We start from the raw sequence: 72089 nt of genomic DNA on the forward strand, positions 1-72089 counted from the left end.
CCTTTACTGCCGTTTAAAGTTGGTGCGGGACATGTATTAGATAATCACTATTGACACCATTGATATATATGAATGACTATGTTTAATTTCATTTGGGATTTGCTATCTTATTGCTGTTTAATGTTTTTTGTTATAACGACACCACGTACGCACATTTGGTTCACATGAGATTGCAGAATTGTTTAGAATCAACAACTTGCGTGTTTAAAGTAAACATTATAAACATATATCATAAATGAATTGTTTAATAAATGTATTCAGTAGTGGCAACTTTACAATGCTTTAACGTTTTATTTTAGAATTTGTAAGAGGAGAAGGAGACAGCGAACGGTGACCTTAGCTGACGGTATAGATGAATAAAGCTGAACTATCTGTAATGAACTAAAGTGTGTTCCTAGGGATCGAAACCGGTATTTTTAAAGTGTAAGGGTTATCTGCACGCGCGCAGCGGTCGCTTTAACTCGACGTTATATGTGTCAATTGCGCTTTTCAGAACTAGTCCATCAGAATTGTTGACCAAAACGTTTTCCATGCGACGTAATTCTCTTTTAACAGAGTATCTTGAAAAGACTGGTATTTTGAAATATTAAAAATTATCTTATAACTGCTTTGACGTCATTGTATATGTAAATCAAGGCATGTCAGTTTCCCCTTCTAATCCCCGAAAGTGCGGTCGTTTAAGATGACTAGATTGCAGTTGTGACATAATAAAATCATCAGATGGAATATATTTTTTTCATTGTCCATTGTATCAAACATTTTTCCGAAACGTAATTTAAATCGTCAATAAATAGCCATTATAGCAGGAAAATTGTGTTATATCCGTTTTTAAGACTATGTAATTTTTTTATAGATTGGAGAGTATTTCGGGGAAATATAAATAAACCCAACAAATGGGTATTTATTCGTTTTGAATAGTAAATTTATACCAAAAAATGTTTGCAATTGCCCTTGACCAAACTGATACAGCTTTTAAATTTCGATATGAAAATGATAGCAACATCTCCTCTTAGTTGTTTCTTTACTATAACTACAACGATCCTGGCGTAGAAATTTATAACTGGCAAGGCTGTTTTGTATATTGATATCACTAATAGAATATAGTCACGGTTATTGGCATACTAGACACACGAAATCTACAGTGAAACATGTCTCGACAAGTGTATATATTGCCAATTACAATATAGGTCGCGGTTATTATAATAACCGTTATATTTTGTGATTGGCAAGACACAGTTGTATTTTCTATCGTTATGCCTGAAAGTCTGGGAAAATTGACCATTCAATCATTCCCCATAACCCGTATTTATATGACGTCTTTCCGTCGCAACGTACACGCTTTATTCAGTCTAATATAATCCCAAATCCCCTAAGTAGCATTGTAGTACAGTACGATACCCGTATACGAATCTCCTGCTATATCCCCGGAGTTTGGTTGATTTGGAATTGATAGTTACTTCTGTCAGATGTCAATCACAGCAAACAATGCGATGTTATTATGAGCTGTATTTTTCACGTAAAAATGACATTGAGCACTAAGTATATGTTAAAGCTTTTCCCGACGGATTACGTGTTTCATCAGTAAATTTCGATATGATTCATAAATCACCGGCTTTAACACTAAGGCACTGCTTAGATATATAAATTTGTCACACGTCAAATATATAGTTGCAAGAAAAGATTTATTTTGTATTACGTATCTACAATACAAAATAATGATTATTTGCAATGGGAAAATATTCAGATATGTAATGTATTTACAAATTATTGGCACAGCTACTAGGGAATGACGATTACCTTATGAATTCGAACAAATGTGCGTGTTTCTTTTCAAGTAAATCATCCCATAACAGTTGCTAATTGTATTGCATGGTGCGTTGTAGGGTGCAAAGTAACATGATATTGATTCAACCCCCAAGTTTCAAGTACTTGCAATTATGAACAACGGGGCCTTATTGAATAAAACACAGCAAATTGTACACGTATTTTCAAGTATCAGGTGTCAAATTGGAATAATCAATAATAATGTACGACGAAGTTCAATGTTCTCAGTTGTTACAAGGAAATACGACTCCCACTTATCCACGAAGAGTATATATAGTTGAACAGTGTAATTGGTAGAATTAGGGAAAAAGGCAAACCCGATAACTTTGAATCGATTGTTAGAAAATATTTAATTGTGGCAGTGTGAGGCGCCTGTGAACGCTTGGCTGACTTCTTAAGCTTGCAAACACGTAGTCGCTAACAGGTATAATATCGAAACCGTTTAGGTTATCCAATCATGCCAGGAATACATCGCATCGCGTCTTTTCAGCCTGGCATATTGACTCCCACGCTATACTTATTAGTCATTAATATTCATTTTAGGGGAGAACACGTACCCCGCGTGTTATCAAAGGCGAAATATTCTTTGGTTCATCTTATCTACTAACTTAGTCATATGCATTTTAACATGGTATTATGGAAAATCAGTAGCTGTGTAATATTAACAGAACGTGGTATTACCTAGGCAACGCAGCGATTGTACAGTTTCAACCATCTCCAATTAACGTAATGTTAACTGGTCTCAATAGACCCTTTATAAGTGATGTCATTGGATCACCGACACGAAACGTTGTAGGTTATTGCGACATCCAACGTTTCGACTAGTAACACAACACAATACAATACATTACAACTCAAATGTGACAGTTTGACATTTCACATAAACAGGAATATGTTGGTGCCAATACTTTCTTTTTGAAAAAACAATGAACAATCCACGGTAATATATTTATTTATCCGTTGAACTGAATCAAAATTATTATTGAAACAAATTGAGATATAAAATAATGTTCCAAAGACAGCTCTACGTGCGCGGTGAAATATCGAATGACTTCGAAATTAAAATAAGCAAAAGAAAAATGCATCTAGATGTATATGGTATTGTTGAGTAGTATTTAGATAACACTAAGACATAAGAACGTGATCTTGTCTATTTTGTTAATTGCGTACGCATTCAATGCAAAATCTCGTCGACAGCTTCCCGTCACTTTCGTGCTGTCCCTGAAAATAAAGAAAAATACAGCTATTAAAATGGCTTGCAGGCGGATACAGGAAATTCCGATGAGTCCGCTACGGAGTAAACCGGACGGATATACGACAGCCAACGAGTCTCTCTTTCAAGAATGTCTACATAGACAGTTAACTAGAGCATATGAAAAAGGCGGCTTTCTGCAATATACACAATATGAATGTACTGTTATTCACGAATGCTTTGGGTTATATGTGATTACGACTTATGAACATACCTTCGGTGACGGTTGCCATAGTATCTTTGATAAGGCATCCACCCAACCAATGATTTGTACCACAGAAATTATACCCCTGTATATCGTAGCAGAGGCTGCTACAATGTTCAAAACCGTCACAGAACTTGTCAATAGAAATGCACTTGTGCGGTTCCGCCGGACAGATTAGACTTGATTTAGATAGCCGACTGTGCGTTGGACAATCTGTAAAGAAAGTAAATTTTACTCGTGTTTTAGTCGCGAATATGTGTTATATTCTCATCTACATAATATTACTACAACATATATGAATTTATCATTACATTATTTTATTAGTGTCTCTAGGTGGACTGTTATATACACGTTTAGCGCATAATGAAATGCTCCAATATCCTAAATATACTCAGTTCACTCCACTGTGGACATCTATCTTTGCCGAATCAAGTACATTGAATAAATATTTATATTCAATTTCGACCATTCTTGGAAAAAGTACATATATTTTCAGTACGCTATTAGTAAAGCAGCTATTCTTTTCATAAATGCCAAACAGAGATTGATAGCCAATTTAAATCTCAATTTCATTCATGACTATGTTTTATCAAAGACTTCAACCACATGAATCAAATACGTCGATTTAGCAGATTACCGCGGTTAGTACTGCAGCTGTTGTTTCTGGCTGCGTCATATACACTTTGCATGGTGGCAAACTTTAACAAAGTCATAGATCACCTACGATACATACATCAAGTAGATGATAATGATAAGATAAGCAATCTTATAAGTAATTTACAACTTCGTGTAACTAAACACTTCGAGTTGTATTACATTATTCAACCATAGAATAAGGAATGCAACTCAGATTTATCTTTTCTTAGGCGTATTGCTTACTTGTGTACGCAGATTCTACTATAAATTATAACCGATCTGTGAAATACTGAAAGGACAAATTAGCTTTAAGGAATGACATCACTTCGACATGTATATGTATATGTATATGTAAGCACATTGTCTGTACATTCTTATTCATACACACTCGTAAACCACGGTTTAAAATTTATTGCAAAGTAAAGATGTGAAACAGTAATTTATATTGGCAATAAATTTAATTACAGCTATAATAAAAACGAAAGTTCATATACTCCGAGGAATACATTCATCTGCCTTGCTTAATCGATAGACACAGATGCGTCAATTTGATGTATAACTGTATCTGTTAGCACACTGATTAGTTAATTTGTTCAGTATGGAACTGATAGGATAATTAGTACAATTTATCGCAAAGGTGAATATAACTGTAATTTATGTCACTTGCACGCATTTTGAAACAACCTTCATTTGTGCAATTAATGATGACTTAAAAAGTCAACAAAGAATATTTTTTGTCTAGAACCATTGGCAGAAATAAACATGTTTCCTGCGTGGAGCTGACAATATATTCGTCTAAGTGTTCTGTTTCTTGTTACCTATTTAAGTAGCGGTACTTTGATATCAGTCGCGAACTCCATTTATTCTTTGGTGTTGGCGTGCCTCCACATAAAAGAGTAAGAAATCTGAAAACGTCTAACTTTTTTTTTCAATAATGTGGCTTCCGCCAAACAAATCTATAATGAGCTTATCGTATAAAGCAATAACATGTGTGTGTTCTGCAATATATTAGTGTTATAATGACTACACCATTAATGGAACGAACTAACAGAGTTATATTCGTCCTGTTACATAGACTGGTCCATGAATATTATACGTAATTACAGAGTAACGTAACAGTTGACTGACAGTTGTGATGGCGATGATGAGTAAGTTTTACAGATAGTTTCTAATTAAATGTGTTATAATGAATTAAGCCTGTATATGAGCGTCTTGACAATCGCATTCATGTGAAAACGACTCATCAAAATACAAGGTTATAGATATATAGACATATAGAGATATACACACGTTCACCTTCGTTATTTAATCCAAAATATATTAGTGCTTTCAAGCATACAGGTATGCCAATGTTTAGACCACCTGATAACATACTTACAATCATGTAACCCCATAAACCAAAGGACTGTGAATATTTCTGAATCGTGCTTTCCAAATCCAAAATACGGTATACCTGTGAAAAGTAATTGTATAGCGATATAAGTGCCTACACCCTGACACTAAATTATCATTAACTGGTTAATGCTTGAGCAGGTGACTATTCTGATGATCACAATGAAGGGATTTTGCTCTTGAGGTGTTCTTCTAATGCAAATGGCCAGTCAGCCGCACTAGTCGATTTCCTATTAATGAATAACATTATGTGTATTCGTGCATGGTAAACAGAAAGAACAATATCAGAATACCATTGCTTTTTACGTGCATCCACAAAAAAATTGATTTGACAATGATGTGTTAATAAAACATTATTTACTTAAATGAAACACTTCTCACAACCGAAATAGCAATACGCCAATCGTAACAAATTTACTAATTTTCAGTAGCGGACATACCGTTATCGATGATCCAGACGACTTGTTCCCGTAGTTGACATGCTTCTGGACTTTCGTCATCTGGGGATGTACATGCCCCGTCACAGTTGCAGTCTACAACACCATTGCAAGTATCATCAATGCCACTAAAACACTGACTGGATGGTGTACCAGGAAAACATTGCAGTCCGTCACCCGTCTTGCAACCTGGAAAAAATGGGAATATTTTTAAAGTTCAAGAGTGCGTAGAAAACATGCTGTCTTATCATAGGACATTAGAACAATTTTTCCCTAATTAAGAAGAATTGTCAAATTTCACTTCTGTCAACGGCAACGGTAGAAAAAATACCCGTATCTTACATGTTTTCACGTGAAAATAATTACAAGGAATGCGTGTCATGAAGTTACCGTTGGTGTGTACATTTTAATCTGCGTGTCACTACGGTGGCTGGTTGCACCAAAATAATTAATCAAGTAGAAATGCCACACGAATCAATTCAATATTCATAGCTGTAAGATGATAGAAATAAGACGGCCTGCGCTATATGTCGGTCGATACACAGCGGTTTATTCTTAATAAGCTCACAGCAGCGATGACAACACAGTATTCCAGATGTCGACGTCTGTTATATCGTTTTTTTCAAGTAAAACTCAAATTAACCAATCTCGGAAAAGTTCTCAATTCCTTTTCAATTTACTGGCGGTCTGAAAATGGTTTGTATTCCCACGCAACAACGTCGATGAATTATGCAAAGGGATAAGATATATTTTTTCTAGCAGCACCCACGATTGATTAAAAGCAGCTTCACAAAATACGTTATACATGTTGTATGTTAAATCCCAGAACAGAAATTGTACAGTGTAATATAGTGTTTTTGAAAAGCTTAAATGTAACGATGATGCTTGGAGGTTTCTATATTTATTTGAGATCAGACTAACCTATATACTAAATTTTGACATAGCAAATTCAATTCAATAACAAAAAAATCATGTAATTGTTCCGATGGTGTTGTGTTTGTGGCGTAGACAAATATCAATACGCACGAACTAAAAAAGAATACCACATCAAGCTTGTATTAACGTTAATATTCGTTTACGACCACCTCGGTGTGTCGTCTGCGTGTTTAAGTGTAGATACGCGCGTTTATGTTGTGGGGCCACGGCGTTCACTGCACTTCCAATCGGCGCACTACTCGTGTTTTGTGTGTAAGCCAAACATAACAGGTGAAAGCACTGCAAATTTAAAGTGGGTGAGTCGACACCTGCACATGCGTCAGATGGCCATAGCGTGCCATTGCTTACAGACAAGCGTCTACCCATGAGCATTTCCGTATTTAGCGTGTGTTGTTATCGTCGCTTGTGATTCAATTTCCGCGCGTGCGTAGGTGACGACCCTCCCGCTTTAAACATCTAACAAGTGCTGAAGTTACAATATAATAACAATAATGTCGATCCTATGCGATCGTATTGTGTTTTCATCATTTTTTTCAGTTTGGCGGTTGTTGAGTTACGTGACATTACATGCGTATATAAGATTATACTACGTCTTTTAATTGGTTGACATCATCTTTGATTTGGGTAAAACTAACACTGTTCCGATTATGAGCTGGATTACTACGTTCTACAAACTATCAGCTCTTCCACTATGTACCAGGTAGCACTAACAACTTATCCACACTACGACAGGTAGCACTCATAACTCATCCACTCTGTACTTGGTAGCACTAACAACTCATTCACTCTGTACTAGGTAGCTCTAACAACTCATCCACTCTGTGCCAGGTAGTACTAACAACTTATCCACTCTGTGCTAGGTAGCACTAACAACTTATCCACTCTGTATCAGGTGAAACTAACAACTCATCCACTCTGTACTAGGTAGCACTAACAAGTTATCCACTCTGTACTAGGTAGCACTAACAACTTATCCACTCTGTATCAGGTGAAACTAACAACTCATCCACTCTGTACTAGGTAGCACTAACAAGTTATCCACTCTGTACTAGGTAGCACTAACAACTCATCCACTCTGTGCCAGGTAGCACTAACAAGTTATCCACTCTGTACTAGGTAGCACTAACAACTTATCCACTCTGTATCAGGTGAAACTAACAACTCATCCACTCTGTACTAGGTAGCACTAACAAGTTATCCACTCTGTACTAGGTAGCACTAACAACTCATCCACTATGTGCCAGGTAGCACTAACAAGTTATCCACTCTGTACTAGGTAGCACTAAAAACTCATCCACGCTGTACTAGGTAGCACTAACAAGTTATCCACTCTGTACTAGGTAGCACTAACAACTTATCCACTCTGTGTCAGGTAGCACTAACAACTCATCCACTCAGTACTATGTAGAACTAAAAACTCATCCACTCTGTGCCAGGTAGCACTAACAGCTTATCCACTCTGTGTCAGGTAGCACTAACAACTCATCCACTCAGTACTATGTAGAACTCAAAACTCATCCACTCTGTACTAGGTAGCACTAACAACTTATCCACTCTGTGTCAGGTAGCACTAACAACTCATCCACTCAGTACTATGTAGAACTAAAAACTCATCCACTCTGTGTCGGGTAGCAATAACAACTTATCCACTCTGTGTCAGGTAGCACTAACAACTCATCCACTCTGTGATAGGTAGCACTAAAAACTCATCCACTCTGTGCCAGGTAGCACTAACAACTTATCCACTCTGTGTCAGGTAGCACTAACAACTCATCCACTCAGTACTATGTAGACCTAAAATCCATCCACTCTGTACTAGGTAGCACTAACAACTTATCCACTCTGTGTCAGGTAGCACTAACAACTCATCCTCTCAGTACTATGTAGAACTAAAAACTCATCCACTCTGTGCCAGGTAGCACTAACAACTCATCCACTCAGTACTATGTAGAACTAAAAACTCATCCACTCTGTGCCAGGTAGCACTAACAACTTATCCACTCTGTGTCAGGTAGCACTAACAACTCATCCACTCAGTACTATGTAGAACTAAAAACTCATCCACTCTGTGTCAGGTAGCCCTAACAACTTATCCACTCTGTGTCAGGTAGCACTAACAACTCATCCACTCTGTGATAGGTAGCACTAAAAACTCATCCACTCTGTGCCAGGTAGCACTAACAACTTATCCACTCTGTGTCAGGTAGCACTAACAACTCATCCACTCAGTACTATGTAGACCTAAAATCCATCCACTCTGTGCCAGGTAGCACTAACAACTTATCCATTCTGTGCCAGGTAGCACTAACAACTCATCCACTCAGTACTATGTAGAACTAAAAACTCATCCACTCTGTACTAGGTAGCACTAACAACTTATCCACTCTGTGTCAGGTAGCACTAACAACTCATCCACTCAGTACTATGTAGAACTAAAAACTCATCCACTCTGTGCCAGGTAGCACTAACAACTTATCCACTCTGTGTCAGGTAGCACTAATAACTCATCCACACTGTTCCAGATAGAACTAACAACTCATCCACTCTGTGCCAGATAGAACTAACAACTCATCCACTCTGTGCCAGATACAACTAACAAATCATCCACACTGTTCCAGATGTAACTAACAACTCATCCACTCTGTGCTAGGTAGCACTAAAAACTCATCCACTTTGTGCCAGGTAGCACTAACAAGTTATCCACTCTGTGCTAGGTAGCTCTAATAACTCATCCACACTGTTCCAGACAGAACTAACAACTCATCCACTCTGTGCCAGATAGAACTAACAACTCATCCACACTGTTCCAGATGTAACTAACAACTCATCCACTCTGTGCCAGGTAGAACTAACAACTCATCCACACTGTTCCAGATGTAACTAACAACTCATCCACTCTGTGCCAGGTAGCACTAACAAGTTATCCACTCTGTGCCAGGTAGTACTAACAACTTATCCACTCTGTGCTAGGTAGCACTAACAACTCATCCACTCTGTGCCAGGTAACCCTAACAATTCATCCACTCTGTGCCAGGTAGAACTAACAACTCATCCACACTGTTCCAGATAGAACTAACAATTCATCCACTCTGTACTAGGTAGCACTAGCAACTTATCCACTCTGTACCAGGTAGCACTAACAACTTATCCACTCTGTACTAGGTAGCACTAACAACTTATCCACTCTGTGCTAGGTAGCACTAACAACTTATCCACTCTGTGCTAGGTAGAACTAACAAGTTATACACTCTGTACTAGGTAGCACTAACAACTCATCCATTCTGTGCCAGTTGAAACTAACCACTCATCCACTCTCTCCCAGGTAGCACTAACAAATCATCCACTCTGTACCAGATAGAAATAACAAGTTATCCACTCTGTGCCAGGTAGAACTAACAAGTTATCCACTCTGTGCCAGGTAGAACTAACAACTAATCCACTCTGTGCTAGGTAGAACTAACAAGTTATCCACTCTGTGCCAGGTAGAACTAACAACTCATCCACTCTGTGCTAGGTAGAACTAACAAGTTATCCACTCTGTACCAGGTAGAACTAACAACTCATCCACTCTGTGCCAGTTGAAACTAACAACTCATCCACTCTCTCCCAGGTAGCACTAACCACTTATCCACTCTGTGCCAGGTTGAACTAACAAGTTATCCACTCTGTACCAGGTAGAACTAACAACTCATCCACTCTGTGCCAGGTAGCATTAACAATTCATCCACTCTGTGCCAGGTAGCACTTACAAGTTATCCACACTCTGTTAGGTAGCACTAACAACTCATCCACTCTGTGCCAGGTAGCACTAACAAGTTATCCACACTGTGCCAGATAGAACTAACAAGTTATTCACTCTGTGCCAGATAGAACTAACAAGTTATCCACTCTGTGCCAGGTAGCACTTACAAGTTATCCACTCTATACAAGGTAGCACTAACAACTCATACATTCTGTGCCAGTTGAACCTAACCACTCATCCACTCTGTCCCAGATAGAACTAACAAATCATCCACTCTGTACCAGATAGAACTAACAAGTTATCCACACTGTGCTAGGTAGAACTAACAAGTTATCCACTCTGTGCCAGGTAGCACTTACAAGTTATCCACTCTGTACTAGGTAGCACTAACAACTCATTCACTCTGTGCCAGGTAGATTTAACAAGTTATCCACTCTGTGCTAGGTAGCACTAACAAGTTATCCACTCTGTATCAGGTGAAACTAACAAGTTATCCACTCTGTATCAGGTGAAACTAACAAGATTTCCACTCTGTACCAGGTATAACTAACAACTCATCCACACTGTGCCAGGTAGTACTAGCAATACATTTTCTTAAACATCACTGCAATATTAAGAACGTTGGACATCTTGATGAGAATAAATAAAACCTATGAATAAAGAGTGATGTTGAAGATAATTGTGTAGACAAATGTAACCTTATTGGATGTACAGAAGAGGTGATGATAAATAACCTCATAATGGCAATTCGAAAACTAATCTATTCTATTGTGCACAGACTAATCGAAAATAAACAGTTAATCACGCTACGAATGAAGAAACTGCGAAATAATGTCAATGATGCACAATAAATTGAAGTTAAATGAGAGTTGATAACGTTGATTGAGCTGTGATGTCATCAGTATTACTTAAGTTTACATAAGTTGCTTGATATATCGAAATTGTAGGAGTGTGGTTAACATCTTTGACGCCACGTCAAGAATCTTTTACAAAATAGATCAATACCATTGATTATATTCTAGCAGTTTTTCACTTTAACCCATTGCCATAATTTTTCCAGCCCGAAGTTTGTTCCAAAATGTTTCAAATTTATGTATTTTAAAAGTATATAAAATAGAAATATTGAAAAATACAATTACCACATTTGACTAAAATACACATAACGAATCACATTGTTGCTTACAATTCAGCTATTAATGTATGTGGTATGGTAAACTGTATTGATACAGCTTCACGGACATATTTGAATATTCTTGGCTACACACTGTTAACATATTTTGAAATATTCTTACCGTATAGATAGAAAATGCAAAGGGGTTTGTCGTGGTCGTGACTTCGAATCTTGTTTGTGTGTGTTTTTGTAATTTGCCTGTGCTCATATGGACTGTCAAAAGCCGGCAACTTTTGTTATAATTTGGCACATACTAAGCCTCATATTAGAATGTCCCGAGGCGCATGTCGGACTATATCTATCGGACTATATACATGAATTCTTGAAATAACAGACTAACATTCTGTTCTTTACGCCCCACAATTCTGTATTCTGCATCAAAATAACACAATAACACATCATTTGACACATTCACGTTACTTTAAAACATGGTAACCGTGTATCAATGTTTCAAATGGCACACAGTAGGAATTACTGACTGACTGGCACAAGTGCTCTTTATTGTCCTAAGCGGTAGATTTACTTCATATCCATAAACCCGAATATTCTACTTTTATGGCACTCCGTTCTATCCCATAAACCTACCCACTCTGACATTAGCACAACCAAAACTTATCCTACAACAAAATACAATGTCTGATAAACCTATTAAGTTGGATAAAACTGTGCAACTGCTCAAAACTACACAAAAACACACTAACAAACAGCTTTTTTAGCAAATAAAAAGTGAAACATCAATAAAGAATAAAAGAGTATATTAAATTTGGCCCAATTCCAAGTTAAGTATGAGAACTAATCTAAAAAGGACTCCTAGCTATAATTATTAAAGATGTACAAAGATTATAAGACATATTATTACAACATCAAACAGTGCTTTATGAACTGATATACGCTATAATGGCCCTGGTAAGTCGACTGCAGATGCAATATGCCATTTTCTAGAACATAATACAAAGAAGATACGAAGAGCCGAGGACTTTTTACTATTACAGTAAATCTAATTGAATCTAGCATAAGACTAGCCAAAGAAGGTAGCAGATTTATTCTGCTTGCCCTTTACATAGCAAAGAAATAAATACTTCCTAGTATTATGTGTTTTCCCCAAATATACATAAGGAATCTAACAGAACAATTCAAGCACCCAGCAGGCATATCTGACCCAATCCATGATTCAAGGTAAAGAATGGAACGAGCTTCTACTTTTTGCTCCTGATTCTTAGGTCTGAATGCATGGAAGGTCAACAAGGTGACCTTTAACCTGCCTTCAAATATTGATCCATGGCCAATAGAAACCAATAGATCTCACTGCAAAAATAATACTGTTTTCCCGTGATCATACAGAAATATATGTTTCCTAGTAATGCTCATATAGGGGTTCTTCAAGGGAATCCAATAATACAGACAGTCACTAAAACGAAGGTTGTGTGACAACTTGTACATCACATATCACACCACTTGTACACCGTCATCTGATAAATCCCTGATAAGAATAAACGTTAAAACAAACGACCTTACAATTTATACCATATATAATGATACCAGAATAATTCTTTTACAATTACTAATTATGTTATATTAAGTAATATATGTAACTAACGATTACAGTGTTTCTTGCAAATTTCGTGCTGGAATGCTTTACAATACTATATGTGCGTAGTCTCAACTGCGCCTCAATATTTCACCGTTTGTAGGGATCCAATCGCACACATGCCTAAGCTTAATCCCTCGTCACAACAAATTATCCAATTGTAAACTGAAAAGTATTGCAAATTTCAGTAAGTAGATAATAATTTACCGTCGTTTAGAAGATAAAACATGTGGATGAGTGCATTATAAAGATATTTCTGTTTTGTTTTATTACTTTATTTCATCAGCATATAAATGACAGGTGGTTTTTGATGTAGTTTTTTCTAATATATTAGTTTTTATTGACTTGTTATAGTATCTACTACGGAAACGAATATACTATTGAGTGTTTTGAGCGCTGTATCCTGTTAATAAACGTTTCAATCATCTACTTGCTATAAGTGAATGTAAGGTAGCCATATCGAACTACTTGTGTTTTCATCATTTCTTTATATTAACTCAATATTGAAATCGAATAAGAACACACAGTTCTGTCCACACGGTCAGATTAATTAGATCAGGTCTATCTGATATGGTTTATCAGACCTGTCATCAGACAATTTGCTGCGACAAACTGGCGCCGGTAAATTTTGATGATTTGCAAACCTTCCAATGACAATAAAAGCGAATCTCACAAACCTAGACATATTACTTATCGTAATGTAAAATTAAGTACGCATGTTACAAATATGGTTGGTGTGCGATATTATGCTAATTATAAAGTGTATTGTTTCCAAATATGGGCAGACATACTATTTGAGTCACACTGCAAGAAGCAGTATATGATAAAATTGAGAAGTTTTTCGAAACGTATTTTATTTTAATGTATCAAAGTTTCAGCCAAACATGCGCGTGACTCATATTTTATAATGTTGTGTAGCCAACAGTACGATCAGTTCACCTTTCCTGTGCAGCTGCAGAAAACAATGTAGACGTACTATGTTAGGGTGTGCACTGCATATTGTACATCATGTACATACATGTACTTACACTGGAGAGGGCAACATCTGTTTTTCAATGTCAATTGCCCTGAGGCTATATTGTTGGTATATAAATAAATAGCGATTTCAAATCACATTCAGGTAAGGAGAGCTATTCGAAAATTAAAAATGCAAGAAAAAATATACATGTAGTTTTTTCGGAAAGTCAGGTTGATAAATTATTGCCTGAAAACAGACATAACGATCACGAGTTTTGCTACCCATATACATTGACTGTATTATGTATTGATATGTAAACGTTACCACTGAGTTGGCACTGCATCATTCAGCCGCCGCTGATTAGATTAATTTGACCAGGAAACTGAATAACACTGGACAATTGGAATTGATTTGGTATTGTTCATGGTAGTCAGCGTGTTTCTGTTTATTTGTCCCTATATTCTGATTCCAGTGTATATGAAATTTGTATTCTGAGTATGTTTGTCAAGTTCAGTAACATATCCCTGCAGAGCCTTTTTTTCTAATTGAATTTTCATACATATATTAATCTCGGGTTTATTCATTGATTTGATTCTGGTGAACTCTTTAGAAATATTCGAAGCTCTGCCGAAGCTCAAAGAAAGACCTCGCTGTAGGTTGTAATAATAACATTGAATTTCATGCATGTATGCCACTATGAAGTACATGGTTTCTTGTTTCATTTGGGCTGATCCTCGCTCAATGCTATTCATCATCAAGTTATAAGTTCTATAGTTTTGCAGGCATTAATGACGATCTTTGAGTAAATTAATAAGAAGGTGCGTTGTATATATATATTAATAAACTTTACAATTACAACATTCGATCCAGAGAATAGTATTGTGTTTTATTGTGTTATGCTTTAGCAAAACAAACTGTAGCACACTTCTCTCGCTACAAGTTAAACGACATCCTGTGTTTCCTGTGTTCGTCACTTGGCACGAAACTTAAAAACAACAACAAATTAATCAAGGTAGAATGCAGATACAAAGAGGTCATGTTTGCTTTGTCCTTACGTGTTAGAACGCATGTGGCCAATTGTGTCTTGGTATTTCTTCTTGTACACCGGAAGTAACATACTAACAAAATATGTCCATTAAATGTAGGCACATGAGGAATACAAAAAGTGTCACCATGTTCTTGTATAATTATTCAGGTCCTCGGGATGCATCACTGATATTCAGCAGTGTGAAATGAAAACCATTTATATGTTCACGTACAAATAACGAACTACGCAGGTGTACGATTTGAAAACAATATGTAATTACATTTTTTCCCGAGAAGAAACAAACAGAGAAACGTTCTGCAGCAGCACGCGTATATTTTGTTTCAGGGAAGCGTAACAGTTCTACTTCTTGGATGCATACATCTGCGTTAACGCGACCCACATTGTTTCTAATGGAAACCAAATTGGAAATTTAAATGCTTAATTCATCGATAGTTTGATATAATGGTTATTGATTACTCGTTATTGTCTCACTGTCTGTGATACACAGTGATGTAAACAGAACAAACACATTATGATATTTATCTTTTAGAATAAACCTTATCAACTGTATCACCTAGTATGTCGAGCACGCTAATGTGTACATTTCCATTAGAACTAGACAATATACGATTACTGTATTTAAGACATGTCAATGTTGCAAACTGCACAAACGAAGACTTCGTAGTGGATGAAGATATCTATGCTGCAAACTACAAAGATGTCACAGTGAACAAATGGTGACGCCAACGTTGGTTTAAAATTTTTGCCAACTTTTACAACAGTGGAAACACTAAGCAAAACTGCATCGAATCGTTCTCAATACATTCTTGGTAAAGTTAGATAGATCTAACGCGAGTTATGGGTTCAGAATAAAAATTACATCAGTTAATTCAACTATTTGATTTTAAAGTTATCACCTGAATTTCATTTTTAGGAATCTGATTGCTTATTCACGGTTTGTTCATAGCCTATTTCATTGTGCATTTTTCTTATTTATAGCATACAATTGGTGAGAACAATTCAGTAAGACACAGGCACGTATACAACTATGATGGTGTCTGTACTTACGAGGTAGGTATACAACTATGATGGTGTCTATACTTACGAGGTAGGTATACAACTATGAAGGTGTCTATACTTACGAGGTAGGTATACAACTATGATGGTGTCTATACTTACGAGGTAGGTATACAACTATGAAGGTGTCCATACTTACGAGGTAGGTATACAACTATGATGGTGTCTGTACTTATGAGGTATATACAACTATGATGTTGTCTGTACTTACGAGGTAGGTATACAACTATGATGGTGTCTGTACTTACGAGGTAGGTATACAACTATAATGGTGTCTGTACTTACGAGGTAGGTATACAACTATGATGGTGTCTGTACTTACGAGGTAGGTATACAACTATGATGTTGTCTGTACTTATGAGGTATATACAACTATAATGGTGTCTGTACTTACGAGGTAGGTATACAACTATGATGGTGTCTATACGTGCGAGGTAGGTATACAACTATGATGGTGTCTATACTTACGAGGTAGGTATACGACAATGATGGTGTCTATACTTACGAGGTAGGTATACAACTATGATGGTGTCTATACTTACGAGGTAGGTATATAACTATGATGGTGTCTGTACGTACGAGGTAGGTATACAACTATGATGGTGTCTATACTTACGAGGTAGGTATACAACTATGATGGTGTCTATACTTACGAGGTAGGTATACAACTATAATGGTGTCTGTACTTACGAGGTAGGTATACAACTATGATGGTGTCTGCACGTACGAGGTAGGTATACAACTATGAAGGTGTCTGCACTTACGAGGTAGGTATACAACTATGATGGTGTCTATACTTACGAGGTAGGTATACAACTATGATGGTGCCTATACTTACGAGGTAGATATACAACTATAATGGTGTCTGTACTTACGAGGTAGGTATACAACTATGATGGTGTCTGCACGTACGAGGTAGGTATACAACTATGAAGGTGTCTGCACTTACGAGGTAGGTATATAACTATGATGGTGTCTATACTTACGAGGTAGGTATACAACTATGATGGTGTCTATACTTACGAGGTAGGTATACAACTATGATGGTGTCTGCACTTACGAGGTATGTATACAACTATGAAGGTGTCTATACTTACGAGGTAGGTATACAACTATGATGGTGTCTATACTTACGAGGTGGGTATACAACTATGATGGTGTCTGTACTTACGAGGTAGGTATACAACTATAATGGTGTCTGTACTTACGAGGTAGGTATACAACTATGATTGTGTCTGCACTTACGAGGTAGGTATACAACTATGATGGTGTCTGTACTTACGAGGTAGGTATACAACTATGATGGTGTCTGCACGTACGAGGTAGGTATACAACTATGAAGGTGTCTGCACTTACGAGGTAGGTATACAACTATGATGGTGTCTATACTTACGAGGTAGGTATACAACTATGATGGTGTCTATACTTACGAGGTAGGTATACAACTATAATGGTGTCTGCACGTACGAGGTAGGTATACAACTATGAAGGTGTCTGCACTTACGAGGTAGGTATACAACTATGATGGTGTCTATACTTACGAGGTAGGTATACAACTCTGATGGTGTCTGCACTTACGAGGTAGGTATACAACTATGATGGTGTCTATACTTACGAGGTGGGTATACAACTATGATGGTGTCTGTACTTACGAGGTAGGTATACAACTATAATGGTGTCTGTACTTACGAGGTAGGTATACAACTATGAAGGTGTCTATACTTACGAGGTAGGTATACAACTATGATGGTGTCTATACTTACGAGGTAGGTGTACAGCTATGATGGTGTCTATACTTACGAGGTAGGTATACAACAATGATGGTGTCTATACTTACGAGGTAGGTATACAACTATGATGGTGTCTATACTTACGAGGTAGGTATATAACTATGATGGTGTCTGTACGTACGAGGTAGGTATACAACTATAATGGTGTCAGTACAAACGAGGTAGGTATACAACTATGATGGTGTCTGTACTTACGAGGTAGGTATACAACTATGATGGTTTCTATACTTACGAGGTAGGTATACAACTATGATGGTGTCTGTACTTACGAGGTAGGTATACAACTATGATGGTGTCTATACTTACGAGGTAGGTATACAACTATGATGGTGTCTGTACTTACGGGGTACTCCAAAAAAATCCCATGCCTCTTCTTCTGTTGTTACATGATTGACTTTCTCTTTCAAGATCTCGTTCTGCAAAATGATCATTCAAAAATACAATCTAAACATACACAGGACATAAATATAACGTAGGTTGTGTGGTTTAATGTGTGTGACGTTAAATTGGATTCCAACTTTGTAGTATATGCATAATACATCACACTGATCTATATTCACTTGGGAGATTGTGAAATGTGTTACCCTGGCAACAATTCTTGAAATATTAGAGCAATGGGCATATCTAACCACCAAATCAAACATAAAGCGTTCGTTCTTATTTATTTTTCTGCGTCCTACATTCTTGGTCGTTTTCAAAAAAATATTTGCTTTTTAGCGTTCATGATAGAGTCAATATTAGGATGAGAATTAGCATTGGTACTTTCTAGTTAACTGATTGCAAACTCTAAAATGACCAGTGCTTAAGCCAAATTCGCCTTCCATTCACCCTTCAACATTTTTGGAGTAATTCGCTATTTCCTGTAACATGTTTTGCTGTTACATATCCATGAACATATCACCTTCCTGTATGTGTATACAATGTTGTGTTCTTTGGTTGAAAACGGAAAGGTTTTAGGGAGTTATGCACTAATGGCTTGATTGTTCATGTTATTATAATGCAGACACTGATATTGTTTGCTTAATCGAACTTCGAACACGCGCTGCGCGAGGATCACCACTCTTTAACTGAATAGCCGCGATACCAATTTCCGCTCATGTAAAACCAGTTCTATTAAAAAAAAAAACATGTTCATATTGCACATGCTAAACAAGGGAAGGTTTACATAAAAAAAGCTCATGATACTGCTAAACAACACCGCTTTTACTAGCTTACTGTAATTCACTGAGCTACGTACAGTGATGTGTAGGTGTGACTGATACATGAGTAGTAACTACGCCGTAATTTGCAATCATGTGAAAAACTCGCCTATTTCCTGTAGGTGCTTTGTTTGACGTGTTACATATTTTTTCTGAATTCAATTTTGTTAATGTCGATTTCTCGCGTACTGTACACACCTTTTATGACGTCGGAGGTTTTCTGCGGATCACATAAAATGGAGATGCAAGTTTATAGAGCTTTCTGGAACCCACTAATCTGGTACTTTATTCGCTAGACATCGATTAGTGACAATTACTTAAATTACGTCACTTCTTGTTTCCAGTTTAGCATTTATTTGCCCGAAATAACATGCCACGTGTATGAGGTTTACATGCCGTATAATTAGAACACTTGACAAGTTGCAATTCCAAATTACCAAGAAACCGCAGCTTGAAGGTAGTCAATCTGCACAAAATAACAAATTAGAATACACTTTTTATGCGGTTGGCAAAAATTACATGCGTTGTTAGTTTGACGATTACAGTTAGACCGCCTCCTTGTTTTTATAATTCCATATCTTTCACTGAAGCATTGCGCCGCTGCTGCATGGTGCCGACTATTTCTGTTATTACTTCTTGACGCTAGAAGATGTTCTAATTCAGTTTTAATTCACGTTAAACATTTGACCAGTAGTAATCAAGGTAAACTAATTACTATATAGAGTAGCCAATGTTGCAGGCCCGTAGCCAGCACTTTTGAATAGGGGGTTCGAAAACAAAAATAATATATTTGACGTAAAACGTGTGAATTTTATAATATTAAAAAAGTGTCTTTGAGCTCTGTTACAGACATTTTTATATTCTCGGTTTTAAATTCAATTGGTTTACTTTGTGTTACGTTGGTAAGTTATTTCACATAACATCATTGAACTATTTTACCATATGATTTTAGAGAAGGGGTCCTGAGCCATTCCCCACCCACAGACAAACGCACCCACACCCTAGATCCACTACGGCAAAATGTTGTACACAAAAAAGACAAGACTATACGTATCTTAGCATTATTGTCTAAGCATTTTAAGGTTGAATGCTACTCATGAGTTTTTTCGCTCTTCGCAGATGTTAGCGCACATAAAAGTGACACGATTTCATGTCGAAATCTGTCAATTATTCATTTTAGTATTAGGCAATTTTGTATTATGTAATTCTATTTCTGTACAGAGCTTCAGCCCATCGTAGAAAATGTAATGAGTAGAAAAGTGCATATCACGTTTTAAAAACAATACAACATCCATGTAAACATCCAGGTTTTAATACTACTTTGATTTTTCCGAAAGTGCACAGCCTGATGATTGTGAAATTGAGGCATGCCATTCTTGCTGACAAATTGTTTTTATTCTTTGAGTAAATATCTCTAAGAAATTTGCAGTATCTCCAAATTGTTTTTCAAACCAAACAATGCCGAAACCATATTTGAACAGGCGATTTTTATGTGGGTATCCCAAGTAAGTCTACCAGTTTTGTCTAATCGTTTAAGCATGATATAACATGTTTTGGGGTTCCAGCTATTTTTTACTTCAACTAATTTTAACCAATATGAAACGCTTAAAATAACCACAGCATAATGACAGCCTTCCACATTCATCCAACATCGCTACATTGTTAGTACAACTATTCACGCTAAGTAGATATCTGCAAAATGTTGTCTGTACCCTCTCGATTTCCGAATTTTTGTACCGCCATAAAAAATGAAATGCACTAACCAATGGCATACCATATATGTTTCTTACAGTATGTAAATGTTTTGGTTCATTGTAAATCTGTTTTAGAGGGCGGTAAAATATACATATAGTGGCAGTTTAGCAGCGGTCTCAATAGACTTCAATGACTACATCTCATTTTTATGAACCCACTAAAAATATAGTAAATTTTCTAAGACATCAAAACAAAAAAACGTGTAAAAATATCTGTTTGAAAAATATGATTCGTCGCATAGTTTCAGTGCTGAAGCAACACAGTGGGGTAAATTGTTAGCTGCAAGGAGCTCTTCGACCTATACAACTCGTGATGATAAATCTTCGGCATTTTTTTAATGATCTGTTGAATCCGTAGCTATACACTATTGTCCAATAACACAGGCTACACGTACTAATACAATAAGTTGACTTCATTTGGCTGATACACTTGCAACAAAACAGTATATATGCCATCATTTAAAAATACAAAACTAATGAACCAAACTAGGAAAGTACAGTGTCGTGTTGCGTCAGTCTCGTTCGATCCCCACCGTGACACTTTACTAACTGAGCGAACACTCGCACAAGACAAACGGCCCTATTCAGGACCACCACATCATTCAGAGAATGACTATCATTACATTATTGTTTCAATGTTGTTTTAATATTTAACATCAGCTGCTGAATCTGATAGTTACCTCAATGAGTCAAGTGATTTAAACGATGGTAATTATTTTAATTAATACTGTTTGTTTATTATGTTCTAATCTACGATAATAAATCTATTCACTTCCAAAATGTAGGGGGTTCGACCGAACCCCCCGAACCTCCCCAAACTACGGGCCTGTGTTGATAGTTGTATCACATCGGCGGATTACAACTGTTTTTTACAGAAGATTACGTACTATTTTTCATGACTGTTGACCAAAAAGTTATGTTTCGGGCAAAAATATGCTAAGCTAAATTAGCTGTGTATATATTCACAATGATACATCTTACTCGTTTATCAACTTATTTTAAAAGTGTTTGTAAAAATACAGTTTTTTCTTAAATATCCAATATTTTGTATTGATTCTATACTTTGTTCTATAATATATTCAAATCACCCAGGCCTAATTACATATTTGAAACTTCTGTCATTACTGCTGTGCACAACGTGGCTTTGTCAATTCGTTAGTCCGTGCTTGATCACAAGGTTTCTTTAATGACCTTTGCACGTGCCCTCTGGATACATACCCTGTAACCATATTGGAAGCGGAGAACACAGGAGCGAACTTGTTATGTTTAATTGGAATGTCTTGTCAAGCTAGTCGATACTCAACAATTCATATATAACCTGAAGGGCATGTTTGATTTATATTGTAATTATCTGTCATGTTGGCGATAATCACGTGACAAGATTGTCAAATCAAATTTTTATAGTATTGTTAGGTTTCTTGGTGCATATGTCCCTGACAACAGTATATGATGTCACTCACTTGCATCGAAAGCACAGAAATGTTTTACAGTACAACAGAATAGAAAGCGATTCAACTAACGAGAGGAAAATCCATTAGCCTGGTTAGAAACATCAGTAGGGAATTATTTACGAACGACTGTCCATACAATCATTGGCATTACCGTCAGGGGAGTCGGTGAGGCTTTCGCTCAACTTTCGCTCACACTTACCTAATGTTTGCACAAATGTGGTCGACATTGTGGGCACACGTTTAACCGAGGAAAAAAACATTTGCGCAAACATAAAAATTTGATGATGGATTTTCTAAAATTAGTCAGGATGCTGTTAATTATTCAATTTTAATTCACTTTATAAGAGTATTTGATATGTAATCACTTAATATCGCCAACTGGGATTCTTGCAGTATATCAATGTTATGACTTCAATTGAAGCGGAACGCGGCATTTAAAAATAGCTGTTCATAACAATTAGATTTAAGTAGAAGCTTTTATTAATATATGTATTCATATACTGTGATGAGTTGCAAAGATAAGTATTATTCAGTTTTCCAGTTACAATGTGTGCCCAAATATTGTTATACTTATTTTATGTAGAGCAACGCATTTATTTATTAAACAAATACGCATGCAGCAGTTGAAATACATGAAATTGTACTACTGGGTGTATGTATTTCCTTAATTCAATATGCGAGTTTTTTTTCGTTCGAGGCGATTACCGCTAGAAATACAATTAATTTAAAAGTTAAAGTGGTTCGGAAAGACAAAAAGGGTAACACTTACCAAAAACTGTTCAATTTCGTCACTTTTGCTGAGCTTGAATGATTGAATATGTGCATACTGTTGTATAAATATAGCCGTAAAAAAGATGTATTTGGCTGGTAATAACATACTTGCTACACTAGTCTCAGTTACAGAGGTTGATGCTCGGTGCGAATCGCTAATGATCTCTGCGGAGAAAGTTGTCGTCGTTCAATCGTGACTAGCGCAACGTCCCCAGTGTTGGTTATATTTATCAGTGAACAAAACACGTGACCAGGTCGCCGTTAGAGCGCGCCATCTCTACATCGTGCGCACAACTAGATCCCCTGATAGGCTCAACACACACCTGTACTCTGACGTCAAAATCTACGTGAGGGCGATGATACTTTATAAATTATCTGACGAGTGCCGGAAGTTGTTGTTTATCTAGGTTTAGCACTACGCATATGCATATTGCTATGCGTAAATATGTTACCATAATCTAACTTCAGGGAAAACGGCGTTGCGATTGTACGTTTTTCTCACCACATTTACTTTCTTGCAAGTTAATTCCAGATACGAGAACATACTATAAAAATTGACTAACGTCATATCAAAGGCCAGAAGAACAAAACACGTCATCATGGTGACGTCACAATCCTCGATTGTTGTTTCTATCGGATGTTGATATGTGTGATGGACATATCTGAGTACACACTGAATCACACGTACATCATTAACATATCTGATATAAGCACTTTAATACCATAAATAATCATTGATGTGTATTTTTAATTCGTTAGGTTCGCTTATTATACCCACCACGTTATAAAGAATGTGATATTGCATTACTCTCAGATTCCCAAGTTACAACACTGTCGTACTAGATCAAATATGCTATCTATCACTCGTAATGAAATTCCAAATAAAATGATTTAATACCCGTATATCAATGTATTTTCCATGCATATATGGATACGTTTTTCACATGTTTACTAAGAGCGAGGCATATCTATTCGATTCCACGATTCAGAGTAAACCAAGATACTAATATAATAATAACACGTGAATCAATACTGGCATGTACTTATTGATTTCGTACGTGGTGTTGATTTCATTGAAGATAATGTCCCTGCTTCTGAATTCATTTTGTTTTTATAGTCCATGTAATCTATCAATTCGTTCTATCCTTCGTATACATGGTAATTCTTGCATACATTTTATATATCAGAATAAATGTGTGGGATGTATCGTGACCAGGTGGAATATACCAATATAGAGTAATAATTACATAGATTTCAAAGTAAATTATTAAATATCTGATGGATAGGAAAACACGTCAGCTCCATTCTTAAACGAGTGTTAGTTTATGTATGATATTGTATAATAAGTAGTCAATGCCAACAGTGAGACAGACTTCCCGGGTGTGTTTGAATAAGCATCACCATTACTGACAAGGTATCAACATTGCTGTAAGGGAATAGTTATTTATTTCTCGGCTTTTAGAGAACAGTAAATGTCTTGATCATCAGTGCTGAGATAAAAACAATTTATCAACGTAGTGGTTTATTCTTATTTATTTTGGAAGACATCACAATGCAATAGAACACAATAACACATATACCGAATAATACGATTCTCTCACAATTTGTATAACGGTTTCGTTCTCTGTCCGAAGCTTTCCGTGCATTTGTTTGCTGTTGATTCATTTCGTCTTGGTACTCAGGCAGTTATTATTGAAGATATTAATTTCAATTCATCGTTAACGCCTATTCCCGTTTGGTGTTCAAGCTGTGTATATTGAAAGATGACTGTTCGAATGATGTCAGATCAACAAATCTGTGTCCTAGTATAAGCATATGAAGAAGCATTCACTGTTCTAGTCGGTGATGGCACTATTGTTTCTGCTTTCCGTATAAAGCGGACAGTCATAGTTATACTTGATCGTGTTTCATAGGTCGATATACGGGGGTGACTCACAATGTACGAATTAATTGTATAGACTATTTCAGGTACAGATGCGAGGGACAGGTGCAAATAAATTATGCACAACGATGGACAATGTACGCATACGTAGAATCAAACACACGTCAAACCAACAAAGTAATAACTATTATGGCTGACAATTTAATGTAATCAATATAGATCAAAGTTATGGTACGTTAAACAAATCTCTAACAACAATACAATTTGTTACAATAAACTCAAACCTTGAACTGGAATATCTCGTGGTGTGTGCGATGTCACGTTGCCAGGTGTGCTTCAGTCTTTCAACATTTACCATCGTGGTTTATGTAGGCATCGACTGGTCGACTCTCGACGTAATCTTTTACGGAATAATGCTCGCCCAATGCCTTCACAGATGCATGTACAAACCATACATCCTCCAGGGGCTTAGTTCAAAACAAACATGCACCACAAAAGTAAATGGAATATCTACCACATGTAACCACGTTTAATTGTTTTTATTTGAGGGAAACGAGGTACCACTTTTTTCCATATTAGTGAACATGGTAGATATATTATTCCTGAAATCTCGTTGGAAACAGATGTATTTTATTAATATGCCCAAAATAATGACAAAAACACATGTTCAATTTACCCAGGATGTTTTTTAGAAATTGTTTCATCATGTGAAATTGGTCCCGACAACGAAATTATAGTGCAGGCAATTCTGAACGTCACCCTGAAAGATGGAATTGGCTACTCAGACTCCTCTGGAACATGTTGGAAAAATGCAAAAGAAAACATGATAGAAATAATGGAGCATCACAATTTAGTAGATATATGGAGAGTTTGCTATCCAAACACATCCGATTTCACCTGGAGAATTGGTCAAGTTATTCAGAGTAGATTAAATTAGTATTTGATCAGTGATTCTCACCGGCAAGATATAAGTTCGTTACAGATTATTCCTTCAGTTGCAATCAATCATTCTGCAGTTACCATGACATTTGAACCAGCAAATATCTCTTTGGCCCATCTTATTGGAAATAAATACAAGCCTTTTGAAAAATGATGAATACATTTCACACCTTAATGACAAATATAAAATGTAATGATTAAATTATACTAGGAAATAACAATAATCATGAGAGTCCACACAAAATAAATACTACTAATGCAATGAATACTGAAGATGACATTTTGTCAATTGCTCTACAATATAATAACAACACGGACATTACTAATGATAAAGAGCAATTGATAAAAATAAATAAAGGCAACAAACATAACTACAGTAAGTAATAATACTGATCAGGAAATACGCATGGAGATACACCCTTGATACGAAATAAGAAATGTATTATAGCATTACTCACCGATACCAGAGTTACAACACTGTCAAATATGCAATCCATCACTCCTAATGAAATTCCCCAAATAATTACCGCATATCGATGCAATAAGCGAGGCATATCTATTCTATTCCACGATTCAGAGAAATATATAGGATGGAAATTCAAAACATTAAGACGATATGATAGGAAGTGATATTGTTGACAAAATAAGTACTATGAATTTGGACTGATTTGAGCATATAATTTAGAACATGTATTTTCTCATAGATATCTACAAAATAAGTACATACATATATATATTTCAGAAGACTATATTGCTCTTAAAATTTCCTTAAATTATTACATATAATGCTTTGTTTTGCTTCAACAACGTTTATTTGATATCTCAATTTGTTTTAATTAATAGTTCAAAAATGGCTTGAAAAAAGTCTTTAGTCAGTATTTGTTTATAAATACAAACCATAACTACTTTGGTGAATCAACAGCATATAAGTTTAAATCATGGAATGCACTTCTATAATTCCAACTCACCTGCAGCTATGAATTGCAAGAGTATGGAGCAAGTTGATTATTACGACATAGGCAAAGCAAGATTTCTCAGAAATGTATATACTATTTTTCTAGGAAATTTGTATTCATAATATTTTGTATCTTTATTTGCAAACAAAAGTCTAAGTATGATTTCATTAAACTTCGTGTTCCAAATGCAAAGTATATTTGTCAACGTAGAGAGGAAGTACTATTAAGTATACGTAAATCAAACTGATTTATTTAAATATATTTAAAGTATATTTGAAGTGCAGTTCAAGTGCAACCCAGCAATGCCTGCCATTGTGGACACAGCCTTCTGTTGAGTTTGATTTTGTCCGTAATTTCACGGGAAAATAAAATCATTAGTATTATCACACACCCAAGCTTCCTGTAAACATACGCATCGCTATAGTTAGCTGTTTAGTAATTTGTCTAGTTTAGTATTGCTCCTGACACTACTCAACAAAACCTGCAGATTAATTCCGTTATCTGCTCCATTACGAGCAATATAATCTACCCATTACACTATATTATAATGTATATCAGTAACAATTGATTTACGTGGTCAGTGAACGATAATCCGATGCTATCCGAATTCCGTGACGCCATCTCGGATCACATACATAACAACCTATACAATATTCTTCTGATATGCCATGCACTATGTACGCCAAGGCCGGGCATTTGTTAGTACGCTATGAATTTGGTCTCCCACATGTAATTCAGAGTACTTTTGTGATAAAGTATTTGTGTGAAAGTGTGGAATCCCAGTTATTGTTTAGATTAATGATTTATCGCCAGTGGTTCTGAACAGTCAGTGCCAACAGATGGTAGAAATTAGATTATGATTTGTAGATGAGAGAAATCGTTTTGCCGAGTACTTTAAATCATAGAACCTTAACCCACCAGCCCCATGTATATTTACATTGACTTGACCAGGCAAGGATTAAATTAAACCTGTCAGTGCACAAGTAGTCAACACCATGAACATCGGGAAGATGTATCGGGCTACGCCCAACTGATGACTAACTTAACAATCTACAACCAAACGTAGACACAGTTCGTTTTCTGTTGAGATGCATGCGTTATTGTTAAATCCGTACACAGAAACGTGGTGTACAACACGCCAGGCAAGTATTAAAACAATTTTATTCAACTATTCAAGTAGCCGTTGCAAACAGTTTGTCTTGGTCATGCACGATGACAGCTGTGTTAATACAAACTATGTTACTAGCACAAATGCAGCTGGTTTACTAAAAACTTTTAATTTGTATTCTACAACTTAGTTTAATCTGTACTCGTACGTGTACATGTTGTTGTTTTCTTGTTGTCATTGTTTCCAAATTTAGCTCTACAGTTGTGCATGTTATTTCCATATTCACATAACTACAGACTGTTTTCAATATTAATATAAGTAGTATAAGTCATGCACAGTCTCCTAAATACAATGACGATGTTAACCTTTATTTCAGGCAAAAATATGAATTACATAAATTTGTATGAAATATTGATATAGCATAGATTATAGACAGATAATCAGATTTATATACATGCAATTGTAATTTAATACCAGTTGGAGAGCGCCCTCTATGGCTGGCGCATTCTTGTTTAATTGTGCCTTAGAGGGGGGGGCAGCAACATTGATTCACCTCTTTTGAACTACACCGTCGACTTGCCGGCTTGCAGTTTATTTATTCTACAATTTTAGTCGTATTTTCGCTAAAACTATATTTATATAAATATATGAAGCGAAATTTACAGCTAGATATACTAATATCTTCACCTGACATTTCCATTTCTATTACAAGCAATTGAAACGTGATACTTGATAAAGTGCTATGCAAATTATTAATGTTTGTAATGCTGTTTGCAATATCTGATTGCACTATAATAGGTGTATGCATATGTGAGTCTGTCGTATTTTATGACTTTATCTCTGATTCTTTATGGTTGAATGATTCATGCATTGTGGTATATGGGTGACATTTTTTCTAGCTATATAACAATATAGAACCTTTTTTATTTCAATCGTTTTAATTTTATAATAATACATTTGACACCCGCACAGCAATACCAGGCTACCTGTCAGTTACCTAGCAATGTTACTTTTTATGTAAGGTGTTGTATATCCATACACTCTGTTTGATAACAAATTACCAACAATATTCATGCAATCGCATTCATTAAATAAATGTTCAATTGAAGAGATTGTAATAAGTCCCTACTTCATGAGTTGTCGATTTCGAAGTGGCATTATTGATTAGTGTAATAACACATTTAGACATTTTATCATAAACCATTTACATAGATAATTCCATCGTTGTGCCAGTTTTGTGGAAATAAAATCAAGATCGAGAATCCATGATTAAATTTGCAACAATCTTAATTCGTTGATTGCCGTTATTTGTTGTAATGTCTGCAGCTGTTCGCTTTCCTTTATTTTATCTGTAAAGTTTATTTCAATAAAGGTTGGCTACGTTTATAATTACAATCAGTCCCAATTTGTATTAATTCTTTTTTTTCCATTTTACTTGAGATCGATATAAAATTGCGTGTTTTTACTCGTATTCTATTTACTGTTAAATATACGAGTCACATATATAGTACTTACAATATGAGTAAGTAAAGGTTACATGATGTCGTCGAATAAAATGGACACCAAAACAGAGGGAGAGCATGTTCAACGTTTTCGTTTATATTATTTGAAAAGACATGTTCAGGTAAGTAAGTAACATGTACTTATCAATACAGAGAAATGTCATGTTTCGTGACGTTGATGACGTCATATACCTGGCCATTTAAAAAAATATACCAATGATGTAACGTCTTCGCTATCAGAGTCAGCTGAATAAACATACTTTATTCATTTTGGCAGATTGTTGGAACACATGTCGTGTCTATAATGTTGGATGTATTTTATTAAAAGACTTGATTTACACTTAGCTGTATGCTAAGAATGATATCATAAAGCATTACATTTCTAAGTGCACAATTGATTAAAAGACGTTTGATTTTTGCAGGTCAGGATTGGGTTCTGTGTAACTTTTGATACAAGGGCTCTATCTATATGCATATATATAGTGGTTTGTACAATGCATAACAACGTTGTGTTTGATTTGCACTTGTTCTGTCTCTTTTGTTTTACAGCTTGGTTTAGCATGGTTATAGTCATCTGTTCAAATGTACAATCGGTCTGTAAATCTAGGTGCGTTAGGATTACGTCTGTGAAGTACCTATATATCTCAATGTAAAGAGGGTGTGTATATATTCGAGATAAGTCTTGACAATCCATCTCCTTGTTTGTAATGGAAACCAATCTATAAATTTTAATTTATCCGTCATATAACTTACACGGCGAACGACAACTCGATTCCGGTTTCATTGAAAAGCTATTGATAATGGCCTAATCAAGTTATCGAGTAAGTACTCAAACAATGTCAAACAGTTTAATGTACACATAAATTATTCAGAGTAGCACGCTCAATATGATAACTCAGCTTGGAAGTAATTTACAATGATCGATTTCAAACAATGTATGCTTATTCTATTCCGAAAACCATGTTTTGGAATTAAAATTCACTTAAAATTTTATAAATTATATATACGCATAATGAAAACCAATTAAAGGTGCAGTTGCTGGTTCAAGGTCATTTTTATTTCACAAATTCATTCTATGATAAACTTACAAACTTATGTTGATGGTATGTGCAGTAAAACAGTCACATTATTCTTTCAGAATTAATAATAAGTTCATATTAATTGGGAAGAATGTGATTATTGATGGAATGTAATAAATTAGAATGCTGCATATATCCACTCTAGCATCTATTCTTTCCTTTGTTAGCTGTTGATATGTGATATTTTACAATCAGCTTGAGAGCTAATTTATCCTAACGAAATATTTGAAATCACTTTTCTGACACTCAATATTCAATTAACGATATGGCAGCAAATATTAAACCAGTTTGATGTATGTGTAGCTAACATTATCGCTTCACCAATGCACCGTCCTATTTACAATCTTAATATACACAATTACATGTCCTCAAATAGTCTGGAGACGGCTTTTGTTTATACCAATATCTGTCAACCCCACATAAGGTTACAGGCCGATACTGCAGAAAGTTTGTACATAAACGCCGAACTAAACGCGAGTAGCTTATCTGACGGTTGGACTTTTGTCATTTGCCTTGTAACATGTGACACGAAAACGTATGACAGATGTCCGCTTGCCAATCACCATTCATTGTGTGTTTATTTTGTACGTGGGTGTAATAGTTAGTTGTGATGAAGCCATTGAACCATGCATTTGTGTTATATGCCTTGTCAGCCAGGAGAGATACATTTGAATGTATTTCATGAAAGTCAAATATCTGTTAGTTACTTATTATACTAAACTAACTTGCTAGTACAAAAATTATGAGAACGACATGCTATTGCTTGATTGTTATTCGGTGTACTCGTAACCAATCGATACACCATTCAAAGGTGGATTGCCAAAAGGCATATCGCGCACTGCGCCGACCATCAAAGACAGAGGACTGTTTCCGCTGAAATTCATTTCACATGGAGCACGTAGTTGGCTGGTGGGCAAAGCTATTCGATACTGGTGTAGTTCTTACCGGTGTCACGGCAAATCGTTGTGACAAATCCCGGAGGCCAATCGGTGTCTTGTTATTTTAAAGACGTGCTTAACACGGATTTAACACTAATAAACTCGATAGACCTATCAAGAAAGGCAGCACTACGCGCTACATATTTTGTGGTTGACCTAAAGTTTTTTTAAGTTTTTTATTTACTAAACGTGTCACTATAACAATAGTTTCACATGTCATTCAGGCATTCAAGCAAACGATATTGTATAGATCTATACATCATATATATATGATAGATGGATATTTTATTTTAGTACACGTCATTATAAGTAAACATTTTCATGTAGCGAAAAAAGGAAATCAATAAAAAACGTTGAGACGTGTTAATTATTTAGGAAGAAGATATAGTCCGAGATATAGTTGTGTAATGCGTTTATTTATATAAATCATAATATAGTTCATCTTGCAGATAGATTATTTGTTAATACTAGACATATGGCAAATGTAATGAATAAAAAGATGAGGGTTACTAAACATAGAATAATAAAGATTCACAAGCACAATAAGTTAAGAGTTCCAATGCATAGAACAAGAAAAGATTCCAATGAATAGAACAAGTAAGGATTCCTATGCATAGAACAAGTAAGGATTCCAATGCATAGAACAAGAAAGGATTCCAATGAATAAAACAAGAAAGGATTTCTATACATAGAACAAGAAAGGATTCCAATGAATATAACAAGTAAGGATTCCAATGAATAGAACAAGTAAGGATTCCTATGCATAGAACAATAAAGGATTCCAATGAATAGAACAAGTAAGGATTCCTATGCATAGAACAAGTAAGGATTCCTATGCATAGAACAAGAAAGGATTCATATGCATAGAACAAGTAAGGATTCCAATGAATAGAACAAGTAAGAATTCCAATGAATATAACAAGAAAGGATTCCAATGAATAGAACAAGTAAGGATTCCTATGAATATAACAAGAAAGGATTCCAATGAATAGAACAAGTAAGGATTCCAATGAATAGAACAAGTAAGGATTCCAATGAATAGAACAAGTAAGGATTTCTATGAATAGAACAAGTAAGGATTCCAATGAATAGAACAAGTAAGGATTTCTATGAATAGAACAAGTAAGGATTCCAATGAATAGAACAAGTAAGGATTCCAATGAATAGAACAAGTAAGGATTCCAATGAATAAAACAAGTAAGGATTTCTATGAATAGAACAAGTAAGGATTCCAATGAATAGAACAAGTAAGGATTCCAATGAATAGAACAAGAAAGGATTTCTATGAATAGAACAAGTAAGGATTCCAATGAATAGAACAAGTAAGGATTTCTATGAATAGAACAAGTAAGGATTCCAATGAATAGAACAAGTAAGGATTTCTATGAATAGAACAAGTAAGGATTCCAATGAATAGAACAAGTAAGGATTCCTATGAATAGAACAAGTAAGGATTCCAATGAATAGAACAAGTAAGGATTCCTATGAATAGAACAAGTAAGGATTCCAATGAATAGAACAAGTAAGGATTTCTATGAATAGAACAAGTAAGGATTCCAATGAATAGAACAAGTAAGGATTTCTATGAATAGAACAAGTAAGGATTCCAATGAATAGAACAAGTAAGGATTCCAATGAATAGAACAAGTAAGGATTCCAATGAATAGAACAAGTAAGGATTCATATGAATAGAACAAGTAAGGATTCCTATGCATAGAACAAGTAAGGATTCCAATGAATAGAACAAGTAAGGATTCCAATGAATAGAACAAGTAAGTATTCCAATGAATAGAACAAGTAAGGATTCCTATGCATAGAACAAGAAAGGATTCCAATGAATATAACAAGTGAGGATTACAATGAATAGAACAAGTAAGGATTCATATGAATAGAACAAGTAAGGATTCCTATGCATAGAACAAGAAAGGATTCCAATGAATAGAACAAGTAAGTATTCCAATGAATAGAACAAGTAAGGATTCCTATGCATAGAACAAGAAAGGATTCCAATGAATATAACAAGTAAGGATTCCTATGCATAGAACAAGTAAGGATTCCTATGAATAGAACAAGAAAGGATTCCAATGAATAGAACAAGTAAGGATTTCTATGAATAGAACAAGTAAGGATTCCAATGAATAGAACAAGTAAGGATTCCTATGAATAGAACAAGTAAGGATTCCAATGAATAGAACAAGTAAGGATTTCTATGAATAGAACAAGTAAGGATTCCTATGCATAGAACAAGTAAGGATTCCTATACATAGAACAAGTAAGGATTCCTATGCATAGAACAAGTAAGGATTCCAATGAATAGAACAAGTAAGGATTCCTATGCATAGAACAAGAAAGGATTCCTATGAATAGAACAAGAAAGGATTCATATGAATAGAACAAGTAAGGATTCCTATGCATAGAACAAGTAAGGATTCCAATGCATAGAACAAGAAAGGATTCCAATGAATAAAACAAGTAAGGATTCCAATGAATAGAACAAGTAAGGATTCCAATGAATAGAACAAGTAAGGATTCCAATGAATAGAACAAGTAAGGATTTCTATGAATAGAACAAGTAAGGATTCATATGAATAGAACAAGTAAGGATTCCTATGCATAGAACAAGTAAGGATTCCAATGCATAGAACAAGAAAGGATTCCAATGAATAAAACAAGAAAGGATTCCAATGAATAAAACAAGTAAGGATTCCAATGAATAGAACAAGTAAGGATTCCAATGAATAGAACAAGTAAGGATTTCTATGAATAGAACAAGTAAGGATTCCAATGAATAGAACAAGTAAGGATTCCAATGAATAGAACAAGTAAGGATTCCAATGAATAGAACAAGTAAGGATTCATATGAATAGAACAAGTAAGGATTCCTATGCATAGAACAAGTAAGGATTCCAATGAATAGAACAAGTAAGGATTCCAATGAATAGAACAAGTAAGTATTCCAATGAATAGAACAAGTAAGGATTCCTATGCATAGAACAAGAAAGGATTCCAATGAATATAACAAGTGAGGATTACAATGAATAGAACAAGTAAGGATTCATATGAATAGAACAAGTAAGGATTCCTATGCATAGAACAAGAAAGGATTCCAATGAATAGAACAAGTAAGTATTCCAATGAATAGAACAAGTAAGGATTCCTATGCATAGAACAAGAAAGGATTCCAATGAATATAACAAGTAAGGATTCCTATGCATAGAACAAGTAAGGATTCCTATGAATAGAACAAGAAAGGATTCCTATGAATAGAACAAGTAAGGATTCCTATGCATAGAACAAGTAAGGATTCCAATGCATAGAACAAGAAAGGATTCCAATGAATAAAACAAGTAAGGATTCCAATGAATAGAACAAGTAAGGATTCCAATGAATAGAACAAGTAAGGATTCCTATGCATAGAACAAGTAAGAATTCCTATGCATAGAACAAGTAAGGATTCCAATGCATAGAACAAGAAAGGTTTCCAATGAATAAAACAAGTAAGGATTCCAATGAATAGAACAAGTAAGGATTCCAATGAATAGATCAAGTAAGGATTCCTATGCATAGAACAAGAAAGGATTCCTATGAATAGAACAAGTAAGGACTCCTATGCATAGAACAAGAAAGGATTCCTATGAATAGAACAAGAAAGGATTCATATGAATAGAACAAGTAAGGATTCCTATGCATAGAACAAGTAAGGATTCCAATGCATAGAACAAGAAAGGATTCCAATGAATAAAACAAGTAAGGATTCCAATGAATAGAACAAGTAAGGATTCCAATGAATAGAACAAGTAAGGATTCCAATGAATAGAACAAGTAAGGATTTCTATGAATAGAACAAGTAAGGATTCATATGAATAGAACAAGTAAAGATTCATATGAATAGAACAAGTAAGGATTCCTATGCATAGAACAAGTAAGGATTCCAATGCATAGAACAAGAAAGGATTCCAATGAATAAAACAAGAAAGGATTCCAATGAATAAAACAAGTAAGGATTCCAATGAATAGAACAAGTAAGGATTCCAATGAATAGAACAAGTAAGGATTTCTATGAATAGAACAAGTAAGGATTCCAATGAATAGAACAAGTAAGGATTCCAATGAATAGAACAAGTAAGGATTCCAATGAATAGAACAAGTAAGGATTCATATGAATAGAACAAGTATGGATTCCTATGCATAGAACAAGTAAGGATTCCAATGAATAGAACAAGTAAGTATTCCAATGAATAGAACAAGTAAGGATTCCTATGCATAGAACAAGAAAGGATTCCAATGAATATAACAAGTAAGGATTCCAATGAATAGAACAAGTAAGGATTCCTATGCATAGAACAAGTAAGGATTCCTATGAATAGAACAAGTAAGGATTCCAATGAATAGAACAAGTAAGGATTCCTATGCATAGAACAAGAAAGGATTCCAATGAATATAACAAGAAAGGATTCTTATGCATAGAACAAGAAAGGATTCCTATGCATAGAACAAGAAAGGATTCCTATGCATAGAACAAGAAAGGATTCCAATGAATAGAACAAGAAAGGCTTCCTATGCATAGAAAGTTGAGTATTGCCATGGATGGAAAGGTTAGGTTTTCGATGCATGGAAAGGGAGGGTTCCTATGTAAGAGCCCCATGTATAGAAAAATTAGGCTTTCGATGCATGGAGAGGTGCAGGTAGTATTCCCCAATGAAAGAAAGGTAATCAATCTTATGCATAGAAATGTAAATGTTTATATACACAGAAAGGTAAGTGCTCCCACGTAAGGATTTATATCCATAAATGGGTTACTATGCATAGGACGGTCCATATTTACGAAAAGGTAGGGGATCTTATGGATAGAAAGGCAAGGGCTCCTATAAATCGAAAGGTAAGTTTTCCCATGCATATAAAAATAAGTGTTTTCATGCAAAGCAAGTTAAGTGTTTTTTTGCATAGAAAAGTAACGGCTCTCAAGTATGGGTTTCTTGCATGCTTAGACAGGTGTAGGCTACCATACATAGAAAGGTAAATGTTTCCATGTAAGGGTGTCTATTCGTAGACAGGATTCCCATCCATGGAAAGGTAAAGGTAAGAGTTCTTATACAGAGAAGTAAGAGTTCACATTAATATAAAGGCGAGGGCTCACTATGATAGAAAGATGATAATCCTATGAATGACATTATAAATGTCAACTATGAAATCAGACATAAAAATGTTTGCAGAAATTCGCCCATACATTGAAATATTGATTTGTCAGTGGAAACTTTGATGAGCGTGCACAGTTCACAATTACGACAGAAGCAATCACATTTATTGAAATTGCGCCATTGATAGAACATTTTTAAAAATCCAAGAAATATTATTGATGATAGTGACAATAAACAATAACTTAAATTATCACATGACGACAGTGATAATGAACAATAACCTAAATTATCACATGACGACAGTGATAATGAACAATAACCTAAATTATCACATGATGATAGTGATAATGAACAATAACCTGAATTATCACATGACGACAGTGATAATGAACAATAACCTAAATTATCACATGACGACAGTGATAATGCACAATAACCTAAATTATCACATGATGATAGTGATAATGAATAAAGACCTAAATTATCACATGATGATAATGACAATGAACTGGAACCTAAAATATCAAATGATGATAGTGACAATGAACAATAACCTAAATTATCACATGGCGACAGTGATAATGAATAGGGACCTAAATTATCACATGATGATAGTGACAATGAACAATAATCTAAATTATCACATGACGACAGTGACAATGAACAGGAACCTAAATTATCACATGACGACAGTGATAATGAACAATAACCTAAATTATCACATGATGATAGTGATAATGAACAATAACCTAAATTATCACATGACGACAGTGATAATGAACAATAACCTAAATTATCACATGATGATAGTGATAATGAACAATAAGCTAAATTATCACATGATGACAGTGACAATGAACGATAACCTAAATTATCACATGACGACAGTGATAATGAACAATAACCTAAATTATCACATGATGATAGTGATAATGAACAATAACCTAAATTATCACATGACGACAGTGATAATGAACAATAACCTAAATTATCACATGATGACAGTGATAATGAACAATAATCTAAATTATCACATGATGACAGTGATAATGAACAATAACCTAAATTATCACATGACGACAGTGATAATGAACAATAATCTAAATTATCACATGATGACAGTGACAATGAACAATAACCTAAATTATCACATGATGATAGTGACAATGAACAATAAGCTAAATTATCACATGATGACAGTGACAATGAACAATAACCTAAATTATCACATGACGACAGTGATAATGAACAATAACCTAAATTATCACATGATGATAGTGATAATGAACAATAACCTAAATTATCACATGACGACAGTGATAATGAACAATAACCTAAATTATCACATGATGATAGTGATAATGAACAATAACCTAAATTATCACATGATGACAGTGATAATGAACAATAACCTAAATTATCACATGACGACAGTGATAATGAACAATAACCTAAATTATCACATGACGACAGTGATAATGAACAATAACCTAAATTATCACATGACGACAGTGATAATGAACAATAACCTAAATTATCACATGACGACAGTGATAATGAATAGAAACCTAAATTATCACATGATGATAGCGACAATGAACAATAATCTAAATTATCACATGACGACAGTGACAATGATCAGGAACCTAAATTATCACATAATGACAGTGACAGTGAACAGGAACCTAAATTATCACATGATGATAGTGACAATGAACAAAAGCCTAAATTATTATATGATGACAGTGACAATGAACAGGAACCTAAATTATCACATAATGACAGTGACAGTGAACAGGAACCTAAATTATCACGTGATGACAGTGACAATGAACAATAACCTAAATTATCACGTGATGACAGTGACAATGTACAGGAACCTAAATTATCAAATGATGACTGACAGTGACAATGAACAGGAACCCAAATTAGCACATGATGATAGTGACATTGAACAGAAACCTAAATTATCACGTGATGATAATGGCAATGAACAATAACCTAAATTATCACATGATGACAGTGACAATGCACAGGAACCTAAATTATCAAATGATGACAGTGACAATGAACAGGAACCCAAATTAGCACATGATGATAGTGACATTGAACAGGAACCTAAATTATCACGTGATGATAATGACAATGAACAATAACCTAAATTATCACATGATGGTAGTAACATTAAACATTAACCTGAATTATCACATAAAAAGTGCCACTCTGTGGTAAACGCGTTTGCACCACGCATCCAATCGTCAATCATAAGATGTGATCAACGCAATCGTCCGCTCGATCAAGTTGTTCATAATGTAAAACTCTTTTACAAAGAATGACAGCATGATTTGTTGTTCTCTTTAACGTTGTGCGACAGAGATGAACATCTCCTTGAATACTACACTGACACGCTAATTGGGGTTAGGGGGGCTTAAATATAACCTCGTTCACCGCACATATCATTGGATTAACTGTCAATTGAAATCCCCTCTTATACTGCACAGTGATTAATGTGCAAATGAGTTAGTTATAGGTTCTTGATGCTATATAATACATCACATTGCGTGCACTGGTAACTGATTTCTAAGTTTATTGCTCGCCTGTTGGAATGTTGTCAAAATAAGAATGCACGCGACCTTCATGTCCCTGCGGGGGTATCATTTTATTATCGTTACAATCCGCCTCAATTAAAGAGTCATGCTTGCTCGTGGACGACTGAAGTGATGAGTTATACTCAATCAATTAGATAATCAATCAATGTTCAACCACTCAGTGTTTTCCCATGAGTATTATCTTGTCCCCCAATGCACCTTTACCGAAGTAACTGCGCTTACATGGCGTGTAGACACAAAGTGGCGATGGAAATATAAAATAAGAAAATACAAGACTGTGACCAAAGTATAATCGTATATGTCATCAATTGTAATAATTCAAGGTAATTTCCAATCGCAATTTAACTAGAGAAAATAACTATAGTCAGCATTTCAAGGTTTATTGACGACACATGCATGTGACATCCTATCTTTCATATTTTAATAAATTAATATTTTCTGCACTATTGAAAAGAAAAGAATGTAAATAGATTCAACTAAAAACGACAAAATATTCAGATAATAAAGATTTTTCTAAAATTACAAATATCCATTTGGAATATTAATTACGTGTTAATGAGCCAGTCTGGACTATTCAATTGCAAAAGACGATATAGATATGGACATAGATTTGAAAAATGCCCTGAGTTACCCCGAAATGCCCTGAGTTACCCCGAAATGCCCTGAGTTACCCCGAAATGCCCCGAGTTACCCCGAACTCCTCGATAAAAGTCAGTTTGGGGTTTTATTTAACTGTACAAATGTTTTTATAGAAATGTTATCATGTTCTAGTCAACGAAACAGACTAAATTTGATCACGAGATATTCGTAAAAACACACTTTCCACACTTCAACATAACACTGAATATACAATGTGTGATTGCTGTATGGTATGGGTATTCATAATGCATATACACTTATACATACGAGTATCTATAACATTACATATCAACCAAACATGACGTGAACAATCGTCACACACAGTGACTGCTCCAAAAAAGGTCAGCATGATGCCACTATATGAACACTGGTAATAAAAACCCAAGACAGGTCAGCATACTGTTATTGCGTGAACACTGATAGTAGTAAACACCGAAGATAGTTCAACAAGATGTCACTGTGTGAAAACCGGTAGTAAACACCCAAGAACAATCAACATGATGCCATTACATGTATAATAAATTATTTTTGGATTGACATTTGAGCATGATAATTGCCTAGTTTGCACAATGTGCATTAATCATCACATTTCATTGAAGTTTGGTTCATAGATGCGATGGTGTAATCCACATACGTGATTAGTATTCATATATTTTAATGAGGATCGCATTGTTTTCACGTTGTCAATGACATATATTAGTTGCCAAGCTTTGGTAGGCTAATTAATTTTCAGTATTAAACAATTCTGTGAATCACATCGTTTTCACGTTGTACATCTCAAATAGCAGACCAATATTAGTTGTCAGGCTTCTTTCTTGGAAGGCTAATTAATTTTCAATATGTCTTCAGCACACTGAAGTTTTCATTGATATAATTTAAAATATGTGAATTGAAATTACTATTTCTAGTATGATAATTAAAAATTTAAGAAGTGGTTTTTGAAAGGATAAGTATTTTGCATGTGTCAATAAATTATTTCTAAATATTATTATTGTTCATTGTCACGATGTCATATGTTTTGTAGAGCTAAATGTATATCAAGTGTTTTGTAGACCTGGATGCATATCATACGTTTTGTAGACCTGAATGCATATCATGTGTTTTGTAAACCTGAATGCATATCATGAGTTTTGTAGACCTGAATGCATATCATGAGTTTTGTAGACCTGAACGTATATCATGTGTTTTGTAGACCTGAATGTATATCATGTGTTTTGTAGATCTGAATGCATATCATGCGTTTTGTAAACCTAGATGCATATCATGAGTTTTGTAGACCTGAATGTATACCATGTGTTTTGTAGACCTGAATGTATATCATGTGTTTTGTAGATCTGAATGCATGTCATGTGTTTTGCAGACCTGAATGCATATCATGTGTTTTGTAAACCTGAATGCATATCATGTGTGTTGTAGACCAGAATGTATATCATGAGTTTTGTAGACCTGAATGTATATCATGTGTTTTGTAGATCTGAATGCATGTCATGTGTTTTGCAGACCTGAATGCATATCATGTGTTTTGTAAACCTGAATGCATATCATGTGTTTTGTAGACCTGATTGTATATATCATGCGTTTTGTAGACCTGAATGCATGTCATGTGTTTTGTAAACCTGAATGCATATCATGTGTTTTGTAGACATTAATGCATATCATGTGTTTTGTAGACCTGAATGCATATCATGCGTTTTGTAAACCTGTATGCATATAATGAGTTTTGTAGACCTGAATGTGTATCATGTGTTTTGTAGACCTGAATGTATATCATGTGTTTTGTAGATCTGAATGCATGTCATGTGTTTTGCAGACCTGAATGCATATCATGTGTTTTGTAAACCTGAATGCATGTATGTGTTTTGCAGATCTGAATGCATGTCATGTGTTTTGTAGACCTGAATGCATATCATGCGTTTTGTAGACCTGAATGCATGTCATGTGTTTTGTAAACCTGAATGCATATCATGTGTGTTGTAGACCTGAATGTATATCATGTGTGTTGTAGACCTGAATGCATATCATGAGTTTTGTAGACCTGGATGCATATCATGTGTGTTGTAGACCTGAATGCATATCATGTGTTTTGTAGACCTGAATATATATCATGTGTGTTGTAGACCTGAATGTATATCATGAGTTGTGTAGACCTGAATGTATATCATGTGTTTTGTAGACCTGAATGTATATCATGTGTTTTGTAGACCTGAATGTATATCATGTGTTTTGTAGACCTGAATGTAAGTCATGCGTTATGTAGACCTGAATGTATATCATGTGTTTTGTAGACCTGAATGTATATCATGTGTTTTGTAGACCAGAATGTAAATCATGTGTTTTGTAGACATTAATGCATATCATGTGTTATGTAAACCTGAATGTATATCATGTGTTTTGTAGACCTGAGAGTATATCATGTGTTTTGTCGACATCAATGCATATCATGTGTTTTGTAGACCTGAATGTATATCATGTGTTTTGTAAACATTAATGTATATCATGTGTTTTGTAGACCTGAATGTATATCATGTGTTTTGTAGACCTGAATGTATATCATGTGTTTTGTAGACCTGAATGCATGTCATGTGTTTTGTAGACCTGAATGTATATCATGTGTTTTGTAGACCTGAATCTATATCATGTGTTTTGTAGACCTGAATGCATATCATGCGGTTTGTAAACCTGTATGCATATAATAAATTTTGTAGACCTGAATGTATATCATGTGTTTTGTAGACCTGAATGTATATCATGTGTTTTGTAGATCTGAATGCATGTCATGTGTTTTGCAGACCTGAATGCATATCATGTGTTTTGTAAACCTGAATGCATATCATGTGTGTTGTAGACCTGAATGTATATCATGAGTTTTGTAGACCTGAATGCATGTCATGTGTTTTGTAGACCTAAATGCATATCATGAGTTTTGTAGACCTGGATGCATATCATGTGTGTTGTAGACCTGAATGCATGTCATGTGTTTTGTAAACCTGAATGCATATCATGTGTGTTGTAGACCTGAATGCATATCATGAGTTTTGTAGACCTGGATGCATATCATGTGTGTTGTAGACCTGAATGCATATCATGTGTTTTGTAGACCTGAATGTATATCATGTGTGTTGTAGACCTGAATGTATATCATGAGTTGTGTAGACCTGAATGTATATCATGTGTTTTGTAGACCTGAATGTATATCATGTGTTTTGTAGACCTGAATGTATATCATGTGTTTTGTAGACATGAATGTAAGTCATGCGTTTTGTAGACCTGAATGTATATCATGTGTTTTGTAGACCTGAATGTATATCATGTGTTTTGTAGACCAGAATGTATATCATGTGTTTTGTAGACATTAATGCATATCATGTGTTTTGTAAACCTGAATGTATATCATGTGTTTTGTAGACCTGAATGCATATCATGTGTTTTGTAAACCTGAATGCATATCATGTGTGTTGTAGACCTGAATGTATATCATGAGTTTTGTAGACCTGAATGCATGTCATGTGTTTTGTAGACCTAAATGCATATCATGAGTTTTGTAGACCTGGATGCATATCATGTGTGTTGTAGACCTGAATGCATATCATGAGTTTTGTAGACCTGGATGCATATCATGTGTGTTGTAGACCTGAATGCATATCATGTGTTTTGTAGACCTGAATGCATGTCATGTGTTTTGTAGACCTGAATGTATATCATGTGTTTTGTAGACCTGAATGTATATCATGTGTTTTGTAGACCTGAATGTATATCATGTGTTTTGTCGACATTAATGCATATCATGTGTTTTGTAGACCTGAATGTATATCATGTGTTTTGTAAACATTAATGTATATCATGTGTTTTGTAGACCTGAATGTATATCATGTGTTGTGTAGACCTGAATGTATATCATGTGTTTTGTAGACCTGAATGCATGTCATGTGTTTTGTAGACCTGAATGTATATCATGTGTTTTGTAGACCTGAATCTATATCATGTGTTTTGTAGACCTGAATGCATATCATGCGGTTTGTAAACCTGTATGCATATAATAAGTTTTGTAGACCTGAATGTATATCATGTGTTTTGTAGACCTGAATGTATATCATGTGTTTTGTAGATCTGAATGCATGTCATGTGTTTTGCAGACCTGAATGCATATCATGTGTTTTGTAAACCTGAATGCATATCATGTGTGTTGTAGACCTGAATGTATATCATGAGTTTTGTAGACCTGAATGCATGTCATGTGTTTTGTAGACCTGAATGCATATCATGAGTTTTGTAGACCTGGATGCATATCATGTGTGTTGTAGACCTGAATGCATATCATGAGTTTTGTAGACCTGGATGCATATCATGTGTGTTGTAGACCTGAATGCATATCATGTGTTTTGTAGACCTGAATGCATGTCATGTGTTTTGTAGACCTGAATGTATATCATGTGTTTTGTAGACCTGAATCTATATCATGTGTTTTGTAGACCTGAATGCATATCATGCGTTTTGTAAACCTGTATGCATATAATGAGTTTTGTAGACCTGAATGTATATCATGTGTTTTGCAGACCTGATTGCATATCATGTGTTTTGTAAACCTGAATGCATATCATGTGTGTTGTAGACCTGAATGTATATCATGAGTTTTGTAGACCTGAATGCATGTCATGTGTTTTGTAGACCTGAATGCATATCATGAGTTTTGTAGACCTGGATGCATATCATGTGTGTTGTAGACCTGAATGCATATCATGAGTTTTGTAGACCTGGATGCATATCATGTGTGTTGTAGACCTGAATGCATATCATGTGTTTTGTAGACCTGAATGTATATCATGTGTGTTGTAGACCTGAATGTATATCATGAGTTGTGTAGACCTGAATGTATATCATGTGTTTTGTAGACCTGAATGTATATCATGTGTTTTGTAGACCTGAATGGATAGCATGTGTTTTGTAGACCTGAATGTATATCATGTGTTTTGTAGACCTGAATGCATATCATGGGTTTTGTAGACCTGGATGCATATCATGTGTGTTGTAGACCTGAATGCATATCATGTGTTTTGTAGACCTGAATGCATGTCATGTGTTTTGTATACCTGAATGTATATCATGTGTTTTGTAGACCTGAATCTATATCATGTGTTTTGTAGACCTGAATGCATATCATGCGTTTTGTAAACCTGTATGCATATAATGAGTTTTGTAGACCTGAATGTATATCATGTGTTTTGCAGACCTGAATGCATATCATGTGTTTTGTAAACCTGAATGCATATCATGTGTGTTGTAGACCTGAATGTATATCATGAGTTTTGTAGACCTGAATGCATGTCATGTGTTTTGCAGACCTGAATGCATATCATGTGTTTTGTAAACCTGAATGCATATCATGTGTGTTGTAGACCAGAATGTATATCATGAGTTTTGTAGACCTGAATGTATATCATGTGTTTTGTAGATCTGAATGCATGTCATGTGTTTTGCAGACCTGAATGCATATCATGTGTTTTGTAAACCTGAATGCATATCATGTGTTTTGTAAACCTGAATGCATATCATGTGTTTTGTAAACCTGAATCTATATCATGTGTTTTGTAGACCTGAATGTATATCATGTGTTTTGTAGACCTGAATGTATATCATGTGTTTTGTAGACCAGAATGTATATCATGTGTTTTGTAGACCTGAATGTATATCATGTGTTTTGTAGACCTGAATGTATATCATGAGTTGTGTCGACCTGAATGTATATCATGTTTTTTTGTAGACCTGAATGTATATCATGTGTTTTGTAGACCTGAATGTATATCATGTGTTTTGTAGACCTGAATGTATATCATGAGTTGAGTAGACCTGAATGTATATCATGTGTGTTGTAGACCTGAATGTATATCATGTGTTTTGTAGACCTGAATGTATATCATGTGTTTTGTAGACATTAATGCATATCATGAGTTTTGTAGACCTGAATGTATATCATGTGTTTTGTAGACCTGGATGTATATCATGTGTTTTGTGGACATTAATGCATATCATGTGTTTTGTAGACCTGAATGTATATCATGTGTTTTGTAAACATTAATGTATGTCATGTCTTTTGTAGACCTGAATGTATATCATGTGTTTTGTAGACCTGAATGTATATCATGTAATTTGTAGACCTGAATGCATGTCATGTGTTTTGTAAACCTGAATGCATGTCATGTGTTTTGTAAATCTGAATGCATATCATGAGTTTTGTAAACCTGAATGTATATCATGTGTTTTGTAGACCTGAATGTATATCATGTGTTTTGTAAACCTGAATGCATGTCATGTGTTTTGTAAACCTGAATGCATGTCATGTGTTTTGTAAACCTGAATGCATGTGATGTGTTTAGTAAACCTGAATGCATGTCATGTGTTTTGTAGACCTGAATGCATGTCATGTGTTTTGTAGACCTGGATGCATATCATGTGTTTTGTAAACCTGAATGCATGTCATGCGTGTTGTAGACCTGGATGTATATCATGTGTTTTGTAGACCTGAATCTATATCATGTGTTTTGTAGACCTGAATGTATATCATGTGTTTTGTAGACCTGAATGTATATCATGTGTTTTGTAGACCTGAATGTATATCATGTGTTTTGTAGACCTGAATGTATATCATGTGTTTTTTGGAGACCTGAATGTATATCATGAGTTGTGTAGACCTGAATGTATATCATGTGTTTTGTAGACCTGAATGTATATCATGTGTTTTGTAGACCTGAATGTATATCATGTGTTTTGTAGACCTGAATGTATATCATGTGTTTTGTAGACCTGAATGTATATCATGTGTTTTGTAGACATCAATGCATATCATGTGTTTTGTAGACCTGAATGTATATCATGTGTTTTGTAGACCTGGATGTATATCATGTGTTTTGTGGACATCAATGCATATCATGTGTTTTGTAGACCTGAATGTATATCATGTGTTTTGTAAACATTAATGTATATCATGTGTTTTGTAGACCTGAATGTATATCATGTGTTTTGTAGACCTGAATGCATGTTATGTGTTTTGTAGACCTGAATGCATGTCATGTGTTTTGTAGACGTGAATGTATATCATGTGTTTTGTAGACCTGAATGCATGTCATGTGTTTTGTAGACGTGAATGTATATCATGTCTTTTGTAGACCTGAATGTATATCATGTGTTTTGTAGACCTGAATGTATATCATGTAATTTGTAGACCTGAATGCATGTCATGTGTTTTGTAAACCTGAATGCATGTCATGTGTTTTGTAAATCTGAATGCATATCATGAGTTTTGTAAACCTGAATGTATATCATGTGTTTTGTAGACCTGAATGCATATCATGAGTTTTGTAGACCTGGATGCATATCATGTGTGTTGTAGACCTGAATGCATATCATGAGTTTTGTAGACCTGGATGCATATCATGTGTGTTGTAGACCTGAATGCATATCATGTGTTTTGTAGACCTGAATGTATATCATGTGTGTTGTAGACCTGAATGTATATCATGAGTTGTGTAGACCTGAATGTATATCATGTGTTTTGTAGACCTGAATGTATATCATGTGTTTTGTAGACCTGAATGTATAGCATGTGTTTTGTAGACCTGAATGTATATCATGTGTTTTGTAGACCTGAATGCATATCATGAGTTTTGTAGACCTGGATGCATATCATGTGTGTTGTGGACCTGAATGCATATCATGAGTTTTGTAGACCTGGATGCATATCATGTGTGTTGTAGACCTGAATGCAATGCATGTGTTTTGTAGACCTGAATGCATGTCATGTGTTTTGTATACCTGAATGTATATCATGTGTTTTGTAGACCTGAATCTATATCATGTGTTTTGTAGACCTGAATGCATATCATGCGTTTTGTAAACCTGTATGCATATAATGAATTTTGTAGACCTGAATGTATATCATGTGTTTTGCAGACCTGAATGCATATCATGTGTTTTGTAAACCTGAATGCATATCATGTGTGTTGTAGACCTGAATGTATATCATGAGTTTTGTAGACCTGAATGCATGTCATGTGTTTTGCAGACCTGAATGCATATCATGTGTTTTGTAAACCTGAATGCATATCATGTGTGTTGTAGACCAGAATGTATATCATGAGTTTTGTAGACCTGAATGTATATCATGTGTTTTGTAGATCTGAATGCATGTCATGTGTTTTGCAGACCTGAATGCATATCATGTGTTTTGTAAACCTGAATGCATATCATGTGTTTTGTAAACCTGAATCTATATCATGTGTTTTGTAGACCTGAATGTATATCATGTGTTTTGTAGACCTGAATGTATATCATGTGTTTTGTAGACCTGAATGTATAGCATGTGTTTTGTAGACCTGAATGTATATCATGTGTTTTGTAGACCTGAATGTATATCATGTGTTTTGTAGACCTGAATGCATGTTATGTGTTTTGTAGACCTGAATGCATGTCATGTGTTTTGTAGACGTGAATGTATATCATGTGTTTTGTAGACCTGAATGCATGTCATGTGTTTTGTAAACCTGAATGCATATCATGTGTGTTGTAGACCTGAATGTATATCATGAGTTTTGTAGACCTGAATGCATGTCATGTGCTTTGTAGACCTGAATGCATATCATGAGTTTTGTAGACCTGGATGCATATCATGTGTGTTGTAGACCTGAATGCATATCATGAGTTTTGTAGACCTGGATGCATATCATATGTGTTGTAGACCTGAATGCATATCATGTGTTTTGTAGACCTGAATGTATATCATGTGTGTTGTAGACCTGAATGTATATCATGAGTTGTGTAGACCTGAATGTATATCATGTGTTTTGTAGACCTGAATGTATATCATGTGTTTTGTAGACCTGAATGTATAGCATGTGTTTTGTAGACCTGAATGTATATCATGTGTTTTGTAGACCTGAATGTATATCATGTGTTTTGTAGACATTAATGCATATCATGTGTTTTGTAGACCTGAATGTATATCATGTGTTTTGTAGACCTGGATGTATATCATGTGTTTTGTGGACATTAATGCATATCATGTGTTTTGTAGACCTGAATGTATATCATGTGTTTTGTTACCCTGAATGCATGTCATGTGTTATGTAGACCTGAATGCATGTCATGTGTTTTGTAGACCTGAATGTATATCATGTGTTTTGTAGACCTGAATGCATATCATGTGTTTTGTAAACCTGAATGCATATCATGAGTTTTTTAAACCTGAATGTATATCATGTGTTTTGTAGACCTGAATGTATATCATGTGTTTTGTAAACCTGAATGCATGTCATGTGTTTTGTAAACCTGAATGCATGTCATGTGTTTTGTAAACCTGAATGCATGCCATGTGTTTTGTAGACCTGAATGCATGTCATGTGTTTTGTAGACCTGAATGCATTTCATGTGTTTTGCAGACCTGAATGCATATGTGTTTTGTAAACCTGAATGCATATCATGTGTGCTGTAGACCTGAATGTATATCATGTGTTTTGTAAACCTGAATCTATATCATGTGTTTTGTAGACCTGAATGTATATCATGTGTTTTGTAGACCTGAATGTATATCATGTGTTTTGTAGACCAGAATGTATATCATGTGTTTTGTAGACCTGAATGTATATCATGTGTTTTGTAGACCTGAATGTATATCATGAGTTGTGTCGACCTGAATGTATATCATGTTTTTTTGTAGACCTGAATGTATATCATGTGTTTTGTAGACCTGAATGTATATCATGTGTTTTGTAGACCTGAATGTATATCATGAGTTGAGTAGACCTGAATGTATATCATGTGTTTTGTAGACCTGATTGTATATCATGTGTTTTGTAGACCTGAATGTATATCATGTGTTTTGTAGACATTAATGCATATCATGAGTTTTGTAGACCTGAATGTATATCATGTGTTTTGTAGACCTGAATGTATATCATGTGTTTTGTAAACCTGAATGCATGTCATGTGTTTTGTAAACCTGAATGCATGTGATGTGTTTTGTAAACCTGAATGCATGTGATGTGTTTAGTAAACCTGAATGCATGTCATGTGTTTTGTAGACCTGAATGCATGTCATGTGTTTTGTAGACCTGGATGCATATCATGTGTTTTGTAAACCTGAATGCATGTCATGCGTGTTGTAGACCTGGATGTATATCATGTGTTTTGTGGACCTGAATCTATATCATGTGTTTTGTAGACCTGAATGTATATCATGTGTTTTGTAGACCTGAATGTATATCATGTGTTTTGTAAACCTGAATGCATGTCATGCGTGTTGTAGACCTGGATGTATATCATGTGTTTTGTAGACCTGAATCTATATCATGTGTTTTGTAGATCTGAATGTATATCATGTGTTTTGTAGACCTGAATGTATATCATGTGTTTTGTAGACCTGAATGTATATCATGAGTTGTGTAGACCTGAATGTATATCATGTGGTTTGTAGACCTGAATGTATATCATGTGTTTTGTAGACATCAATGCATATCATGTGTTTTGTAGACCTGAATGTATATCATGTGTTTTGTAGACCTGGATGTATATCATGTGTTTTGTGGACATCAATGCATATCATGTGTTTTGTAGACCTGAATGTATATCATGTGTTTTGTAAACATTAATGTATACCATGTGTTTTGTAGACCTGAATGTATATCATGTGTTTTGTAGACCTGAATGCATGTTATGTGTTTTGTAGACCTGAATGCATGTCATGTGTTTTGTAGACGTGAATGTATATCATGTGTTTTGTAGACCTGAATGCATGTCATGTGTTTTGTAGACCTGAATGTATATCATGTCTTTTGTAGACATGAATGTATATCATGTGTTTTGTAGACCTGAATGTATATCATGTAATTTGTAGACCTGAATGCATGTCATGTGTTTTGTAAACCTGAATGCATGTCATGTGTTTTGTAAATCTGAATGCATATCATGAGTTTTGTAAACCTGAATGTATATCATGTGTTTTGTAGACCTGAATGCATGTGATGTGTTTTGTAAACCTGAATGCATGTCATGTGTTTTGTAGACCTGAATGCATGTCATGCGTGTTGTAGACCTGGATGTATATCATGTGTTTTGTAGACCTGAATCTATATCATGTGTTTTGTAGACCTGAATGTATATCATGTGTTTTGTAGACCTGAATGTATATCATGTGTTTTGTAGACCTGAATGTATATCATGTGTTTTGTAGACCTGAATGTATATCATGTGTTTTGTAGACCTGAATGTATATCATGAGTTGTGTAGACCTGAATGTATATCATGTGTTTTGTAGACCTGAATGTATATCATGTGTTTTGTAAACATTAATGTATATCATGTGTTTTGTAGACCTGAATGTATATCATGTGTTTTGTAGACCTGAATGTATGTTATGTGTTTTGTAGACCTGAATGCATGTCATGTGTTTTGTAGACGTGAATGTATATCATGTGTTTTGTAGACCTGAATGCATGTCATGTGTTTTGTAAACCTGAATGCATATCATGTGTGTTGTAGACCTGAATGTATATCATGAGTTTTGTAGACCTGAATGCATGTCATGTGCTTTGTAGACCTGAATGCATATCATGAGTTTTGTAGACCTGGATGCATATCATGTGTGTTGTAGACCTGAATGCATGTCATGTGTTTTGTAGACCTGAATGCATGTCATGCGTGTTGTAGACCTGGATGTATATCATGTGTTTTGTAGACCTGAATCTATATCATGTGTTTTGTAGACCTGAATGTATATCATGTGTTTTGTAGACCTGAATGTATATCATGTGTTTTGTAGACCTGAATGTATATCATGTGTTTTGTAGACCTGAATGTATATCATGTGTTTTGTAGACCTGAATGTATATCATGAGTTGTGTAGACCTGAATGTATATCATGTGTTTTGTAGACCTGAATGTATATCATGTGTTTTGTAAACATTAATGTATATCATGTGTTTTGTAGACCTGAATGTATATCATGTGTTTTGTAGACCTGAATGTATGTTATGTGTTTTGTAGACCTGAATGCATGTCATGTGTTTTGTAGACGTGAATGTATATCATGTGTTTTGTAGACCTGAATGCATGTCATGTGTTTTGTAAACCTGAATGCATATCATGTGTGTTGTAGACCTGAATGTATATCATGAGTTTTGTAGACCTGAATGCATGTCATGTGCTTTGTAGACCTGAATGCATATCATGAGTTTTGTAGACCTGGATGCATATCATGTGTGTTGTAGACCTGAATGCATATCATGAGTTTTGTAGACCTGAATGTATATCATGTGTTTTGTAGACCTGAATGTATATCATGTAATTTGTAGACCTGAATGCATGTCATGTGTTTTGTAAACCTGAATGCATGTCATGTGTTTTGTAAATCTGAATGCATATCATGAGTTTTGTAAACCTGAATGTATATCATGTGTTTTGTAGACCTGAATGCATGTGATGTGTTTTGTAAACCTGAATGCATGTCATGTGTTTTGTAGACCTGAATGCATGTCATGCGTGTTGTAGACCTGGATGTATATCATGTGTTTTGTAGACCTGAATCTATATCATGTGTTTTGTAGACCTGAATGTATATCATGTGTTTTGTAGACCTGAATGTATATCATGTGTTTTGTAGACCTGAATGTATATCATGTGTTTTGTAGACCTGAATGTATATCATGTGTTTTGTAGACCTGAATGTATATCATGAGTTGTGTAGACCTGAATGTATATCATGTGTTTTGTAGACCTGAATGTATATCATGTGTTTTGTAAACATTAATGTATATCATGTGTTTTGTAGACCTGAATGTATATCATGTGTTTTGTAGACCTGAATGTATGTTATGTGTTTTGTAGACCTGAATGCATGTCATGTGTTTTGTAGACGTGAATGTATATCATGTGTTTTGTAGACCTGAATGCATGTCATGTGTTTTGTAAACCTGAATGCATATCATGTGTGTTGTAGACCTGAATGTATATCATGAGTTTTGTAGACCTGAATGCATGTCATGTGCTTTGTAGACCTGAATGCATATCATGAGTTTTGTAGACCTGGATGCATATCATGTGTGTTGTAGACCTGAATGCATATCATGAGTTTTGTAGACCTGGATGCATATCATGTGTGTTGTAGACCTGAATGCATATCATGTGTTTTGTAGACCTGAATGTATATCATGTGTGTTGTAGACCTGAATGTATATCATGAGTTGTGTAGACCTGAATGTATATCATGTGTTTTGTAGACCTGAATGTATATCATGTGTTTTGTAGACCTGAATGTATAGCATGTGTTTTGTAGACCTGAATGTATATCATGTGTTTTGTAGACCTGAATGTATATCATGTGTTTTGTAGACATTAATGCATATCATGTGTTTTGTAGACCTGAATGTATATCATGTGTTTTGTAGACCTGGATGTATATCATGTGTTTTGTGGACATTAATGCATATCATGTGTTTTGTAGACCTGAATGTATATCATGTGTTTTGTTACCCTGAATGCATGTCATGTGTTATGCAGACCTGAATGCATGTCATGTGTTTTGTAGACCTGAATGTATATCATGTGTTTTGTAGACCTGAATGCATATCATGTGTTTTGTAAACCTGAATGCATATCATGAGTTTTTTAAACCTGAATGTATATCATGTGTTTTGTAGACCTGAATGTATATCATGTGTTTTGTAAACCTGAATGCATGTCATGTGTTTTGTAAACCTGAATGCATGTCATGTGTTTTGTAAACCTGAATGCATGCCATGTGTTTTGTAGACCTGAATGCATGTCATGTGTTTTGTAGACCTGAATGCATTTCATGTGTTTTGCAGACCTGAATGCATATGTGTTTTGTAAACCTGAATGCATATCATGTGTGCTGTAGACCTGAATGTATATCATGTGTTTTGTAAACCTGAATCTATATCATGTGTTTTGTAGACCTGAATGTATATCATGTGTTTTGTAGACCTGAATGTATATCATGTGTTTTGTAGACCAGAATGTATATCATGTGTTTTGTAGACCTGAATGTATATCATGTGTTTTGTAGACCTGAATGTATATCATGAGTTGTGTCGACCTGAATGTATATCATGTTTTTTTGTAGACCTGAATGTATATCATGTGTTTTGTAGACCTGAATGTATATCATGTGTTTTGTAGACCTGAATGTATATCATGAGTTGTGTCGACCTGAATGTATATCATGTTTTTTTGTAGACCTGAATGTATATCATGTGTTTTGTAGACCTGAATGTATATCATGTGTTTTGTAGACCTGAATGTATATCATGAGTTGAGTAGACCTGAATGTATATCATGTGTTTTGTAGACCTGATTGTATATCATGTGTTTTGTAGACCTGAATGTATATCATGTGTTTTGTAGACATTAATGCATATCATGAGTTTTGTAGACCTGAATGTATATCATGTGTTTTGTAGACCTGAATGTATATCATGTGTTTTGTAAACCTGAATGCATGTCATGTGTTTTGTAAACCTGAATGCATGTCATGTGTTTTGTAAACCTGAATGCATGTGATGTGTTTAGTAAACCTGAATGCATGTCATGTGTTTTGTAGACCTGAATGCATGTCATGTGTTTTGTAGACCTGGATGCATATCATGTGTTTTGTAAACCTGAATGCATGTCATGCGTGTTGTAGACCTGGATGTATATCATGTGTTTTGTAGACCTGAATCTATATCATGTGTTTTGTAGACCTGAATGTATATCATGTGTTTTGTAGACCTGAATGTATATCATGTGTTTTGTAGACCTGAATGTATATCATGTGTTTTGTAGACCAGAATGTATATCATGTGTTTTGTAGACCTGAATGTATATCATGAGTTGTGTAGACCTGAATGTATATCATGTGTTTTGTAGACCTGAATGTATATCATGTGTTTTGTAGACCTGAATGTATATCATGTGTTTTGTAGACCTGAATGTATATCATGTGTTTTGTAGACCTGAATGTATATCATGTGTTTTGTAGACATCAATGCATATCATGTGTTTTGTAGACCTGAATGTATATCATGTGTTTTGTAGACCTGGATGTATATCATGTGTTTTGTGGACATCAATGCATATCATGTGTTTTGTAGACCTGAATGTATATCATGTGTTTTGTAAACATTAATGTATATCATGTGTTTTGTAGACCTGAATGTATATCATGTGTTTTGTAGACCTGAATGCATGTTATGTGTTTTGTAGACATGAATGCATGTCATGTGTTTTGTAGACGTGAATGTATATCATGTGTTTTGTAGACCTGAATGCATGTCATGTGTTTTGTAGACGTGAATGTATATCATGTCTTTTGTAGACCTGAATGTATATCATGTGTTTTGTAGACCTGAATGTATATCATGTAATTTGTAGACCTGAATGCATGTCATGTGTTTTGTAAACCTGAATGCATGTCATGTGTTTTGTAAATCTGAATGCATATCATGAGTTTTGTAAACCTGAATGTATATCATGTGTTTTGTAGACCTGAATGTATATCATGTGTTTTGTAAACCTGAATGCATGTCATGTGTTTTGTAAACCTGAATGCATGTCATGTGTTTTGTAAACCTGAATGCATGTGATGTGTTTTGTAAACCTGAATGCATGTCATGTGTTTTGTAGACCTGAATGCATGTCATGTGTTTTGTAGACCTGGATGCATATCATGTGTTTTGTAAACCTGAATGCATGTCATGCGTGTTGTAGACCTGGATGTATATCATGTGTTTTGTAGACCTGAATCTATATCATGTGTTTTGTAGACCTGAATGTATATCATGTGTTTTGTAGACCTGAATGTATATCATGTGTTTTGTAGACCTTAATGTATATCATGTGTTTTGTAGACATCAATGCATATCATGTGTTTTGTAGACCTGAATGTATATCATGTGTTTTGTAGACCTGGATGTATATCATGTGTTTTGTGGACATCAATGCATATCATGTGTTTTGTAGACCTGAATGTATATCATGTGTTTTGTAAACATTAATGTATATCATGTGTTTTGTAGACCTGAATGTATATCATGTGTTTTGTAGACCTGAATGCATGTCATGTGTGTGTAGACGTGAATGTATATCATGTGTTTTGTAGACCTGAATGCATGTCATGTGTTTTGTAGACGTGAATGTATATCATGTCTTTTGTAGACCTGAATGTATATCATGTGTTTTGTAGACCTGAATGTATATCATGTAATTTGTAGACCTGAATGCATGTCATGTGTTTTGTAAACCTGAATGCATGTCATGTGTTTTGTAAATCTGAATGCATATCATGAGTTTTGTAAACCTGAATGTATATCATGTGTTTTGTAGACCTGAATGTATATCATGTGTTTTGTAAACCTGAATGCATGTCATGTGTTTTGTAAACCTGAATGCATGTCATGTGTTTTGTAAACCTGAATGCATGTGATGTGTTTTGTAAACCTGAATGCATGTCATGTGTTTTGTAGACCTGAATGCATGTCATGTGTTTTGTAGACCTGGATGCATATCATGTGTTTTGTAAACCTGAATGCATGTCATGCGTGTTGTAGACCTGGATGTATATCATGTGTTTTGTAGACCTGAATCTATATCATGTGTTTTGTAGACCTGAATGTATATCATGTGTTTTGTAGACCTGAATGTATATCATGTGTTTTGTAGACCTGAATGTATATCATGTGTTTTGTAGACCTGAATGTATATCATGTGTTTTGTAGACCTGAATCTATATCATGTGTTTTGTAGACCTGAATGTATATCATGTGTTTTGTAGACCTGAATGTATATCATGTGTTTTGTAGACCTGAATGTATATCATGTGTTTTGTAAACCTGAATGCATGCCATGTGTTTTGTAGACCTGAATGCATGTCATGTGTTTTGTAGACCTGAATGCATTTCATGTGTTTTGCAGACCTGAATGCATATGTGTTTTGTAAACCTGAATGCATATCATGTGTGCTGTAGACCTGAATGTATATCATGTGTTTTGTAAACCTGAATCTATATCATGTGTTTTGTAGACCTGAATGTATATCATGTGTTTTGTAGACCTGAATGTATATCATGTGTTTTGTAGACCAGAATGTATATCATGTGTTTTGTAGACCTGAATGTATATCATGTGTTTTGTAGACCTGAATGTATATCATGAGTTGTGTCGACCTGAATGTATATCATGTTTTTTTGTAGACCTGAATGTATATCATGTGTTTTGTAGACCTGAATGTATATCATGTGTTTTGTAGACCTGAATGTATATCATGAGTTGTGTCGACCTGAATGTATATCATGTTTTTTTGTAGACCTGAATGTATATCATGTGTTTTGTAGACCTGAATGTATATCATGTGTTTTGTAGACCTGAATGTATATCATGAGTTGAGTAGACCTGAATGTATATCATGTGTTTTGTAGACCTGATTGTATATCATGTGTTTTGTAGACCTGAATGTATATCATGTGTTTTGTAGACATTAATGCATATCATGAGTTTTGTAGACCTGAATGTATATCATGTGTTTTGTAGACCTGAATGTATATCATGTGTTTTGTAAACCTGAATGCATGTCATGTGTTTTGTAAACCTGAATGCATGTCATGTGTTTTGTAAACCTGAATGCATGTGATGTGTTTAGTAAACCTGAATGCATGTCATGTGTTTTGTAGACCTGAATGCATGTCATGTGTTTTGTAGACCTGGATGCATATCATGTGTTTTGTAAACCTGAATGCATGTCATGCGTGTTGTAGACCTGGATGTATATCATGTGTTTTGTAGACCTGAATCTATATCATGTGTTTTGTAGACCTGAATGTATATCATGTGTTTTGTAGACCTGAATGTATATCATGTGTTTTGTAGACCTGAATGTATATCATGTGTTTTGTAGACCTGAATGTATATCATGTGTTTTGTAGACCTGAATGTATATCATGAGTTGTGTAGACCTGAATGTATATCATGTGTTTTGTAGACCTGAATGTATATCATGTGTTTTGTAGACCTGAATGTATATCATGTGTTTTGTAGACCTGAATGTATATCATGTGTTTTGTAGACCTGAATGTATATCATGTGTTTTGTAGACATCAATGCATATCATGTGTTTTGTAGACCTGAATGTATATCATGTGTTTTGTAAACATTAATGTATATCATGTGTTTTGTAGACCTGAATGTATATCATGTGTTTTGTAGACCTGAATGCATGTTATGTGTTTTGTAGACATGAATGCATGTCATGTGTTTTGTAGACGTGAATGTATATCATGTGTTTTGTAGACCTGAATGCATGTCATGTGTTTTGTAGACGTGAATGTATATCATGTCTTTTGTAGACCTGAATGTATATCATGTGTTTTGTAGACCTGAATGTATATCATGTAATTTGTAGACCTGAATGCATGTCATGTGTTTTGTAAACCTGAATGCATGTCATGTGTTTTGTAAAACTGAATGCATGTCATGTGTTTTGTAAACCTGAATGCATGTGATGTGTTTTGTAAACCTGAATGCATGTCATGTGTTTTGTAGACCTGAATGCATGTCATGTGTTTTGTAGACCTGGATGCATATCATGTGTTTTGTAAACCTGAATGCATGTCATGCGTGTTGTAGACCTGGATGTATATCATGTGTTTTGTAGACCTGAATCTATATCATGTGTTTTGTAGACCTGAATGTATATCATGTGTTTTGTAGACCTGAATGTATATCATGTGTTTTGTAGACCTTAATGTATATCATGTGTTTTGTAGACATCAATGCATATCATGTGTTTTGTAGACCTGAATGTATATCATGTGTTTTGTAGACCTGGATGTATATCATGTGTTTTGTGGACATCAATGCATATCATGTGTTTTGTAGACCTGAATGTATATCATGTGTTTTGTAAACATTAATGTATATCATGTGTTTTGTAGACCTGAATGTATATCATGTGTTTTGTAGACCTGAATGCATGTCATGTGTTTTGTAGACGTGAATGTATATCATGTGTTTTGTAGACCTGAATGCATGTCATGTGTTTTGTAGACGTGAATGTATATCATGTCTTTTGTAGACCTGAATGTATATCATGTGTTTTGTAGACCTGAATGTATATCATGTAATTTGTAGACCTGAATGCATGTCATGTGTTTTGTAAACCTGAATGCATGTCATGTGTTTTGTAAATCTGAATGCATATCATGAGTTTTGTAAACCTGAATGTATATCATGTGTTTTGTAGACCTGAATGTATATCATGTGTTTTGTAAACCTGAATGCATGTCATGTGTTTTGTAAACCTGAATGCATGTCATGTGTTTTGTAAACCTGAATGCATGTGATGTGTTTTGTAAACCTGAATGCATGTCATGTGTTTTGTAGACCTGAATGCATGTCATGTGTTTTGTAGACCTGGATGCATATCATGTGTTTTGTAAACCTGAATGCATGTCATGCGTGTTGTAGACCTGGATGTATATCATGTGTTTTGTAGACCTGAATCTATATCATGTGTTTTGTAGACCTGAATGTATATCATGTGTTTTGTAGACCTGAATGTATATCATGTGTTTTGTAGACCTGAATGTATATCATGTGTTTTGTAGACCTGAATGTATATCATGTGTTTTGTAGACCTGAATGTATATCATGAGTTGTGTAGACCTGAATGTATATCATGTGTTTTGTAGACCTGAATGTATATCATGTGTTTTGTAAACATTAATGTATATCATGTGTTTTGTAGACCTGAATGTATATCATGTGTTTTGTAGACCTGAATGCATGTTATGTGTTTTGTAGACCTGAATGCATGTCATGTGTTTTGTAGACGTGAATGTATATCATGTGTTTTGTAGACCTGAATGCATGTCATGTGTTTTGTAAACCTGAATGCATATCATGTGTGTTGTAGACCTGAATGTATATCATGAGTTTTGTAGACCTGAATGCATGTCATGTGCTTTGTAGACCTGAATGCATATCATGAGTTTTGTAGACCTGGATGCATATCATGTGTGTTGTAGACCTGAATGCATATCATGAGTTTTGTAGACCTGGATGCATATCATGTGTGTTGTAGACCTGAATGCATATCATGTGTTTTGTAGACCTGAATGTATATCATGTGTGTTGTAGACCTGAATGTATATCATGAGTTGTGTAGACCTGAATGTATATCATGTGTTTTGTAGACCTGAATGTATATCATGTGTTTTGTAGACCTGAATGTATAGCATGTGTTTTGTAGACCTGAATGTATATCATGTGTTTTGTAGACCTGAATGTATATCATGTGTTTTGTAGACATTAATGCATATCATGTGTTTTGTAGACCTGAATGTATATCATGTGTTTTGTAGACCTGGATGTATATCATGTGTTTTGTGGACATTAATGCATATCATGTGTTTTGTAGACCTGAATGTATATCATGTGTTTTGTTACCCTGAATGCATGTCATGTGTTATGTAGACCTGAATGCATGTCATGTGTTTTGTAGACCTGAATGTATATCATGTGTTTTGTAGACCTGAATGCATATCATGTGTTTTGTAAACCTGAATGCATATCATGAGTTTTTTAAACCTGAATGTATATCATGTGTTTTGTAGACCTGAATGTATATCATGTGTTTTGTAAACCTGAATGCATGTCATGTGTTTTGTAAACCTGAATGCATGTCATGTGTTTTGTAAACCTGAATGCATGCCATGTGTTTTGTAGACCTGAATGCATGTCATGTGTTTTGTAGACCTGAATGCATTTCATGTGTTTTGCAGACCTGAATGCATATGTGTTTTGTAAACCTGAATGCATATCATGTGTGCTGTAGACCTGAATGTATATCATGTGTTTTGTAAACCTGAATCTATATCATGTGTTTTGTAGACCTGAATGTATATCATGTGTTTTGTAGACCTGAATGTATATCATGTGTTTTGTAGACCAGAATGTATATCATGTGTTTTGTAGACCTGAATGTATATCATGTGTTTTGTAGACCTGAATGTATATCATGAGTTGTGTCGACCTGAATGTATATCATGTTTTTTTGTAGACCTGAATGTATATCATGTGTTTTGTAGACCTGAATGTATATCATGTGTTTTGTAGACCTGAATGTATATCATGAGTTGAGTAGACCTGAATGTATATCATGTGTTTTGTAGATCTGATTGTATATCATGTGTTTTGTAGACCTGAATGTATATCATGTGTTTTGTAGACATTAATGCATATCATGAGTTTTGTAGACCTGAATGTATATCATGTGTTTTGTAGACCTGAATGTATATCATGTGTTTTGTAAACCTGAATGCATGTCATGTGTTTTGTAAACCTGAATGCATGTGATGTGTTTTGTAAACCTGAATGCATGTGATGTGTTTAGTAAACCTGAATGCATGTCATGTGTTTTGTAGACCTGAATGCATGTCATGTGTTTTGTAGACCTGGATGCATATCATGTGTTTTGTAAACCTGAATGCATGTCATGCGTGTTGTAGACCTGGATGTATATCATGTGTTTTGTGGACCTGAATCTATATCATGTGTTTTGTAGACCTGAATGTATATCATGTGTTTTGTAGACCTGAATGTATATCATGTGTTTTGTAAACCTGAATGCATGTCATGCGTGTTGTAGACCTGGATGTATATCATGTGTTTTGTAGACCTGAATCTATATCATGTGTTTTGTAGACCTGAATGTATATCATGTGTTTTGTAGACCTGAATGTATATCATGTGTTTTGTAGACCTGAATGTATATCATGAGTTGTGTAGACCTGAATGTATATCATGTGTTTTGTAGACCTGAATGTATATCATGTGTTTTGTAGACATCAATGCGTATCATGTGTTTTGTAGACCTGAATGTATATCATGTGTTTTGTAGACCTGGATGTATATCATGTGTTTTGTGGACATCAATGCATATCATGTGTTTTGTAGACCTGAATGTATATCATGTGTTTTGTAAACATTAATGTATACCATGTGTTTTGTAGACCTGAATGTATATCATGTGTTTTGTAGACCTGAATGCATGTTATGTGTTTTGTAGACCTGAATGCATGTCATGTGTTTTGTAGACGTGAATGTATATCATGTGTTTTGTAGACCTGAATGCATGTCATGTGTTTTGTAGACGTGAATGTATATCATGTCTTTTGTAGACCTGAATGTATATCATGTGTTTTGTAGACCTGAATGTATATCATGTAATTTGTAGACATGAATGCATGTCATGTGTTTTGTAAACCTGAATGCATGTCATGTGTTTTGTAAATCTGAATGCATATCATGAGTTTTGTAAACCTGAATGTATATCATGTGTTTTGTAGACCTGAATGCATGTGATGTGTTTTGTAAACCTGAATGCATGTCATGTGTTTTGTAGACCTGAATGCATGTCATGTGTTTTGTAGACCTGGATGCATATCATGTGTTTTGTAAACCTGAATGCATGTCATGCGTGTTGTAGACCTGGATGTATATCATGTGTTTTGTAGACCTGAATCTATATCATGTGTTTTGTAGACCTGAATGTATATCATGTGTTTTGTAGACCTGAATGTATATCATGTGTTTTGTAGACCTGAATGTATATCATGTGTTTTGTAGACCTGAATGTATATCATGTGTTTTGTAGACCTGAATGTATATCATGAGTTGTGTAGACCTGAATGTATATCATGTGTTTTGTAGACCTGAATGTATATCATGTGTTTTGTAAACATTAATGTATATCATGTGTTTTGTAGACCTGAATGTATATCATGTGTTTTGTAAACCTGAATGCATGTTATGTGTTTTGTAGACCTGAATGCATGTCATGTGTTTTGTAGACCTGAATGTATATCATGTGTTTTGTAGACCTGAATGCATGTCATGTGTTTTGTAAACCTGAATGCATATCATGTGTGTTGTAGACCTGAATGTATATCATGAGTTTTGTAGACCTGAATGCATGTCATGTGCTTTGTAGACCTGAATGCATATCATGAGTTTTGTAGACCTGGATGCATATCATGTGTGTTGTAGACCTGAATGCATATCATGAGTTTTGTAGACCTGGATGCATATCATGTGTGTTGTAGACCTGAATGCATATCATGTGTTTTGTAGACCTGAATGTATATCATGTGTGTTGTAGACCTGAATGTATATCATGAGTTGTGTAGACCTGAATGTATATCATGTGTTTTGTAGACCTGAATGTATATCATGTGTTTTGTAGACCTGAATGTATAGCATGTGTTTTGTAGACCTGAATGTATATCATGTGTTTTGTAGACCTGAATGTATATCATGTGTTTTGTAGACATTAATGCATATCATGTGTTTTGTAGACCTGAATGTATATCATGTGTTTTGTAGACCTGGATGTATATCATGTGTTTTGTGGACATTAATGCATATCATGTGTTTTGTAGACCTGAATGTATATCATGTGTTTTGTTACCCTGAATGCATGTCATGTGTTATGCAGACCTGAATGCATGTCATGTGTTTTGTAGACCTGAATGTATATCATGTGTTTTGTAGACCTGAATGCATATCATGTGTTTTGTAAACCTGAATGCATATCATGAGTTTTTTAAACCTGAATGTATATCATGTGTTTTGTAGACCTGAATGTATATCATGTGTTTTGTAAACCTGAATGCATGTCATGTGTTTTGTAAACCTGAATGCATGTCATGTGTTTTGTAAACCTGAATGCATGCCATGTGTTTTGTAGACCTGAATGCATGTCATGTGTTTTGTAGACCTGAATGCATTTCATGTGTTTTGCAGACCTGAATGCATATGTGTTTTGTAAACCTGAATGCATATCATGTGTGCTGTAGACCTGAATGTATATCATGTGTTTTGTAAACCTGAATCTATATCATGTGTTTTGTAGACCTGAATGTATATCATGTGTTTTGTAGACCTGAATGTATATCATGTGTTTTGTAGACCTGAATGCATATCATGTGTTTTGTAAACCTGAATGCATATCATGTGTTTTGTAAACCTGAATGCATGTGATGTGTTTAGTAAACCTGAATGCATGTCATGTGTTTTGTAGACCTGAATGCATGTCATGTGTTTTGTAGACCTGGATGCATATCATGTGTTTTGTAAACCTGAATGCATGTCATGCGTGTTGTAGACCTGGATGTATATCATGTGTTTTGTAGACCTGAATCTATATCATGTGTTTTGTAGACCTGAATGTATATCATGTGTTTTGTAGACCTGAATGTATATCATGTGTTTTGTAGACCTGAATGTATATCATGTGTTTTGTAGACCTGAATGTATATCATGTGTTTTGTAGACCTGAATGTATATCATGAGTTGTGTAGACCTGAATGTATATCATGTGTTTTGTAGACCTGAATGTATATCATGTGTTTTGTAGACCTGAATGTATATCATGTGTTTTGTAGACCTGAATGTATATCATGTGTTTTGTAGACCTGAATGTATATCATGTGTTTTGTAGACATCAATGCATATCATGTGTTTTGTAGACCTGAATGTATATCATGTGTTTTGTAGACCTGGATGTATATCATGTGTTTTGTGGACATCAATGCATATCATGTGTTTTGTAGACCTGAATGTATATCATGTGTTTTGTAAACATTAATGTATATCATGTGTTTTGTAGACCTGAATGTATATCATGTGTTTTGTAGACCTGAATGCATGTTATGTGTTTTGTAGACCTGAATGCATGTCATGTGTTTTGTAGACGTGAATGTATATCATGTGTTTTGTAGACCTGAATGCATGTCATGTGTTTTGTAGACGTGAATGTATATCATGTCTTTTGTAGACCTGAATGTATATCATGTGTTTTGTAGACCTGAATGTATATCATGTAATTTGTAGACCTGAATGCATGTCATGTGTTTTGTAAACCTGAATGCATGTCATGTGTTTTGTAAATCTGAATGCATATCATGAGTTTTGTAAACCTGAATGTATATCATGTGTTTTGTAGACCTGAATGTATATCATGTGTTTTGTAAACCTGAATGTATATCATGTGTTTTGTAAACCTGAATGCATGTCATGTGTTTTGTAAACCTGAATGCATGTCATGTGTTTTGTAAACCTGAATGCATGTGATGTGTTTTGTAAACCTGAATGCATGTCATGTGTTTTGTAGACCTGAATGCATTTCATGTGTTTTGTAGACCTGGATGCATATCATGTGTTTTGTAAACCTGAATGCATGTCATGCGTGTTGTAGACCTGGATGTATATCATGTGTTTTGTAGACCTGAATGTATATCATGTGTTTTGTAGACCTGAATGTATATCATGTGTTTTGTAGACCTGAATGTATATCATGTGTTTTGTAGACCTGAATGTATATCATGTGTTTTGTAGACCTGAATGTATATCATGAGTTGTGTAGACCTGAATGTATATCATGTGTTTTGTAGACCTGAATGTATATCATGTGTTTTGTAGACCTGAATGTATATCATGTGTTTTGTAGACCTGAATGTATATCATGTGTTTTGTAGACCTGAATGTATATCATGTGTTTTGTAGACATCAATGCATATCATGTGTTTTGTAGACCTGAATGTATATCATGTGTTTTGTAGACCTGGATGTATATCATGTGTTTTGTGGACATCAATGCATATCATGTGTTTTGTAGACCTGAATGTATATCATGTGTTTTGTAAACATTAATGTATATCATGTGTTTTGTAGACCTGAATGTATATCATGTGTTTTGTAGACCTGAATGCATGTTATGTGTTTTGTAGACCTGAATGCATGTCATGTGTTTTGTAGACGTGAATGTATATCATGTGTTTTGTAGACCTGAATGCATGTCATGTGTTTTGTAAACCTGAATGCATATCATGTGTGTTGTAGACCTGAATGTATATCATGAGTTTTGTAGACCTGAATGCATGTCATGTGCTTTGTAGACCTGAATGCATATCATGAGTTTTGTAGACCTGGATGCATATCATGTGTGTTGTAGACCTGAATGCATATCATGAGTTTTGTAGACCTGGATGCATATCATGTGTGTTGTAGACCTGAATGCATATCATGTGTTTTGTAGACCTGAATGTATATCATGTGTGTTGTAGACCTGAATGTATATCATGAGTTGTGTAGACCTGAATGTATATCATGTGTTTTGTAGACCTGAATGTATATCATGTGTTTTGTAGACCTGAATGTATAGCATGTGTTTTGTAGACCTGAATGCATGTCATGTGTTTTGTAGACCTGAATGTATATCATGTGTTTTGTAGACCTGAATGCATATCATGTGTTTTGTAAACCTGAATGCATATCATGAGTTTTTTAAACCTGAATGTATATCATGTGTTTTGTAGACCTGAATGTATATCATGTGTTTTGTAAACCTGAATGCATGTCATGTGTTTTGTAAACCTGAATGCATGTCATGTGTTTTGTAAACCTGAATGCATGCCATGTGTTTTGTAGACCTGAATGCATGTCATGTGTTTTGTAGACCTGAATGCATTTCATGTGTTTTGCAGACCTGAATGCATATGTTTTGTAAACCTGAATGCATATCATGTGTGCTGTAGACCTGAATGTATATCATGTGTTTTGTAAACCTGAATCTGTATCATGTGTTTTGTAGACCTGAATGTATATCATGTGTTTTGTAGACCTGAATGTATATCATGTGTTTTGTAGACCAGAATGTATATCATGTGTTTTGTAGACCTGAATGTATATCATGTGTTTTGTAGACCTGAATGTATATCATGAGTTGTGTCGACCTGAATGTATATCATGTTTTTTTGTAGACCTGAATGTATATCATGTGTTTTGTAGACCTGAATGTATATCATGTGTTTTGTAGACCTGAATGTATATCATGAGTTGAGTAGACCTGAATGTATATCATGTGTTTTGTAGACCTGATTGTATATCATGTGTTTTGTAGACCTGAATGTATATCATGTGTTTTGTAGACATTAATGCATATCATGAGTTTTGTAGACCTGAATGTATATCATGTGTTTTGTAGACCTGGATGTATATCATGTGTTTTGTGGACATTAATGCATATCATGTGTTTTGTTGACCTGAATGTATATCATGTGTTTTGTAAACATTAATGTATGTCATGTCTTTTGTAGACCTGAATGTATATCATGTGTTTTGTAGACCTGAATGTATATCATGTAATTTGTAGACCTGAATGCATGTCATGTGTTTTGTAAACCTGAATGCATGTCATGTGTTTTGTAGACCTGAATGTATATCATGTGTTTTGTAGACCTGAATGTATATCATGTAATTTGTAGACCTGAATGCATGTCATGTGTTTTGTAGACCTGAATGCATATCATGTGTTTTGTAAACCTGAATGCATATCATGAGTTTTGTAAACCTGAATGTATATCATGTGTTTTGTAGACCTGAATGTATATCATGTGTTTTGTAAAACTGAATGCATGTCATGTGTTTTGTAGACCTGAATGCATGTCATGTGTTTTGTAAACCTGAATGCATGTGATGTGTTTTGTAAACCTGAATGCATGTCATGTGTTTTGTAGACCTGAATGTATGTCATGTGTTTTGTAGACCTGGATGCATATCATGTGTTTTGTAAACCTGAATGCATGTCATGCGTGTTGTAGACCTGGATGTATATCATGTGTTTTGTAGACCTGAATCTATATCATGTGTTTTGTAGACCTGAATGTATATCATGTGTTTTGTAGACCTGAATGTATATCATGTGTTTTGTAGACCTGAATGTATATCATGTGTTTTGTAGACCTGAATGTATATCATGTGTTTTGTAGACCTGAATGTATATCATGAGTTGTGTAGACCTGAATGTATATCATGTGTTTTGTAGACCTGAATGTATATCATGTGTTTTGTAGACCTGAATGTATATCATGTGTTTTGTAGACCTGAATGTATATCATGTGTTTTGTAGACCTGAATGTATATCATGTGTTTTGTAGACATCAATGCATATCATGTGTTTTGTAGACCTGAATGTATATCATGTGTTTTGTAGACCTGGATGTATATCATGTGTTTTGTGGACATCAATGCATATCATGTGTTTTGTAGACCTGAATGTATATCATGTGTTTTGTAAACATTAATGTATATCATGTGTTTTGTAGACCTGAATGTATATCATGTGTTTTGTAGACCTGAATGCATGTTATGTGTTTTGTAGACCTGAATGCATGTCATGTGTTTTGTAGACGTGAATGTATATCATGTGTTTTGTAGACCTGAATGCATGTCATGTGTTTTGTAAACCTGAATGCATGTCATGTGTTTTGTAAACATTAATGTATATTATGAGTTTTGTAAACCTGAATGTATATCATGTGTTTTGTAGACCTGAATGTATATCATGTGTTTTGTAAACCTGAATGCATGTCATGTGTTTTGTAAACCTGAATGCATGTCATGTGTTTTGTAAACCTGAATGCATGTCATGTATTTTGTAAACCTGAATGCATGTCATGTGTTTTGTAGACCTGAATGCATGTCATGTGTTTTGTAGACCTGAATGCATATCATGTGTTTTGCATACCTGAATGCATATCATGTGTTTTGTAAACCTGAATGCATATCATGTGTGTTGTAGACCTGAATGTATATCATGTGTTTTGTAGACCTGAATCTATATCATGTGTTTTGTAGACCTGAATGTATATCATGTGTTTTGTAGACCTGAATGTATATCATGTGTTTTGTAGACCTGATTGTATATCATGTGTTTTGTAGACCTGTATCTATATCATGTGTTTTGTAGACCTGAATCTATATCATGTGTTTTGTGGACATTAATGCATATCATGGGTTTTGTAGACCTGAATGTATATCATGTGTTTTGTCGACCTGAATGTATATCATGTGTTTTGTAGACATTAATGCATATCATGTGTTTTGTAGACCTGAATGTATATCATGTGTTTTGTAGACCTGAATGTATATCATGTGTTTTGTGGACATCAATGCATATCATGTGTTTTGTAGACCTGAATGTATATCATGTGTTTTGTAAACATTAATGTATATCATGTGTTTTGTAGACCTGAATGTATATCATGTGTTTTGTAGACCTGAATGCATGTTATGTGTTTTGTAGACCTGAATGCATGTCATGTGTTTTGTAGACGTGAATGTATATCATGTGTTTTGTAGACCTGAATGCATGTCATGTGTTTTGTAAACCTGAATGCATGTCATGTGTTTTGTAGACCTGAATGCATGTCATGTGTTTTGTAGACCTGAATGCATATCATGTGTTTTGCATACCTGAATGCATATCATGTGTTTTGTAAACCTGAATGCATATCATGTGTTGTAGACCTGAATGTATATCATGTGTTTTGTAGACCTGAATGTATATCATGTGTTTTGTAGACCTGAATGTATATCATGTGTTTTGTAGACCTGAATGTATATCATGTGTTTTGTAGACCTGATTGTATATCATGTGTTTTGTAGACCTGTATCTATATCATGTGTTTTGTAGACCTGAATCTATATCATGTGTTTTGTGGACATTAATGCATATCATGTGTTTTGTAGACCTGAATCTATATCATGTGTTTTGTAGACCTGAATGCATATCATGTGTTTTGTAGACATTGATGCATATCATGTGTGTTGTAGACCTGAATGCATGTCATGCCCAGTACAGAAATGTTCATAGTGATTGTGATAGTCTTACAATCAGGTCAACATCATAGTTTTAAGAGATACTTGATTAAAACATAACCCAACATTGCTATATTATAATCCTCTCGTCTCTCTGGTATTTAACAGACTCACAATGCATTGCTAATATTAGCAGTAGAGATCTCTTCAAAGCATACAGGGAGTTCTCTATAGAATTAAATTAATATTGTTAATGTGAAACAAGCATAGTCATCTTTGTCATTCCACTGTAACAGAAACCTTGTTTTGTTCTGATTCATCTGTATCTGTATCTGTATCTCACTAGTGCATACAACACTCAACGTGTAACGTCTGTATTGATAAATCAACTCGAGAAGCTCCGTTTTGGATAGACGTATATTTATTGACAACTGATGGCGGCCATGCCGTTCAGGTATCCCATAATGCTACAGAGTCATCACTATAGTAACATATCGTGTGATGTCAAAGGTCATGCATAAATAATGATATAGGACATTACATCCCCTTCCTTGTGGATACTAAAAATCTCACAATACAATTTTGATCTGATAACATTTGTTATATACGAACTATCATTTTGTAAACGAATAAATCGAACATTGTATAGATCTTATCGAGTAACGAATAATAACAAACAACAAGAGTCATGACGAATTTCATGAGTTCAAAAGTCTGAGATATACTTTAAATGTTATGAATCGACTAAGCGAATGTCACTAGATTACAAATCAAGTATTTTGCGTGGAACTGGCTTTCTTGACGATCTGCGAAGTATAGGAGCGGGTTTTGTAGAATCATCGCTGTTAGTCAATTTGTGTTCTTGTCTTGGACTGTTCACTTTTACGTTTTCACCGTTGTTAAGATTACTCGTCTTTGGCATATTTATTTGCAATGGTGGTGAATTTATGGAGCTAGACTTTGTAGATTGTTGAGGATAAACCGGATCGGGTGTGGTGTTATAATCAGTGAGCGAGGGATCATGATCATCAAAATTAGAGTTGTTTTGAAGTAATGATCTATCTAACTTCTTATAGAATGATGAGTTTCTTGTGACCGTATGTTCATCATTTTCAGCAGTAATCATAGAGCCTTTTTTCCGCACTACTGTCATTGGAGTAGGCTCATACACTGTGGAACCTTTGGTTTTGTTGTATGGTCGTTTTACCAATACCTTATCACCTGTCTCTATATTACATGGTTTCACATTTGATTTGTTGTCAGCACGAAGCTTGATTTTGTGCTTTTGCAGTGAATCATATTTACGTACGATTTCTGATACTGGATCAATATCATTTATTTGAGGGAGCTTGTTGCGTATGATACGTTTCAGAAACAAAGTTGCGGGTGATACACTGGTTGTAGCATGAGGGGTTGTGCGGTAGTTTTGTAGAAATATTTGCATTTCTTTTCTCCAATTCTTTCCTTCTGTTTTTGATGCTTTGATCGACTTCTTCAACGTTTTAACAAATCGTTCTACTTCTCCATTGGCTCTAGGCCAAAGTGGGGTTACCTTGCGATGTCTCAGTCCTAGTATCGAAGCAAATTTCTCAAATTCCTCACCATTGAATGGTGGGCCATTATCAGATTTGAGAATTCCGGGAGTGCCAAACATCGCGAATAAGTAGTTGAGCTTTGGTATGACACAACGTGCAGCAGTTGACGATATTGGTTCTACAAATGGATATCGTGAATAGTCGTCAATGAGAAGAAGTAGCGTTTCACCTTCTGCGTATGCAAAATCTATGCTAACTTCGTCAAATGGATTGTCTGGTAAGATAGACATTTGTAATGGTTCTCTGGTGTAAACTGGGGTTACTATCTGGCAGGGTAAGCATGATTTGATTTTGGTTTCTACCATTTTGTCCATATACGGGAACCATACTTTCTCACGCATGAGACCTTTTGTTTTCACCATGCCGAGATGAGCTTCGTGAGCTATGTCTACTGTTCGCTCTTGCAGTGCAGCGGGTATTATTATGCGATTTGATTTCAGTACTATGGTATCGGTACAGGTAAGCTCTTCCTTCACTTGTTCATAGCGAGATAATTCAGATAGTGATACTGTTGGTGGAGCTTTGTGCCATTTACCTGATCTAATTGCAGACATAACAGCTTGTAGTGTCGGGTCATTGGAAGTCGCGATCTCAACTTCCTGCAGTGTGATTGCCTTCGGCACAGCATTTTCTGTCACATACGAGATATACTCTTCTGATGTATCGGTAAAATCAGAATCGACAGGATGTCTGGAAGCATAGTCTGCTGGGTTTGACGTGCCTGGTTGATATTCAACTATAAAGTTGTACTGTTGCAAGTCCATTAGCCATCGTTCTATTCGCGCGGTGGGTTTGGA

General features: G+C 34.9%; 1 protein-coding gene across 1 annotated transcript; it reads right to left on the reverse strand.

Annotated features, from left to right (window-relative positions):
• Positions 1-2758: 2758 nt before the first annotated feature.
• Positions 2759-23420, reverse strand: LOC100370374 (uncharacterized). Its single transcript, XM_002737387.4, has 6 exons — positions 23209-23420; positions 18379-18451; positions 5750-5935; positions 5296-5370; positions 3291-3494; positions 2759-3045 (listed from the first exon to the last, which is right to left on the reverse strand). The coding sequence occupies exons 1-6, from the start codon at positions 23314-23316 to the stop codon at positions 3029-3031; spliced, it is 663 nt and encodes a 220-aa protein (XP_002737433.1). The 5' UTR covers positions 23317-23420; the 3' UTR covers positions 2759-3028.
• Between the last annotated feature and the right edge of the window lie 48669 nt (positions 23421-72089).

Source organism: Saccoglossus kowalevskii, chromosome 10 (assembly GCF_978046115.1).
Source record: "Saccoglossus kowalevskii chromosome 10, keSacKowa6.1, whole genome shotgun sequence".
Taxonomy (NCBI): domain Eukaryota; kingdom Metazoa; phylum Hemichordata; class Enteropneusta; family Harrimaniidae; genus Saccoglossus; species Saccoglossus kowalevskii.

Coding starts and splice junctions, on each gene's coding strand:
- LOC100370374 (XM_002737387.4), bottom strand. CDS start 23,316: ATGTTATTACCAGCCAAATACATCTTTTTTACGGCTATATTTATACAA. Junction 5,936..18,378: donor GGATTTTTTTGGAGTACCCC/GTAAGTACAGAC, acceptor CATTTTTTCCAG/GTTGCAAGACGGGTGACGGA. Junction 3,495..5,295: donor GTTTATGGGGTTACATGATT/GTAAGTATGTTA, acceptor CTTTCTTTACAG/ATTGTCCAACGCACAGTCGG.